The following is a 72,089-nucleotide window of genomic DNA, read 5'->3' as shown; positions in this document are numbered from 1 at the left end:
ATCACCTTCTAAAATAAGCGCTAGAACCTGAGAGCACTACTTTCATGCTGATGCATTGTGTGTAGCTAATGTTGGGTGCATCATGACTGGATCTTTTCTACCATGAATTACAATGTCTAGTCGTTGCTTGAACTTAGGATGTGCTCTGCATTTATGTTTTGTGGTCTCGGATAGGGCTAGTGAGATACCACTATTGTCATATTATATCATGGTTGTTTTGACAACGTGTTGCTGTTTGAGATGTCTTATTATTGCTCGCTAGCTGATTATGTCATTGATATGAGTCAATATAATTTTTAAGAGTTATTGTCGGCATGGTTAGTTATAATGATTGGCTGAAAACCTGGATGTTGTTTAAGCTTATTTATGCAAACAAGAGCAAAAGAGTTCATACAAGTTTTTCTTTTTCACTTTCAGTTTATCAACTGAATTTCTTGAGGACAAGCAAAGGTTTAAGCTTGGGGGAGTTGATACGTCTCCAACTTATCTACTTTTCCTAACGCTTTTCCTCTTGTTTTGGACTTTAATTTGCATGATTTGAATGAAACTAATCCCGGACTGACGCTGTTTTCAGTAGAACTACCATGGTGTTGTTTTTGTGCAGAAATAAAAGTTCTTGGAATGGAACGAAACTTTGCGAGGAATTTTTATACAATAGACAAGAATTTCTGGAGCCAAGACCCACCAGAGGAGGGCACCTGGGTGGGCACAACCCACCAGGGCGCGTCCCCCTCACCAGGCACGCCCAGGTGGGTTGTCCCCACCTGGTGGCCCGCAGACCGTGAAATCGACACTATAAAATCCTATTTTCCAGAAAAAACCAGGGAGAAAGAATTATCGTGATCCATAAGACGGAGCCACCGTCACCTTCTGTTCTTCATCGGGAGGCCAGATCTGGAGTCCGTTTGGGGCTCCGGAGAGGGGGGTCTTCGTTTTTCGTCATCACCAACCCTTCTCCATAGCCAATTCCATGATGCTCCCCACCGGGAGTGAGTAATTCCTTCGTAGGCTCGCTGGTCGGTGAGGATTTGGATGAGACTCATCATGTAATCGAGTTAGTTTTGTTAGGGCTTGATCCCTAGTATCCACTATGTTCTAAGATTGATGTTGCTATGACTTTGTTATGCTTAATGCTTGTCACTTTGGGCCCGGGTGCCATGATTTCAGATCTGAACCGTTATGTTATCACCATTATATCCATGTTCTAGATCTGATCTTGCAAGTTATAGTCACCTACTACGTGTTATGATCCGGCAACCCCGGAGTGACAATAGTCGGGACCACTCCCGGTGATGGCCGTAGTTTGAGGAGTTCATGTATTCACCGTGTGTTAATGCTTTGTTCCGGTTCTCTATTAAAATGAGGCCTTAATGTCCCTTAGTTTCCAATAGGACCCCGCTGCCACGGGAGAGTAGGACAAAAGATGTCATGCAAGTTCTTTCCATAAGCACGTATGACTATTTACGGAATACATGCCTACATTATATTGACGAACTGGAGCTAGTGTCGTATCGCCCTAGGTTATAACTGTCTCATGATGAATATCATCCAACAAGTCACCGATCCAATGCCTATGAATTTATCTTATATTGTTCTTGCTAAGTTACTATTGCTGCTGTTACTGTTGCACTTGCTACAAAATTACTGCTATCATTGTTACCGCTACCGTTGTTGTTGCTACTATTATCAAAACTATCATATTACTTTGCTACTGATCACTTTGCTGCAGATAATTAATCTCCAGGCATGGTTGAATTGACAACTCAGCTGCTAATACTTAAAAATATTCTTTGGCTCCCCTTGTGTCGAATCTATAAATTTGGGTTGAATACTCTACCTTCAAAAACTGTTGCGATCCCTTATACTTGTGGGTTATCAGTAACCACCTAGTGCATGCAGCCACAACGAAAACTTATCTTTTTTTACACAAGCCACAAATATTTAGCCACCTAGCTAGAAGAGAGGAACCAGCGGCAATGACCATCGCTGCATCCGTGGCCGCTGGTGTGCAAGAAAGCTGCTCGGTCGGTGCATCATGGCGGACGCATCGACGCATGCAGGCTCAGTCGGCGCATGCAGGCTCGGTCGACGCATCGTGGCGGCGCGCATCGATGCATGCAGGCAGGCTTTGTTGGGTGCATGCATAGCAGGCTTCTGTCCTGGCGGCGCGCGCAGGCGTTTAATGCAAGGGACGGCCCAACGAAACCACGGCCCAACGAAACCACGGCCCAATGGTCGAACAGCGACACCGCCCAACGCGGCCCCACTTGTCAGGTCCAACGGACGACACAGTCCAGTGCGGCCCCACTAGTCAGAGTTAATGGTCAAGCCATTGACCCAACGGCAACGTCCAGTTTGCCCATTTGTGAGAGTTTCAGCCAAGGGAGTGGGGAAAAGTGAGCAAAAGTTAAGAGCGTGGGGATGAATGAGTATAGCTAAGGAACCATGGGCACAGATGTAAAAAACCCTATTTCATTCTACACAACAAAGACAAAAATCTGGCTCGAATACAACAAAGAAAAGGTTCATTTTAATATATGTACTTATCTTTTTTTGTGTACACCACATTTGAACATGTGTGTTAATGATATTTTGTACGACACAACTTGCTTAGATGTGAACTTTGGAGTAGTAACAACACTCACACGGTTCATATTGGAAATACTCCATCTGTTTCTTTTTAGTTTGCATATAAAGTTTGGTCAAAATCAAGCTTTATAAAGTTTGACTAACTTTATATTAAAAAATATCAACATTCACAATATGAAGTCAATATTATCAGATGCACCATGAACGTATTTTTATACTATATAGTTTTAGTATTGTAGATGTTCATATATTCAAGAAAAAAATCCCTACCATCAACTTGCAAAGTATCCCTACCGTCAGCTCGTGAATCGCCCTCAAAAATGTTGGCGCCTTTTCTCTTATTAACAAAAGAAACAACATAGACGCATGCATAGGCATCTTGATGGACACGGCGTGCCTGTAAGAAAAGAGACGTGGAAGCATATACAATCTCTGCAGGGATGCGTTTCATGTTATATAGCAGGAAAATGATTACAATTGGCGCAGGTTGTTACTAGGCTTTTCCTCTAATCCAAGTTATACATGGATAAGATCAATCCTTAGCTAACAACCTGCTACATACATGTTACACGCACGCACATAGTACAACCGCAACAACATGTCATGTTACACCAACCTATACAATTTCACAATCCTATCATTTAACATCCTCCCTCAGACTCACATGTCAAGGTTTAGATTGTGTTTGAAGGCTTGAAACCGTCGGGCTTGTAGGGGCTTAGTGAAGCCATCAACAACTTGGTCACCTGTTGGAATGAACTGTATCTCTAACAACTTTTTGCAACTCTTTCTTGAACAAAGTGATAGTCAATCTCTATGTGTTTTGTTCTTGCATGAAACACATGATTTGCAGAGAGATAAGTTGCACCAAGATTGTCACACCACAACTGTGACACATGTGACCTCCCAATACCTAGTTCATCAAGTAGGGTTTCTAACCACGTTACCTCAGCAGTTGCATTTCCGGAGACTTGTATTCTGCTTCGGTGCTAGAACGAGACACTGTTGCCTGTTTCTTTGCATTCCAAGATATAAGATTAGACCCAAGAAAAATAGCAAAACCTCCAGTAGATCTCCTGCCATCTAGACATCCAGCCCAATTTGCAGTCGATGGAGACTTACATAGTTTTAAACCTGTTTTAGCACTTCCCTGAATATACCTTAATATTCTCTTTAGAGATGTCCAATGCAAAGAAGTAGGGGCATGCAGAAACTGACATACCTTATTAACAACAAATGATATGTCTGGTCTTGTCAGTGTTAGGTACTGAAGTGCAACAACTATGCTTCTATACTTAGCCCCTTCTTCTGAACTTAACAATTCTCCTTCATGCAATGACAGTTTATCAGTGATGGACATAGGCATACTGGAGGGTTTACAATCCTTCATACCTACACGTTTGATTATATCTCTGGCATACTTTTCTTGAGTTAATATAATACCATCATGCATCTTTTTTACTTCAATACTTAGGAAATAGTCCAACTCTCCCAGATCTTTAAGAGCAAACTCACTTTTTAGGTTTCTTAGCAATGCTGAGGTAGCCTCTTGTGATGAACTAGCAACAATTATATCATCAATATAAATATGATCAACTTCCCTTTCTTGAAGAGGAACAAGGAGGTGTCTCCTTTTGAAGCTTGAAAGCCAAGTTGTTGCAGCTTTGTACTCAGTCTTGAGTACCAGGCTCTAGGTGCCTGCTTTAGACCATACAAGGCCTTGTCCAACTTACATATATGATGTGGTTTTAAGCCATTCTCAAATCCAGGTGGTTGTCGCACGTAGACCTCTTCCTCTAGAACGCCATGTAGAAACCCATTCTGTACATCCAGTTGGCGAAGACTCCAACCCCTGGAAACAACAATAGACAAAACAAGCCTAATAGTAGCAGCTTTAACAACGGGACTGAAGGTGTCCTCATAATCAATACCATGTCACTATTTAAAGCCCTTAGCCACTAGCCTAGCTTTGTATCTATCTATTGTGCCATCAGGTTTTCTTTTAATTTTGTACACCCACTTACAATCTATGATATTCCTCCCTTGCTTAGAAGGAACTAAATGTCAGGTTTGATTTTTCATGAGTGCATCATATTTCTACATTCATAGCATGTTTCCAGTTATCATTACTTAGAGCCTCTATCAAACTTTGAGGTTCACCAGTAGAAGAAAAAATTGCGAACTTGAAGTTCTTTTCATACCTAACTGTTCCATCTTTAAAAATTGCAGGTGTGTACCCGATCCATATCCCCAGAGAATCCCAGCCACTCACTAATACGTCTCCAACGTATCTATAATTTTTGATTGCTCCATGCTATATTATCTTCTGTTTTGGACATTATTGGGCTTTATTATTCACTTTTATATTATTTTTGGGACTAACCTATTAACCGGAGGCCCAGCCCAGAATTGCTATTTTTTGCCTATTTCAGAGTTTCGCAGAAAAAGAATATCAAACGGAGTCCAAACGGAATAAAACCTTCGGGAACGTGATTTTCGGAACGAACATGATCCAGGAGACTTGGACCCTACGTAAGAGAAGCTTCCAGGAGGCCACGAGGTAGGGGGCACGCCTACCCCCCCCCCCCCCAGGGCGCGCCCTCCACCCTTGTGGGCCCCCTGTTGCTCCACCGACGTACTTCTTCCTCCTATATATACCTACGTACCCCCAAACAATCAGGTACGGAGCCAAAAACCTAATTCCACCGCCGCAACCTTCTATACCCACGAGATCCCATCTTGGGGCCTGTTCCGGAGCTCCGCCGGAGGGGGCATCCATCACGGAGGGCTTCTACATCAACACCATAGCCTCTCCGATGAAGTGTGAGTAGTTTACCTCAGACCTTCGGGTCCATAGTTATTAGCTAGATGGCTTCTTCTCTCTTTTTGGATCTCAATACAATGTTCTCCCCCTCTCTCGTGGAGATCTATTCGATGTAATCTTCTTTTTGCGGTGTGTTTGTTGAGACCGATGAATTGTGGGTTTATGATCAAGTTTATCTATGAACAATATTTGAATCTTCTGTGAATTCTTTTATGTATGATTGGTTATCTTTGCAAGTCTCTTCGAATTATCAGTTTGGTTTGGCCTACTAGATTGATCTTTCTTGCAATGGGAGAAGTGCTTAGCTTTGGGTTCAATCTTGCGGTGTCCTTTCCCAGTGACAGTAGGGGCAGCAAGGCACGTATAGTATTGTTGCCATCGAGGATAACAAGATGGTTTTTTTATCATATTGCATGAATTTATCCCTCTACATCATGTCATCTTGCTTAAGGTGTTACTCTGTTTTTATGAACTTAATACTCTAGATGCATGCTGGATAGCGGTCGATGAGTGGAGTAATAGTAGTAGATGTAGGCAGGAGTCGGTCTACTTGTCTTGGACGTGATGCCTATATACATTGTCATACCTAGATATTCTCATAACTATGCTCAATTCTGTCAATTGCTCAACAGTAATTTGTTCACCCACCGTAGAATACTTATGTTCATGAGAGAAGCCACTAGTGAAACCTATGGCCCCCGGGTCTATCTTCATCGTATTAATCTTCCAACACTTAGTTATTTCCTTTGCTTTTTACTTTGCTTTTATTTTACTTTGCATCTTTATGATAAAAATACCAAAAATATTATCCTATCATATCTATCAGATCTCACTCTCGTAAGTGACCGTGAAGGGATTGACAACCCCTTATCGCGTTGGTTGCGAGGATTTATTTGTTTTGTGTAGGTGCGAGGGACTCGCGCGTAGCCTCCTACTGGATTGATACCTTGGTTCTCAAAAACTGAGGGAAATACTTACGCTACTTTGTTGCATCACCCTTTCCTCTTCAAGGGAAAACCAACGCAGTGCTCAAGAGGTAGCAAGAAGGATTTCTGGAGCCGTTGCCGGGGAGGTCTACGCAAAAGTCAACATACCAAGTACCCATCACAATCCCTTATCTCCCGCATTACATTATTTGCCATTTGCCTCTCGTTTTCCTCTCCCCCACTTCACCCTTGCCGTTTTATTCGCCCTCTCTTTTCCGTTTGCCTCTTTTTGCCCGTCTCTTGTTTGCTCGTGTGTTGGATTGCTTGTTTGTCGCGATGGCTCTACCTAGATTTGGTGATCTTCACCTTAAAAGGTTAGAAGATATCGAAAGCAACGTTAGGAGTTTTTATGGTTTTGCAATTTGAGCATAATAATTTCTTCAGAAATGAGCTTAAGGAACAAAAAAATTTTATGAGTTATATGAATAAAGAGCTCGATGATATGTCTAAAGAATTTGATGGTTTAAGATCCCAAATTGCTCGCCTTGAGAAGTTGACTGCTGAAATATCGGATAAGCAGGCTACCTTAGTTAATAAGATGGCCGCTAAACCGGATTTCTATGAAAATAAAGATGAAGATCTAAAAGTTATTGATGTGTCTCCTATTAAATCTTTGTTTTGCAATATGAATCTTGATAATGATGGGACTGAATATGATCCACCTTTACCTAGAAGGCGTCCCAAAAATTCGGAGTTTTTAGATCTTGATGCTAAAATTGATAAAAGTGGGATTGAAGAAATCAAAACATTAGATAAACCCACTATTTTGGATTTCAAGGAATTTAATTATGATAATTGCTCTTTGATAGATTGGATTTCCTTGTTGCAATCTGTGCTCAATTCTCCTCGTGCTTATAGTCAAAATAAAGCTTTTACCAAACATATCGTTGATGCCTTGATGCAATCTTATGAAGAGAAACTTGAGTTGGAAGTTTCTATCCCTAGAAAACTTTATGATGAGTGGGAACCTACTATTAAAATTAAGATTAAGGATCATGAGTTCTATGCTTTATGTGATTTGGGTGCTAGTGTTTCCACTATCCCAAAACTTTGTGCGATTTGCTAGATTTCTGTGATTTTGATGATTGCTCTCTAAACTTGCACCTTGCGGATTCCATTATTAAGAAACCTATGGGAAGAATTAATGATGTTCTTATTGTTGCAAATAGGAACTATGTGCCCGTAGATTTTATCGTTCTTGACATAGATTGCAATCCTTCATGTCCTATTATTCTTGGTAGACCTTTCCTTAGAACGATTGGTGCAATTATTGATATGAAGGAAGGGAATATTATATTCAAATTTCCATTAAAGAAAGGCATGGAACACTTCTATAGGAATAAAATAAAATTACTATATGAATCTATCATGAGAGCCACTTATGGATTGCCTACCAAAGATGGCAATACCTAGATCTATCCTTGCTTTTATGCCTACCTAGGGGCGTTAAACGATAGCGCTTGTTGGGAGGCAACCCAATTTTATTTTTAGTTTTTTTGCTTCTGTTTAGGAATAAATCTTTTGATCTAGCCTCTGGTTAGATGTGTTTTCATGTTTTAATTAGTGTTTGTGCCAAGTTAAACCTATAGGATCTTCTTGGATGATAGTTATTTGATCTTGCTGTAATTTCCAGAAACTTTCTGTTCACGAAAACAATTGTTAAAAATCACCAGAACGTGATAAAATACTGATTCCAATTTCTGCTGATAAATAAACAAATTGTCTAGGTCTTCCTATTTTGGCTGAGTTTTTAGAGTTCCAGAAGTTTGCGTTAGTTACAGATTACTACAGACTGTTCTGTTTTTGACAGATTCTGTTTTTCGTGTGTTGTTTGCTTATTTTGATGAATCTATGGCTAGTAAATTAGTTTATAAACCATAGAGAAGTTGGAATAAAGTAGGTTTAACACCAATATAAATAAATAATGAGTTCATTACAGTACCTTGAAGTGGTCTTTTGTTTTCTTTCGCTAACGGAGCTCACGAGATTTTCTGTTGAGTTTTGTGTTGGGAAGTTTTCAAGTTTTGGGTGAAAGATTTGATGGATCATGGAACAAGGAGTGGCAAGAGCCTAAGCTTGGGGATGCCCATGGCACCCCCAAGATAATCTAAGGACACCAAAAAGCCAAAGCTTGGGGATGCCCCGGAAGGCATCCCCTCTTTCGTCTACTTCCATCGGTAACTTTACTTTGAGCTATATTTTTATTCACCACATGATATGTGTTTTGCTTGGAGCGTCTTGTATGATATGAGTCTTTGATTTTTAGTTTACCGCAATCATCCTTGCTGTACACAACTTTTGAGGGAGCCATACATGATTTGGAATTTGTTAGAATACTCTATGTGCTTCACTTATATCTTTTGAGTTATATAGTTTTGCTCTAGTGCTTCACTTATACCTTTTAAGAGCACGGTGGTGGATTTGTTTTATAGAAACTATTGATCTCTAATGCTTCACTTAGATTATTTTGAGAGTCTTAAATAGCATGGTAATTTGCTTAAATAATCCTAATATGCTTGGTATTCAAGATTAATAAAAACTTTCTTATGAGTGTGTTGAATACTAAGAAAAGTTTGATGCTTGATAATTGTTTTGAGATATAAAGATGGTGAGTCTTAAATAGCATGGTAATTTGCTTAAATAATCCTAATATGCTAGGTATTCAAGATAGTAAAAACTTTCTTATGAGTGTGTTGAATACTAAGAGAAGTTTGATGCTTGATGATTGTTTTGAGATATGGAGGTAATAATATCAAAGTCGTGCTAGTTGAGTAGTTGTGAATTTGAGAAATACTTGTGTTGAAGTTTGCAAGTCCCGTAGCATGCACGTATGGTAAACGTTATGTAACAAATTTGAAACATGAGGTGTTCTTTGATTGTCCTCCTTATGAGTGGCGGTCGGGGACGAGCGATGGTCTTTTCCTACCAATCTATCCCCCTAGGAGCATGCGCGTAGTGCTTGGTTTTTGATGACTTGTAGATTTTTGCAATAAGTATGTGAGTTCTTTATGACTAATGTTGAGTCCATGGATTATACGCACTCTCACCCTTCCATCATTGATGGCCTCTTCGGTACCGCGCATTGCCCTTTCTCACATTGAGAGTTGGTGCAAACTTCGCCGGTGCATCCAAACCCCGTGATATGATATGCTCTTTCACACATAAACCTCCTTATATCTTCCTCAAAACAGCCACCATACCTACCTATTATGGCATTTCCATAGCCATTCCGAGATATATTGCCATGCAACTTTCCACCATTCCGTTTATCATGACACATTCATCATTGTCATATTGCTTAGCATGATCATGTAGTTGACATAGTATTTGTGGCAAAGCCACCGTTCATAATTCTTTCATACATGTCACTCTTGGTTCATTGCATATCCCGGTACACCGCCGGAGGCATTCATATAGAGTCATACTTTGTTCGAGTATCGAGTTGTAATCATTGAGTTGTAAAAAAATAGAAGTGTGATGATCATCATTTTCTAGAGCATTGTCCCAAGTGAGGAATAAAAAGAGAGAGAGAGAGAGAGAGAGAGAGAGAGAGAAAGAGAGAGAAAGGCCATAAAAAAGGAGAAGGCCCAAAACAATGATGAGAGAAAAATAGAGAAGGGACAATGTTACTATCCTTTTACCACACTTGTGCTTCAAAGTAGCACCATAATCTTCATGATAGAGAGTCTCTTGTTTTGTCATTTTCATATACTAGTGGGAATTTTTCATTATAGAACTTGGCTTGTATATTCCAACAATGGGCCTCCTCAAGTGCCCTAGGTCTTCGTGAGCAAGCAAGTTGGATGCACACCCACTTAGTTTCTTTTGTTGAGCTTTCGTACATTTATAGCTCTAGTGCATCCGTTGCATGGCAATCCCTACTCCTTGCATTGACATCAATCGGTGGGCATCCCCATAGCTCATTGATTAGCCTCGTTGATGTGAGACTTTCTCCTTTTTTGTCTTCTCCACATAACCCCCATCATCATATCCTATTTCACCCATAGTGCTATGTCCATGGCTCGCGCTCATGTATTGCGTGAAGGTTTATAAGTTTGAGATTACTAAAGTATGAAACAATTGCTTGGCTTGTCATCGGGGTTGTGCATGATAAGAGCATTCTTGTGTGACGAAAATGGAGCATGACTAAACTATATGATTTTGTAGGGATGAACTTTCTTTGGCCATGTTATTTTCAGAGGACATAATTGCTTAGTTAGTATGCTTGAAGTATTATTATTTTTATGTCAATATGAACTTTTATCTTGAATCTTTCGGATCTGAATATTCATACCACAATTAAGAAGAATTACATTGAAATTATGCCAAGTAGCACTCCGCATCAAAAATTCTGTTTTTATCATTTACCTACTCGAGGACGAGCAGGAATTAAGCTTGGGGATGCTTGATACGTCTCCAACGTATCTATAATTTTTGATTGCTCCATGCTATATTATCTTTTGTTTTGGACATTATTGGGCTTTATTATTCACTTTTATATTATTTTTGGGACTAACCTATTAGCCGGAGGCCCAGCCCAGAATTGTTGTTTTTTGCCTATTTCAGAGTTTCGCAGAAAAAGAATATCAAACGGAGTCCAACCGGAATAAAACCTTCGGGAACGTGATTTTCGGAACGAACATGATCCAGGAGACTTGGACCCTACGTAAGAGAAGCTTCAGGAGGCCACGAGGTAGGGGGGGCGCCTACCCCCCAGGGCGCGCCCTCCACACTCGTGGGCCCCCTGTTGCTCCACCGACGTACTTCTTCCTCCTATATATACCTACGTACCCCCAAACGATCAGATACGGAGCCAAAAACCTAATTCCACTGCCGCAACCTTCTGTACCCACGAGATCCCATCTTGGGGCCTGTTCCGGAGCTCCGCCGGAGGGGGCATCCATCACGGAGGGCTTCTACATCAACACCATAGCCTCTCCGATGAAGTGTGAGTAGTTTACCTCAGACCTTCGGGTCCATAGTTATTAGCTAGATGGCTTCTTCTCTCTTTTTGGATCTCAATACAATGTTCTCCCCCTCTCTCGTGGAGATCTATTCGATGTAATCTTCTTTTTGCGGTGTGTTTGTTGAGACCGATGAATTGTGGGTTTATGATCAAGTTTATCTATGAACAATATTTGAATCTTCTGTGAATTCTTTTATGTATGATTGGTTATCTTTGCAAGTCTCTTCGAATTATCAGTTTGGTTTGGCCTACTAGATTGATCTTTCTTGCAATGGGAGAAGTGCTTAGCTTTGGGTTCAATCTTGCGGTGTCCTTTCCCAGTGACAGTAGGGGCAGCAAGGCACGTATAGTATTGTTGCCATCGAGGATAACAAGATGTTTTTTTATCATATTGCATGAATTTATCCCTCTACATCATGTCATCTTGCTTAAGGAGTTACTCTGTTTTTATGAACTTAATACTCTAGATGCATGCTGGATAGCGGTCGATGAGTGGAGTAATAGTAGTAGATGCAGGCAGGAGTCGGTCTACTTGTCTTGGACGTGAGCCTATATACATGATCATACCTAGATATTCTCATAACTATGCTCAATTCTGTCAATTGCTCAACAGTAATTTGTTCACCCACCGTAGAATACTTATGTTCATGAGAGAAGCCACTAGTGAAACATATGGCCCCCGGGTCTATCTTCATCGTATTAATCTTCCAACACTTAGTTATTTCCTTTGCTTTTTACTTTGCTTTTATTTTACTTTGCATCTTTATGATAAAAATACCAAAAATATTATCCTATCATATCTATCAGATCTCACTCTCGTAAGTGACCGTGAAGGGATTGACAACCCCTTATCGCGTTGGTTGCGAAGATTTATTTGTTTTGTGTAGGTGCGAGGGACTCGCGCGTAGCCTCCTACTGGATTGATACCTTGGTTCTCAAAAACTGAGGGAAATACTTACGCTACTTTGCTGCATCACCCTTTCCTCTTCAAGGGAAAACCAACGCAGTGCTCAAGAGGTAGCACTCACCTTGTATTGCAGTCGACTGAGCGGGTGTATACGATTCTTCCTCGACCACCGCGTTCCTGACCGGGATCGAATCACGTGCCCGTGGCTAGGTGATACGTCTCCAACGTATCTACTTTTCTCACGCTTTTCCTCTTGTTTTGGACTCTAATTTCCATGATTTGAATGAAACTAACCCCAGACTGGCGCTGTTTTCAGCAGAACTACCATGGTGTTGTTTTTGTGTAGAAATAAAAGTTCCCGGAATGAAACGAAACTTTGCGAGGATTTTTTATGGAATAAAAGAGAATTACTGGAGCCAAGACCCACCTGAGAGGGGCCCCTGGGTGGGCACAACCCACCAGGGCGCGCCCCCTCTCCTGGCGTGCCCAGGTGGGTTGTACCCACCTGGTGGCCCCGCAGACCCTCATTCCGACGTATAAAATCACATATTTCCAAAAAAATCGTTAGAAAGAATTATCGCGTTCCACGAGACGGAGCCGCCGCCACCTCTAGTTCTTCATCGGGAGGCCAGATCTGGAGTCCGTTTGGGGCTTCGGAGAGGGGGATCTTCGCTGTTCGTCATCACCAACCCATCTCCATCGCCAATTCCGTGATGCTCCCCACCGGGAGTGAGTAATTCCTTCGTAGGCTCGCTGGTCGGTGAGGAGTTGGATGAGATTCATCATGTAATCGAGTTAGTTTTATTAGGGCCTGATCCCTAGTATCCACTATGTTCTTAGATTGATGTTGTTATGACTTTGCTATGCTTAATGCTTGACACTTTGGGCCCGGGTGCCATGATTTCAGATCTGAACCGTTTATGTTATCATCATTATATTCATGTTCTAGATCCGATCTTGCAAGTTATAGTCACCTACTACGTGTTATGATCCGGCAACCCCGGAGTGACAACAACCGGGCCCACTCCCGGCGATGACCGTAGTTTGAGAAGTTCATGTATTCACTATGTGTTAATGCTTTGTTCCGGTTCTCTATTAAAAGGAGGCCTTAATATCCCTTAGTTTCCAATATGGACCCCGCTGCCATGGGAGGGTAGGACGAAAGATGTCATGCAAGTTCTTTTCATAAGCACGTATGACTATTTACGGAATACATGCCTACATTATATCAATGAACTGGAGCTAGTGTCGTATCGCCCTAGGTTATAACTGTCACATGATGAATATCATCCAACAAGTCACCGATCCAATGCCTACGAATTTATCTTATATTGTTCTTCCTGCGTTACTATTGCTATCATCACTGTTACACTTGCTACAAATTACTGCTATCTCTGTCACTATTACCGTTGCTGCTACTACTACTATCAAAACTATCAAACTACTTTGCTACTGATCACTTTGCTGCAGATAATTAATCTCCAGGTGTGGTTGAATTGACAACCCAGCTGCTAATACCTTCAAATATTCTTTGGCTCCCCTTGTGTCGAATCTATAAATTTGGGTTGAATACTCTACCCTCGAAAACTGTTGCGATCCCCTATACTTGTGGGTTACCAAGACCTTTTTCTAGCGCCGTTGCCGGGGAGCATAGCTATATTTGTTGAGTCACTTTGGATTATTATCAATTTATCACTATGAAGAATCTGAAGGACGCTAAGACTACTATTTTTCCCTCAAAGACGAGGGGAGGTAAGGAACTGCCATCCAGTTCTGCTTTAGATTCACCTTCTGTTATAAGTAAACTTGCAACACCACCACCACATGCTATTAATTCTGATATGTCGCAAGTTATTGATGATGCTACTTATACTATGAATGATGCTTATGATGATGCTAGTACCATGCTTGGTAATGATGATGTGCCACTTGGTGAATTTCTTGATGAACAAATTGCAAGAGTAATACAACATGATGTTGTTGAATCTGATGATGAGCTTGAAACTGAAACACCTGCTAGAACTAGCCTTCCTAGATATGAATTGCCTAAGGTACCGGAAGGTTATGTCATGAATGAGGAGACAACTAGAGATATTCTTGCTTGCAAGGATAGAGATGATCTAGAGAAATTATTATGCAAGTAGAAAGTAAAATCTCTGAATGCTAGAATGAAATGTGATCCGAAGTTTGCTACTTCACCTATCTTTATTGATGATAAGGATTATGAATTCTATGTTGACCCAGAGTTAATTACTTTGGTTGAACCTGATCCTTTCCATGGTTATGAAACTGAAACTGTTGTCACATCTTACTAAGTTGAATGATATAGCCACCCTTTTTACTCACGATGAGAAGACTCGCTATTACTTTATTCTCAAATTATTTCCTTTCTAATTAAAGGGTGATGCTAAAGCTTGGTACAATACTCTTGCTCCTGGTTGTGTACGTAGTCCCCAGGATATGATTTACTACTTCTCTGAAAAATATTTTCCTGCTCATCAGAAACAAGCTGCCTTACAGGAAATATTTAACTTTGTACAAACTAAAGAAGAGAGTCTCCCACAAGCTTGGGGGAGGCTTTGCCAATTACTTAATGCTTTGCCTGATCATCCTCTTAAGAAAAATGAAATACTTGATATCTTCTATAATGGACTAACCGATGCTTCTAGAGACTTCCTAGATAGTTGTGCTGGTCAGGGAACGAACTATTGCTCAAGCTGAAGAATTATTGAATAACATACTGAAAAATTATGATGATTGGACTATTCCTGAACCACCAGCTAAACCCACTCCAAAGAAGAGGGGCATATCATATCTCAGTCCTGAAGATATGCAAGAGGCAAAGAAATCTATGAAGGAAAAAGGTATTAAAGCTGAGGATGTTAAAAATTTACCTCCTATTGAAGAAATACATGGGCTTAATACACCACCACTGCCTAAGGTGGTAGAGGTAAATTCTCTTATGAAGTTCAATGAAAATTATAATCCTCACAATATGCATCCTAGTCAATGCCTTTGTGAGTTTGAAAACTACATTAGAAAACAAGATCACTTCAATGCAAATGTTATGAAACAGTTGAAATATAATTCTGATATGATTGCTCGCTTGAGTGACTTGTTATTTAGAATTTCAAATGATGTTAGAGGTGTTGGAAAACATGCTTCTATGGTTCAAACTCAGTTAGAACAAGTTGCTAAATCTCAAAGAGAATTGCTTGATGAAATGAATCATAATATAAATGACTTTGCTGTTAGAGTTGCAACTAGAGGAGGTAAAATGACTCAGGAACCTCTTTATACCGAAGGACACCCAAAAAGAATTGAACAAGATTCACAAAGAGCTAATGCTAATGCACCTAGTCCTTCTAAAAAGAAAAAGAAGAAGAAAAATGATAGGACTTTGCATGCTTCCAGTGAACCTGAAGTAGAAAAACCTCCTGATAATGAAAATGAAACTTCTATCTCTGATGCTGAAACTCCATCTGGTAATGAACATCCACCTAGTGATAATGAAAAAGATAAAGATGATGTTCATGAAGATGCTCAACCAAATGAAAAATAACTAGATAATGATGTTGAAATAGAACCACCTGTTGATCTAGATAACCCACAACCTAAGAATAGAAGGTATGATAAAAGAGACTTCATTGCTAGAAAACACGGTAAAGAAAGAGAACCGTGGGTTCAAAACCTATGCTTTTTCCACCCAAGTCAACTAAAAAGAAAGATGATGAAAAATTTGAACGTTTTGCTGAAATGCTGAGGCCAGTCTTTTTGCGTACTCGCTTGACTGATATCTTGAAAATGCCTCCTTATGCAAAGTATATGAAAGACATCATCACTAATAAGAGGAAAATACCGGAAGCTGAAATCTCCAATATGCTTGCTAATTATACTTTCAAAGATGGAGTACCTAAAAAACTTGGAGATCTGGGAATACCAACTATACCTTGCTCTATCAAAAAGAGTTATGTGAAAACTGCTTTGTGTGACTTAGGAGCTGGTGTTAGTGTTATGCCTTTCTCTTTATATAAAAGACTTGACTTGAATAAACTCACACCTATTGAAATATCTTTGCAAATGGCTGATAAGTCAACTGCCATTCCTATCGGTATTTGTGAGGATGTGCCCGTTGTTCTTGCTAATGTTACTATTTTGGCTGACTTTGTTATACTTGAGATGCCCGAGGACGACAACATGTCGATTATCCTTGGTAGACCCTTCTTGAATACTGCAGGGGCTGTTATTGATTGCAATAAAAGCAAGGTCACTTTTCATATCAATGGTAATGAGCATACAGTGCACTTTCCGAAGAAACAATTCCAAGTGAATGGTATTAATGTTATTGAAAAATCTCTGACAATCACTATTGGAAGTTTTCAAATACCTCTACCTACTGCCAAAAAGAAATATGAAATGCTTATTGTTGGGGAGATGCATGTCCCCATTGAGGTAACTTAGTGATTTACGAAAGTTCTTCGGTTTCATGCTAATCGAAAGTGGTTGTTAATAAGACCTGATCAACCTTATTAATGAATCATTTTTGAGCGGTATGAAGTTGATGAATTTAGTAAGCACTGCCTTCTGTCCCTACCTTTTATTTTTTGTTCTTATTAGTTAAATATAATAAAATGCCATGTTTAGTGTATTTTCTGAATTTCCCGTACAATAAAAAATGACCCAAAAATAAAAGTGCTCAGAATGCCCTGAAAATTTTATACAATTTTTTCTGAATTTTTCTGAATTTTTGGTGCAAATAATACCAGAGGGAGGTGCACCAGGTGGGCACAACCCACCTGGGCGCGCCAGGACCCCCAGGCGCGCCCTGGTGGGTTGTGGTCCCCACGTGGGGCCCCTCACTTGTCTCTTTAGCCCACATCATCACTTACCTCCAGAAAAAAAAAATCTCCATTGCTCTCTCTCCCGTGTTCTTGAGCTCAAACCCGCGGATTTCGATCTCTTTGCTCGAAGCTCCGTCTCCGAAACTGTTTCGGGGGATTGTTGCTTGGTATGTGACTCCACCGTTTGTCCAATTAGTTTTAGTTTTAGTGGTTTATACTTTGAATAATTAGCTACTCTTGGTGCTGCTGTAGATGTACTCATAATGAATTCTTAGTGTTCTAAGTAGTTTGAATGCTTGCTATGGCCTCTATGCTATGAGTAGTTGCTATCAATTTTGTGAAGTTTTGTTGGGAAAATTTTGTGAACTAAAAATTCAGATTTTTTTTCATAGGAACGCGGACATGATGAACTTATTTGGAAGGAGTTCTTCGAGGAGGTGATCCTCGGGGGCATCTTCTAGTGACAGTTCTGCCCGCCGGTCTTATGTTGAGCCAAGTGAAAGTTCCACACGAGATGCTACCACCAAAACATGCTTATGGCCTTGCGATGATTATATATGGTGTGTGTGGGCATTAAGGAGGAATTTGAGCAAATATGTTCATAATGCCGGTCTCGGTCCCTACCTTTCAGGTAAGTGTGAAAAACGCCAACTTCTCACTGAATCATTTGTCAAAGGATTTAAATATTTTCCACGTGAGTCTAGGGTGTCGTTTATGCTTTATGATAATCCATTTACTATTCCACTAGAGAACTTTGCTTACCATTGCGAACTTCCATTTTGGGGTTCGCTTGACGAACCACCAAAGGCTGAGTTCGAATCTTTCTTGACTAGTCTTTGTTACGGTGAAAGGAGGGGAGTGACACAAGGTAGAATAAAGAGCATTCATTTTCCCGCAGTTCAGTACTTTGCATTATTCAACGGGAAATGTATAGCAGGCAAGCAAGACTGTAGTACACTTTGTGCTCCAGACTTGAGCCTCATACGCTCCGCTCTCACCGGTGAAAGTAATTACAGCCTTGGAGCGATTGTTGCACGTAGACTTTAGCATAACGCTAATAGTGGTTGGTTCTATGGTGGAATTTACGCCACGCTTTTAGCACGAGGGCTGGGTGTTTCACCTTTACCCTTTGATCCAATCCTACCCACGCAGTATTTAGACTTTGACACCTTAAAAGAGCATAGGATTCTCAAGGGAAAGGTTGATAACTTCACTTATAATCTGTTATTTAACCAATCACATGTTGTGGACACATATTGCCTGCGCCTGCTCTTTTTGACTATAACAGCAAGGGAAGATATTTTGTTCTTGAGAGCGAGGCTCGAGCTCCCAACGCAGCAGTGAAGGCAGCACAACAGGCTGAGGCCTCCGCACCGAGAGCCTCCGTGAGCTACCACGCCAACTACTATCCAGACTACTGATTGACTACCAAGCTAGGCCAAAAGCCTAAGCTTGGGGGAGTACGTGTTCTCACCGACATTATATTCATGTTCACTCATATCATTCTACTTGCGGTGTTCACACTTTTTCATTGTATCATCCATGCTTAGATTTATTTTCTTGCTTTCTTCTTGTGTGTTTAAAAACTTTAGAAAAACAAAAAAAATTAGTTGTAGTAATTTACTTTCTATGCATGCCTAGTAGTAGAACTAAAAAGAAAATCCAAAAAGATTTCCTTGTTCTTCTTTTGCTTGTTGGGAGCTTTCCCGTGTAAATAGTTTTTCTTGTTTTTGCTTTTGCTTTTTTTATTTGCTTGTTCAAGAAAACAAAAAACTCCAAAAATATTTCAGTGTGTTTCTCTGAACTTCTTTTCTTTTTATTCGAGTCCTACCAAGGAGAAGACCACGATGAAAATGTTGAGTGGCTCTCATATTAATAACTGTTGAACTAATAAGAGCACATTTTACCTTGTCTTCTCCTGTTGAATAAAATGCTTTGCAGATTCCAGCTTAGTCCATGGCACTCTTGCACTATTATTATTTTCATATCATTCGATCGTGCAAGTGAAAGGAAATAATGACGATATTCGATGAACTGGCCGTGGCAAAGAGAAACTGGTATGAACTCGACTTGTCCTGTCTCTGTAAATATGTTTAACCTAGTATCCATGCTTCAGCCCGTTATGATTAAACATGTTTGCAATGACAATTAGAGATTATAGTTTCTCATGCCATGCATAAGTAGTTGGGAGTGGATAATAATTTATCTTGGATATCAACATAGCGTTAAAATGATTGTGATGTAGTATGATGATATGGTATCCTCCTCTGAATGTTCGAGTGGCTTGACTTGGCACATGTTCATGCATGTAGTTGAATCAAAACCAACATAGCCTCTATGATATTTATGTTCATGGTGTTCATATCCTACTCATGCTAGTGTCCAATGTTACTTATGCATAATGCCCGGTTATGATTGTTGTTGCTCTCTAGCTAGCCGCTTCTCAATCTAATTGCTAGCCTTCGCCTGTACTAAGTGGGAACTCTGCTTGTACATCAAAAACCTTGAACCCAAAGTTATTCCAGATGAGTCCACCATACCTACCTATATACGGTATTACCCTGCCATCCTAAGTAAATTTGCATGTGCCACCTCTAAAAACTTCTAAAAATTATCCTTTTTGTGTGCCTGAATCATTCATGGAACGACAGGAGGTGGTCGGTATCTTCCATGCTAAGCGGGTTATTCTCAGGTCAAGTGTTTATTCACTCGCCATCGCACGAGAAAATGGGCGGTAATAGGGATGCCCAGTCCCAAACCGCAAACATGAAAAAGAGTTCATCTCTGAAATAATCAAACAAAAACTCCCAATGGAGTCAAAACCTTTACTTTTATCGCTTGGGAACCGCCACTAGCGTGCTTAGCATGGAAGATGTTGATAACTGATGGTCGTGAAGTGAATAAGAAGGGTGCATGTCTCAAAATATTATTTATCTCTGTTTTAAAAACTGAGCTCTGGCACCTCTGCAAATCACTGCTTCCCTCTGCTAAGGGACTTTCTATTTACTTTCATGTTGTGTCATCACCTTCTAAAACAAGCGCTAGAAACTGAGAGAGCACAGCTATTATGATTTATGCATTGTGTGTAGCTAATGTTGGGCGCATCATGACTGGATCTTTTCTACCATGAATTACAATGTCTAGTCGCTGCTTGAACTTTGGGGGTGCTCTGCATTTATGTTTTGTGGTCTCAGAAAGGGCTAGCGAGATACCACTATTGTCATATTATATCATGGTTGTTTTGACAACGTGTTGCCGTTTGAGATATCTTATTATTGCTCGCTAGCTGATTATGTCATTGATATGAGTTAATATAATCTTTAAGAGTTATTGTTGACATGGTTAGTTATAATGCTGGCTGAAAACCTGGGTGTTGTTTAAGCTTATTTATGCAAACAAGAACAAAAGAGTACGTAAAAGTTTTTCTTTCTCACTTTCAGTTTATCAACTGAATTGCTTGAGGACAAGCAAAGGTTTAAGCTTGGGGGAGTTGATACATCTCCAACGTATCTACTTTTTTCTCACACTTTTCCTCTTGTTTTGGACTCTAATTTGCATGATTTGAATGAAACTAACCCCGGACTGACGCTGTTTTCAGCAGAACTACCATGGTGTTATTTTTGTGCAGAAATAAAAGTTCTCGGAATGAAACGAAACTTTGCGAGGATTTTTTATGGAATAAAAGAGAATTACTGGAGCCAGGACCCACAAGAGAGGGGCCCCTGGGTGGGCACAACCCACCAGGGCGCGCCCCCTCTCCTGGCGCGCCCAGGTGGGTTGTACCCACCTGGTGGCCCCGCAGACCCTGATTCCGACGCTATAAAATCACATATTTCCAGAAATAAATCAGGGAGAAAGAATTATCGCGTTCCACGAGACGGAGCCGCCGCCACCTCCTGTTCTTCGTCGGGAGGCCAGATCTGGACTCCGTTTGGGGCTCCGGAGAGGGGGATCTTCGTTGTTCATCATCGCCAACCCATCTCCATCGCCAATTCCATGATGCTCCCCACCGGGAGTGAGTAATTCCTTCGTAGGCTCGCTGGTCGGTGAGGAGTTGGATGAGATTCATCATGTAATCGAGTTAGTTTTGTTAGGGCCTAATCCCTAGTATCCAGTATGTTCTTAGATTGATGTTGCTATGACTTTGCTATGCTTAATGCTTGACACTTTGGGCCCGGGTGCCATGATTTCAGATCTGAACCGTTTATGTTATCATCATTATATTCATGTTCTAGATCCGATCTTGCAAGTTATAGTCACCTACTATGTGTTATGATCCAGCAACCCCGGAGTGACAACAACCGGGCCCACTCCCGATGATGACCGTAGTTTGAGGAGTTCATGTATTCACTATGTGTTAATGCTTTGTCCTGGTTCTCTATTAAAAGGAGGCCTTAATATCCCTTAGTTTCCAATATGGATCCCGCTGCCACGGGAGGGTAGGACGAAAGATGTCATGCAAGTTCTTTCCATAAGCATGTATGACTATTTACGGAATACATGCCTACATTATATCAATGAACTGGAGCTAGTGCCGTATCGCCCTAGGTTATAACTGTCACATGATGAATATCATCCAACAAGTCACCGATCCAATGCCTATGAATTTATATTGTTCTTGTTGCGTTACTATTGCTATCATCACTGTTACACTTGCTACAAATTACTGCTATCTCTGTTACTGTTATCGTTGCTGCTGCTACTACTATCAAAACTATCAAACTACTTTGCTACTGATCACTTTGCTACAGATAATTAATCTCCAGGTGTGGTTGAATTGACAACTCAGCTGCTAATACCTTTAAATATTCTTTGGCTTCCCTTGTGTCGAATCTATAAATTTGGGTTGAATACTCTACCCTCGAAAACTGTTGTGATCCCCTATACTTGTGGGTTACCACTAGGCGAGGGCGACCCGCAGACCCGTCCACCATCATTCCTTCGTGCGTTGGGCGACACACAGCCAATCGCACCTCAACAGTTGGCTCGTGCGGACGAAGGAGCGTCCGGCCCTCCCAACCGAGAGCCTGACTCGTGAAGCGCACCAGAGTCTGGCCCACCCGACCAAGCGCCAGGCAAATCTGGAGGAGGTGGCGTCAGAAGATCCTCCTGGGATTATGTTGCCGTGTCATAAGGCGCACTTGCGCCAGATCCCGTGGGATTGGTGCCCGAAAGCGCATCTGCCTCGTGTCTCGTGCCGCTAGGATGCACAAGGGCTCTTTGTCGCCGCATAAAATCATGATTTGGAACGTTGTTTTTTCACCGTTATCTCCATTAGAATTATTAAATGAATGATCATCAACATAATATTCACCCCCTTGATTAGTAGGATTTAACAGCTCTGGAGGTAGCAAAAGTATTTTAGCGCATAAGCGGGCGCCTGCATTAGGATGGAGAGTAGAAAAGGGAGCACTTTCATCAAATACAACATCCCTAGAGATATAAACACGTCCAGTGAAGATGTCAAGGCACTTAAAACCTTTGTGAAGATTGTTATACCCAAGGAAAGCACATTGCTTGGATCGCAATTGGAGTTTACGTTTATTATTGTAAGGTCGAACATTGGGCCAACAAGCACACCCAAAAATTCGAAGGATTGAATAGTTGGGTTTCTCATGAAACAACCGTTCAAATTGTGTCTCAAAATTGATAACCTTGCTAGGGATCCGGTTTATCAAATAGGTTGAAGCAATAAAAGCTTCGTCCCAAAAATTTAGGGGCATGGAAGCTTGAGCGAGAAGTGACAAGCCTACTTTGGCAATGTGTCGATGTTTTCTCTCAGTTGAACCATTTTGTTGGTGAGCATGAGGGCACGAGACATGATGGGATATGCCTATCTTGGTGAAGAAGGAGTTTAATTTTTCGTACTCCCCTCCCCAATATGTTTGAAGAGCAAGAATTTTGTGATCAAATTGTCGTTCTACAAGATTCTGGAAGTCATGAAATTTTTGGAAAACTCCAGACTCATGTTTGATTAGATAGATCCATGTGAATTTACTGAAGTCATCTATGAAACTCACATAGTTTTTTTTTTCCTCCTACTATTTCAACAGCATGGCCCCAAACATCAGAAAACACATGTTCTAAAGGGAACATTGATTCACTTATTGGTTTTGGATAAGGCAGTTGGTGACTTTTGCCTTTCTGACAGGCATCACATACAAACTCATTATTGAAAGAACTGGCACATGGGAGATTATTCTGACTAATAACTTTGCTAATAATAATAGAAGATGGATGCCCTAAACGTCGGTGCCACCTATCCGAAGATAGCTTGGTAGCACTTAACGCTTGCTTCTTGATGTTGAATCCCATGTGCCTAACTTGGTAGAGACCTCTTCTACCCCTGCCTTGAAGGAGTACCTTCCTCGTTCCCGTTCCTTTACAAAAAAGAATAGGATGAATTTCAACAAAAGAATTATTGTCAACGGCAAGGCGACTAGCAGAGATTAGACTTTTATTGGCTTCGGGTACATGAAGAATAGTATTTAAGTGAAGGTCACGATCTGGGGTGTGAATAGCCGAATGACCAATGTGTTCAATAACCATACTTTAACCACTTGCGGTATGAATCTGCTCATTGCCAGTGTAGCGGTCGCGGAAGGTCAGCTTTTCTAGATCGCCCGTGATGTGGTCGGTGGCACCACTATGATGGTACCAGTTGGTGTCCACCCCGTACTATGGAGCTGCAAGGTTGGCCGACTTCTCCTCCACACCCTGGTAGGACTCGTCGTAGCGTTTCCAGCACTTCCATGTTGGGTGGCCCATCTCCCCGCAGATCTGGCACTGCACCCTGGGAGCGGATGCATGGTAGTTGTAGTTGACCCCGTCGTCGCCGTTGTGGCCACCGCCGTGTCCGCTGCCACTGCGCGACCGCTTGGCTTGGAGTAGCCACGGGCGCGATCACCACCATTGTCGCATTTGCTTGCGGCCACGATCACCACTCCCGCCGCCGTTTTTGGCGAAGCGGCCTCGAGTGGCAGCGTTGGCAGAGGACTGCGATCCTCCACCACGGAGATTCATCCTTGTCTCGAAGCTGAGCAGTTGCGAGAACAGCTCAGCCATGGTGACCGGTTCCACCCAGGAGCACATGGCGGAGACCACGGGATCAAAGTCTTCTTCGAGCTCGGCCAAGATGTGGGAGACAATGTCCTCCTTGTCCACCTTCTTCCTTGCAGCGATCAGCTCGTCGTAGAGGGACCTGATCTTCCCGAGTTGCCCTTCTGCAGATTGGCGAGGGCGATCCTGACGTTGATGGTGTGAGCACGGGTGTGAGAGGCAACCATCCCCTCCATCGTGTTCCAAAGCTCTGCCGTGGTGTGGCATGATGCAACCTGGGTAGCCATCTCACGAGGAAGTGTTGTCAGAAGATAGGAGAAGACTTGTTGGTCTTGCGCATACCAGGCTTGGAAGTCAGGGTTCGGCGCCTTCGTCGTGGTCCTGCCATCAGACGAGGCCACCTCAATTTCCATGGGCGGTGCCGGTTGGTCGACGTCGAGGTACTTTGCCATCTGCGCTCCCCAGATGGCGGAGAGCACGGACACCCGCCACAACACTTGATTGCCCTTGGTGAGCTTCTCGGTGGCGGCGTGAACAAATGGAGAGGAGGGGAAGGAACTTGAAGACGTTGCCATGGATGAGTTCGAGGATAGATTTGATACCATATAAGAAAAGAGGCATGGAGGCGTATACAATCTCTGCAGAGACGCATCCGTGTTATATAGCAGGAAAATGATTACAATTGGCGCAGGTTGTTACTAGTCTTTGCTCTACTCCAAGCTATACATGAATAAGATCAACCCTTAGCTAACAGCCTGCTACATACATATTACACGCACGCACCAACCTATACAATTTCACAAACCTATCATCTAACAGTGCCGCCACGCCTTCGCCTGCTAGTCTGTATCAGCGGTGCTCCCTGACCCATGACGAGCACAAACGTGAACAATTGCAATCATGCAAGCAAGCAAGATTTGATGGGTTTTCCTCACCCGATCAATAAGAGCATTGTTGGCAGAAAGAAAACATCTTGTGGTGCGCCTCTAGTGCGAGCCACAGCCACTGTTTCAGGAGGGTACGTGGCCGATACGCATTGCTCGAGCGATCTACTTTCCTCTCCACACTCCACACTGTAGTTGCTCGTCATGTGGTAGCAGCGGACCCGACGCATTGGCCTGGCTAAGCCACCTCCAACGCCCACAGCGACCGAGCGAACCATATACCAGTACTACCACCTCGTTCTAGAAGCGCGGCATTAATCTCCCACGCGGCGTGCCAACCAGAAACCCCAGCCTATTTTTCATCATCAAATGTAGCCCTCCGACACTACGCCACAATGACAGGCGGGACCCGGAGAGAAGAAGCGCCATCTGGCCCACAGCGCAGCGAGGGTCAAACACCACACTGTCAATGCTAAAATAGTGCCATTTCGTACACGGGACCTTTCCGTATGAGAGCGCGCAGAGAGAGAGAGAAAGCGGGTCAGCTCAACTGCCAACCAGCACCCTACGCAAAACCCCACCGTCGCTGACGCCGGGCCCCACCCGCTGTCCCCCTCCCCCGTCTCCAGCCTCCAGCAATCGCCTCGTCATAAGAGAAAAAGCGGCAGCGCCAATGGCATCTGGTGCCGCCCACCTAGTAGTGCTGGCCTCGTGTGCCTCCACCACTCGCCACCTCGTCGCCTCCGCCCCCGCCTCGCCATGCCCGCCGGCGTGCTGGCCGCAGTGCGGTGGTCCACCGCCTGCTCGGCGCTGCTCAACGCCGCCGCCGCGTCCACCGGCGCGGCCGTCGCCGCCCTCGCGCTCCGGGGCCGCTGCGGGGGCGCGCTCGGCCCCGCAGCCGCCGCCGCGTCCGCGGCCTCCGCGGCGAGGCTCCTCGCGTCCGCCGTCGCCGGGTTCGCGCAGGGCCTGGCGGCGAGCGCGATCGCCGCCGGCGCCATCGGGGCGCACGTCGACAGCGACCGCGACCTCCGGCATCTCTCGCGGGTAAGCTGCCCAGAGCAATGCGGCCTTGTCCTCGAGCTAGTTACAGCTCGGTTACAAACCAATCAATGCCGAAATCGTGCAAAAACAGTATTATGGAAAAATGAGTTTTGGGAGCTGCTTTATTTGTAACTCAGTGGTATTAACAGTAATAATGTCATGTTCATGGCCAATATTCTGGTCCGGTGCTTCTCGAAAAGGCAAGAGTTTTTATTTTTTTGCAGGAAATAGAATTACCTAATTAGTTTATCTCAACTCACTTGGCTAAACTAGAACTGGACCGCAACAGGCCGACAATATGAGAAACTGTCACGATATGTAGCCAAATCGGGAGGGTGCCATGGTCAAAATAGGTGATCTTGTTGGATCCGGCCGGGTCAATTGCGGCCGGCTTTAACATTTCAACATGTTTGGTTCATAGCTGAAATTTGCAACAAATTTTCTGCTAAACTATGGCAAAGCCATTAAAAATGTGGGCAAGAAATTGGTTGCTCGGACCTGTGAGAGTGGAACAATCAGTAGACACACACATCCGCTACACCCAAACATTACTTTATTCTGTCAGCTAGGATATCATAGTATCAACGCAGCCAAGTCCGTTAAATATCTTACCCACCATGACAGAATGAAAGTGAATATCTAGCTAATTTTAGCTTCCTTTTACTAATTCTTGGTAATGTTAGTTTCATTGATTTATTTTGCTCAATGGCACCACTTCCTTTAAATAAGAGATTTATTGTGGATAGTTTGCCTACTGCCTTGAAGTGTTAGTTTTAATAACACGATTCATATCCTACTTGGTTTGTAGATGTTCCATAATAGCATTTTGAATCATGACATCACTTACTATTATTTTGTGGACAGCTACGATACAATAGATGGCTTTGGTGGGCAAGGTTTGGGATGGTGATTACAGTGCTCCAATTTGTGCTGGCACTTTATTTGATGTGTATTATTGTAAAGGATTTCTCATCTGGGAAGTCATTGAAGGAGTGTTTTTCAGGTACATTCACAATTACTAAATTTGTCTAAAGTACAAAGAACTTCTTTATCTAATATATCCTTGTTCTTTGTGATTAAATTATCTGTATCGTCGAAGACATGTACTGATATATAAAAATGCAGTCTGAAATCATTTAGTTTGTTAGATGCAGGGTTTTTGGGAAATCCTGTGTTATAATTCTACTTTATAATTACTGAGTTATGTTCTGTGAATTTTACCAGGACACGACAAGGACGTCAATGACTGGAAGAACATCTTGTTAATGATTTTTCTTGTTGTCATGTGGGTGGGAACAATAGTCCAGTGTGCCACAGGTTCCGATGTATTAAGATGGAGGTCCTTTTATGCAACCCATGATATTGCATGGAGGGCTCACTACAGGGAGGTGTTTGATCATGGCATTCGTGAGGTTTTATGTTGTCTAGGACGAGTGAAGTACTCGTATGTCTCTGGTGCTGAGTGGTATGTTATTTCTGTTGATATTTGGTCAATCTTAGCAACGTTGTCCTTCCCCTTGCCAGGAGTGTACTGGAAGATGACGATATATGTGTCGTGGCAAAACTGTTGGGAGATATTATGGCTTATCGTGCATCTGGAACTGGTCATCTTGAGCTCATAGCAGGTTGGTTTTCTATTTACCTTCTCATTCAAAGCACGGTTCTGTTCGATCTTGGTGAATAATTGTGTGTTTATCTGTGCTTTCACGTTGTGGTTTCCTGATACTTCTGTTTAGCACCATTATAATTTAGCACTAATATCGGTGACAAATGTTTTTTTCCAGGGTTTTCATTGTTGCAGAAATCCAAGATGTCGACAGTTCTTTCAAGAGAGCAAGTGGAAGCTCCTCCTGATCTCATCCAAGAGGCTATTCTGTTTCATCCATTTGCTGAAGCTGCCTATACAGTTACTTTCTGCATCCTTCACTTGGTCCAATTTCCAGTGTTTTCTGTTATATTGTTGACATATTTTTCCTTGTAGGGTCCGCTACTTGATTTTGGGAGGAATCCTCTTATGTTTCCCTGTGTTTGGCTCAATAGGCAAGGTATTTTAACTCCATGGACTCGTGCTAGGTAAATATTCTAGGTCTTTCTAAATGGCTTTGCAATCAATCATCAGATCATTGTTTGTAGTTTAAAAAAGATTATTTTTTGTAGAATTAATATTATACAACTGCTTCTGCCATCTTTAACATTTGGATCATTCATGCCTGCTCAGTTTGGTACTTTGGTGTCCGTTCATTCTTGAGGCCACAAAAACATCAAGTACTGTTATTTGATCGAGGCCTCAGCGGGGCTCATACGAGTTGGTGCATTTTAGTCCACTATATATTGGTTCCATTCTTCTCAGAAATGTTTGCTCTGGATCTGAAGCTAGTAGTTCCCTTCAGTCATTTGCATCATTTAGTTTGATAACTACATTTTCATCCAGCCGCAGTCTCTTAAACATGGCATCTTGTGGTTTCTCTCTTGAGTTCAAAAGTAAAGTTTGCAGGATAAACAAATTTCATTTGCAAATTGAGTTTTTTATGAGATAGCTTTTTTCTCTGTTGCATGATGCATAATCAGCTTATAGAACTTTACTTCCTTAGACGACCAATCCTTGAAGGAGATAATTGGTGGAGAGGGCATGCAGCGGCTTTCCTAAAGTATGTCAATGTGCCCCCAGAAGTTCTTCGGAAAGGGCGTGTTAGCCAGGTAAATCGGCACATCCACTGGATCAACTTACAGTTATTTTGTGACAAATCTAAGTTCTTTTCTCTTCTTCTTGCAGACAAAACGTGAGGCTGCCTACTTTGTTATTGTCTTACATAACTTGAGAACAGTAGTCATTGCCATTCGTGGAACTGAGACTCCAGAAGATGTTATAACCGATGGCTTGTGTAGGGAATGCTCTCTTACCATGGATGACTTGGATGGGCTGATCAAGTAACTAACTCTATCTGCATTAGCCTTATCTGTCATACTGAAATTTATCCAGAGTGAACTAAAGTTCCCTTTTGAAATTAGGCTCGTATGTGAAAGAATTTTCTGATCCATATCATCACATAGTTACTGAATAACTGCTTTTGCTGGTTGGATGGTCCTGTGGCCAGTGCTTCATCAAGGCGATTATGTACACCTTTTTCCTCTGGGTTATCAGATGAGCATAAACTTGTTCATTTTCCTGTACGAGTTTGCTTGTTAGCAGTAGGCGGCAAACCGTACTCAAAGACTTACGTAGGAACTTTGTTCTGTTTGTCTTCTGGTAGTAGAGCCTGGGGGTTTTACCTTATATAAGGAACTAAATGAAACTATCGGAATTCTCCACCACTAGTAGGCTGTCATGATTGAACCTGGAGGTTTTTCTCACTCACCTAGTGTAAATGATTATCTGAACTCAATTATAAATTGACTCATTTACCTCGTAAATTATTTGATCCGTTGTCTTCTGGTAATAGAGTCTGGGAGTTTACCCTCGTATGAGAAACTAAAAAGGAACTATTTGGAACTCTCCACCCCTAGTAGGCTGCCATGAGTGAATCTGTAGGATTTTCTCATTCACCTAGTGTTTGTCAATGGTCACTCTGAACTCAATTATGAATTTGACTCTTCATTTACCTTTTAAATGATTTGTTATATTGCAGTTCTGATCAGTTGCCCCCTCAAGTGAAGGAGGCTGTCCTCTCGTCTTTTCCACACTATGGGCATGCAGGAATTATTGAATCGGCTCGAGAATTGTACACAAAGCTTGAAGGGCAGTCCATTCATCAAGGTTAACATGGAACTAAATGTAGATTTATCTTCTATGCACACACACACACACACACACACACACACACTGTGTTCTTAAAAAACTAGCACAGCGCAATACAGCAGAACCTCGTATGCCAAAAAAAGAAAAGAACACTTCAACCGCTGCAATAAATAACTTGTCTTTTATATTAACCGCTGGCATGGAACCGCCTGCAGATAAGTCAGAGCTTATGACAGCTGGGTTCTTATCTTCGCTGCTCGGAGCTGGATGTGAGTGTGATGGATACAATATTGAAATTGTTGGACATTCTCTAGGAGGTGCTGTAGCTGCACTTCTTGGTATTAGGGTAAGTTAGCTTATATATGCATGGAATTTATTTCATGCATTTGATTTGTTATCCAGTCAGAGCTTGATTGGTTATTATTTTGTTCTATAAAAAAAACTTTGCGTCTCGAGGCACTAATAGAAAAGACTGTAATATGTAATGTACAAACCTAAAACTAGGCGCACGAGACTGTGCTCCTAGTTATTGCATTGTTGGCAGCGTCACGTGCAACCAGTCTCACCAGACAAAGCCCACATACGCGCATCTGACTCAATCCATGAATGAGCAGCTGCACAACAGATCTTTCCCCCTAAAAAACACAAGTGATGTGTCGTGTTGCGGCCGAACTATTTTGGGTGTCTCTCTTTTCACAAATGTGGGTACATGCCCATGAGGCACCAAATTATATCACTTCTATGTTCTTGCAATTGTTAACTCTTGAGTTCACCCTAAATTTATTTTTGACATCCCCGCAAAAAAAATATTTTTGACATATTCATGTTCGACAATTAACCAGTGTTATTATATGCAGCTATATAAACAGTTTCCAAAATTACATGTCTTTACTTATGGAGCTGCACCCTGTGTGGATTTCGTGATAGCAGATGCATGCTCACAGTTTGTTACCAGGTGAACTTCAAATTTCTGTACCAGTGAACTTACTGTACATATATTATTTTTTATTACTGGCAAGTGGCAACAACATTTGATTTTCTGATTAGCTATCTGTTACTTGCAGCATTGTCCACAACGATGAATTTTCCTCAAGATTATCCATGAATTCGGTAATTCGATTACGTGGTGCTGCTATCAAAGCTTTAACAAAGGATACTTCGCCAAATTCTACTAAAGTTAGCAAACTAGTGAGTGGCTTCACGAGCAACAAAAGGCATGATGAACAACACGCTGTGGTTCGATGTGCTTCTTCTGGTGCTCTTCAGACAGTCAGCGATGCAAAGCAAAGTAATGGTCAAATCCATGGAAAGAGTGTAATGCATACAGTTAGAGGTGGTGTGTTCCTCTTTGGTCAAGCGATATCTTGCTTGGTAAATACTCCAAAACATAGAATTAGCTCCACTGCGGCAATTAACTATGAGTTGGGACGATCTAGAACAACATTAACCTATAATGGTGAAAAATTGACTGTTGCTTCCCGTGGTGTTCTGGATGGTGCACCTTCTGGAGAACCTAGTGATGCATACAGAGATGACAAGTTTCCAGAAGCTGGCTTGGATGAATCCGAAAGTAGTTACAGGTTACCTCATTCAAATAACAGTGCTGAGCTCTCATCTGCTCCGGATCACACGTGTATAATAAGTTTATCTGAAGGGCAGTCGCCAGATGTGTACCTCCCTGGCCTCATTATTCATATCGTTCCCATAAAGAATGGTACTTCTCCATTGCGGAAGACACTTGTGACTCGTCACAAGAACAAGAGTTATAAAGCATTTATGGCGAATCGGCAGGATTTTATGGACCTTGTTGTAACCCCTCGCATGTTCCTTGATCATCTCCCGTGGAGGTATATCCTCAGAAACCCTCTTTGTGGAATTTATTAGATCAAAACTCTAGTACTGTACCCGTGTGGAAAGTTCATTGGTTTTAAGAGTTTTATTTCTTCGCTGTTCCAACTTGGAATGAATGCAGAGCTTAACCCATTCTAGATTAACTGGATTGAAATTACACGCTAGATCAAAGCAGAAACGTCTAACAAATCCTTGTTTGTTAATTACTATGCTTTGGTAGTTCACAGGTTTTCTGTGTGACAAAGATAACCGCAGCATTGTTCACCGGTGTGTTTTCTTAAATTATATAGTTGATCTACTGCTTTGTAGGTGTCACTATGCCATGCAAAGGGTTATAGAAACACGGAAACGGAACCAGCCCATTCTCAACTCATCCAGTGGAGAGGATTCTGTCTAACTGAATTTGTTAGGCTGGTACAAATGTGTCATTATCCAGCTTGGCCTCTTCCTTCTGTACAAATGTATCATTATCCAACTTGACACCTCACATGTTCCTTGATCATCTCCCGTGGAGGTATGTCCTCAAAATCTCTACACAGGAAATAAAACTGTTATTATGGCAAAGCTCTAGTACTCTACTCATGTGGAAAGTTCATTAGGTTTAGGAGCTGAAATTCGTTGTTGTTCCAAATGAAGAATGAGTGCAGAGCTTAACCTATTATAGGTTAATTGGATTGAGATTACACTAGATCTAAGTATAAATGTCTAACAAAAATCCTGTTGGTTAACTACAGTACTATGCTTCCGTAATTCGTAATTTTTAATGTGACAAGGATAACTACAACACTGTTCCCTATTTGCTTTGCAGGTGTCACTATGCCATGCAAAGGGTTATAGAAACACGGAAACAGAACCAGCCCGTTCGCAATTCATCCACCGGAGAGGATTCTGTCTAACTGAAACCTCTTAGGCTGGTACAAATGTATCATTATTCAGCTTGCCCTCTTCTGTACATATACAAGTTAGGGAGCTATGATCATGCGCTCTTCACGTGCATAAGTTAGGAAGCTGTAGAAGAAGCAAGGGCCCAAACGAGCCTTGGGTCCATCCTGATGAACACTACTTGACCTCAGCACTGTTGTATTCAGCTTTCCTGATAGCTAGGGCGCGCCGTTCTTAGACATACCATCCGTCAACGGAGACCGGCTTCATTATTTATGACCAACTTGTACTACTAAATTAAAGCCTCTGGTGTCAACTTCTGCTTCGAGCAGTGTTGTAACTTTGACACCAGCATATGTATGTTTCGCCTGTAAAATCTGAACTGCCATGAACTTAACACTGTAAATGTGTCAGCTGGGTCTACATTTTCATGGATTACCATCGTGCTTACTGAATATGTGGAGAAGTGGTATTCTGAACTGTGGAGTTTCCTCTCTCTTTTTCTTTTTGTTGTTGCTCGTATTAAACTTGCCTTGTTTTGCATATATCATGTCAATCCCCAAGTGGCACCACAGAGTACATTTACGGTACACGCACGTTGACTTTGTTTGGCGATGCGGCAAGGTGTGAGGTGACCTTTGGACCAGGCTGCACGCGCGTATGATTGAAGCGCAACGTCCTCGGCCGACAAATGTTATGGGAAGGTCCGAGTGAATCAGTAGAAAGGTCCTCTCACATGAAGCACAAGACCTTCACTCGCTCTCATCCACTTGTGGAGTTGTGGTCATGGGGCTAAGTGTTGTCCTTGGTGATGAGCTGCACGCATTCAATCCTCTCTGGCAGGAGAGTGGGCGAGGAAAATCAAGTAGTAGCAGTATAGTAAGCGTCCAAGTTGCTGCTGGTGTCTGACAACCGGAGGGTGACGAGGATACAGCCCCAATGACTTGAAATAGACAAAGATTTAGTAGCAGATACCTCATCCTGGCTTATAACAAATGTAGGCCGGCCCCAGCAACCAGCCGAAGTTGCCATGGCCCTTTTAGGCAAGGGGCCCAGCTATCATCATCTTTATCTCCTGAAAAAAATAAGTGCCAGAAAGCTGTGGCATGCACCAGATGAGAAAGAACCAAGGAAGGAATCCTGCCTGGTGACGAGAAGCGTAGCAAGTTGTTATCCCGATACAAGAGACACCTTTCTGCTAGCTAGCTAGCTTGACATGGTGGAATATTATCCAGGAGAACTGACGTGGACTAATGTATAAGCCCAAAAGGTGGCCGGAGAAATATTATTCGATTTGATCGATGCTGCCGCTGCTAGTAATCCATATCCCTCTCCCCCTTTCCGTCTCCGACGTTGTCGAATCCGTCTGACGTAGCGAACTGGGACAAGTTGGCAGGTGGAAAGAAATAAGAGAGAAAAATCTAGTTCCCGCTTTCCTTTTTCTGCACCGGACGGCCTGGCCTGCACTGCAGTGCAGGCGCCAAGAAGGTTCAGCTCCAGTTAACTCTCCGTATCCAACACCGCATCTGTCAGACATGGAAAATGGCGGTCGCCTCCCTGACCGTCCGGCAGGCGAGCATGCATGCATGGCCACGCCGGCGGCACGGGAAACTTCGCCGCGTGTCCCGTTTACCCTCTGCTTTTTTAGCAATGCAGGTCCGGCCGGGGTTGTGGATTGATCGCGGTAACCAGAAAGGCTTGACCAGAACCAGAAGGGAGAGAAGTCAGGGAAAAGTTACCCGGGTGCTGGTTGGTTGGTGTGATACGCACGGGACGACAGTTTGTCTTGTCATCAAGACGCTTTTAGGTGCGGTCTCGTTTTTGTCTTGGCCAGCCAGCCGATCGGCGAGAGAGGAGACCGCGCCGGAGATCGGACTCGCAGAAAGCGCATGGACGGTCCAGTGTTCGTAGTCTACAAGCGAAGCCCCTATAGCTAAGCTAGGCCCACCAACCCATGATCGACACGGCAAAAGTCGTCACACTTTAGCTTGTCCGTACGCACGCGCGCGGCGGTGCAGGTGTCGACCGGGAGCGCGCACAGACATCTCGTGGAGCGGCCCGAGCGCGCCACCCGTGCGGCCGAGGCGCGCCCGGCCGGCGTGGAGCACGTACACGGAATTACGGACGGCGCCGTTCAGACACACCTAAGCTACATTGTCAGTCAACCAACGCCGATCTCAGCTACGTGCGCGCGTATCTCATTCTCGCGTACGTGTTGCTATGTGAACCCGATCGAGGATCTCCCGCCTGGAAATACGTACAAGAATGTGACGCCGGACCGGTCCGTCGCGTAGTTAATTCAACCGGACCGGTCGAGCGATACGGCATGGGACCGAGATCGACCGACGAAGATCGCGCGCCTACGAGCTTCCTCCAGTGCTTGCGGAGTCGTGCCGCGCAGCGAAGGACGAGACGATCGAGCGTGACCCAGACGTGCTGTGCGAGAGCAAGCTCGGCTCCTCCAGCCCGTCGGTCGGTCTCCCGTGCGGCGGCGGCGGCCCAAGTCGTGGCAGCAGCCGCCGGGTTCTCACACGACCGGGCCGTATTCTACGCAAAACGAGCCGCACGCGCGCGTACGTGGCGCTCCGCGGGAGACCGCGACCCGTCCCTCCCTCCCTCCCTCCCTCCGTCCGGGGACGGACGTTGACGCCGCTAGCTCGCCCGCTAGCTATGGCCTATGGCTAGCTGCATACCCAACTCTCGGTCAAAGGGGGCCAATTAATACACACGCCACGCCGCACCGCTTACGCTACTTAATGGCCCCAACAAACAAATGCTCCTTCCCACACATCACTGTTAGCGAGTGTACTAGTGTCATGGTTACAACACTGCTCAACAAATACCATACATGATGCATCACTGTTAGTAACATTTTCTTTTTTGGTTAGGTGAAAGACAGGACATTGCTCAATGAATGCGCTATAGGTAACCCTGTCCGGTCTCTGGCTAGCTCGCTAATGACAGGCTTATATTTGTAGTCGCTCCTCCCGGCCGTTTGTGTGGCCCAGACGCGGTCTACGATCGCCGGACAGGAACCCCAGAAACCCCGTCGTCACCGACCTCGCGAACGCTCACGTACGTGTCAGCGCAGCTGTGCACGCACGCACGCGATAGCTGCTTAATTTCTTGCTTGTTCAGACCCGCCGGCCGGCCGGCCGGCCTACGTGTCAGTGACCCTTACGTGCGGAACTGAGCATGCTCTGCTGCGTTAGCGTACGTGACGAGTCTACCAGGCAAAAAGCGTACTACGTGATAGGCCGGCCGGGGTTAGGCTAGGGTATTAGCTTAGACCAAGATCGCCGGCGCTACGTGTGTATGGTTCCGGCGGGAGTCGGATGAAATATCCACGTAGCACGCGTGGTAGCGGGAGCAGTCGAGAAGTTCTCAGTTCCGGGTGGCCGGGATTCTCAAAAAAAAAAAAAAAAGTTCCGGGTGGCCGGCCGGCCGCACATGCATGCATGCACTGCACGCGTACGTACGGACCTGCATGTTGTTCCACGGCTGGTTGGAGCCGAGCCTAAATATTCGCAGGCGGCGGTAACCCGGGTCCAAAAGCGACTCCTAAACTACTACCCCTAACTAGCTAGTAGCTCCGTTAAGTTAATCATCATCCTCGTCTCACCTGACGTGTGACGCAAGCCCGGCCGGGTGCAGTGCATCCATCGGCTCGATCCCAATAACATCCGGTCGCGATGGGACCAAAGCAAACTTAGAAAAGACTCAAGTTGATCGTGGATCGTGGCCATGCATGCACCATGCAATCTACTCCCACATGCGTTGAGCCAACCTTGCTAGCTAGCTTGATCGCTCGACCGGCCGCCGGGAGACGGAAGTACGAGACGTCGGCGTTGGCGGCGGCGGTGACTCGCTCGCTGGTTTCCCGGCCCTTTCGGCCGGTCAATTCCTCCACCAGATTAACTGACCGGCCGAGCCAAACGGATCGCGATCGATCGATCGATCCACCGATCGGCGTCGACGTCGGCGAAGCCGCAGTAGAAACACATCGATCGGATCAGCATTTCCTCTGTCGCAGGCAAAGCGATTGATGGATGGCGACGCCGAGGGAGCCATCTCTTTCGTTTCCCTTTTCTCTTGAAATTACACCGATCGAGCCATCTTCTTCCCTGGCAATTTGTGTATTAAATTACCTTATGCGCTAGCCTGGCTGGCTGAAAATCCGCCATGTCGACGCACCGCAGGCGACACGTCGACGTGTAGCCTCAGCGACGATCCATCGCTTTCGTCTGTTGTCGTAGCAGTCTCGGGTGTAGGACGTAGATGGATAGCGCCAATGCACGCTAGGCTCACGGATTAATTGCTCCATGATCGGTCTTTACGTTTTTTGCATATAATACAGTACGTAGTAATATGCGGTGCGAACCCTGTTCGATTGCATGGACGAAGCCATCCAAGAGATCCTATATATGGCGGCCGACAAGGTTGAAAATTGAGAAGATAGGTGGTGGTGTTTGAGTGCTTCCGCCCAAAACCTAGGGGGCATGTGAGCATGAAATAATACAGTGTGGACACTATCATTCATTGTGCGAAGGATGCGTTCAGCGCAACCGTTTTGTTGTAAGGTGTAAGGGCATGTGAGATGAAGATGGATGCCGTGTTGTGCAAAAGAGTCACGCGAAGCGTGATTGTCGAACTCACGACCATTGTCGGTTTGAAAGGCTATGATGTAGCGTTGAAATTGGGTGGCAACAAATCATGGAAACAAGAGAGAATAGAAAACACGTATGATTCACGTCGCAAAGGAAAAGTCCAAACATAGTGAAAGTAGTCATCTAGCAAAACAAAATAATATTGAAACCTAGAAACACTTGTTATTGGAGAGGTCCGAACATCACCATGGACAAGAGCAAAAGTAAAACTAGCTTTGCTATCTGACTGTTTGAAAGGTAAACGAACGTGTTTCCCCAAATACAAGCATGACATGTTGTAGGGGGTGATTTATTACAAGTAAAATCAAAGGAAGAAATAGTCCTAGAGAGAGCATCATGTCTCGGGTGGCCGAGGAGTTGGTGCCAAAGGTCGGTGGTGGTAGCAAGGAGAGCTTGAGGTCAGCTAGTCAGTGTTTCCGACCTACATGCGTCATGGGTTGGAAATTTGGAGGATGGGAATGCCTCTAAAGGTAAAAGCGTTTGTATGGTGATCAAGGGGAGGATCCTAAATAAGGATAACTTGTTTAGGAGTGGGGGGAAAGGGTCGAATTTATGTGAGTTTTGTGGTGTCGCTGAGAGCATCGATCATCTGTTCTTTACATGCTCTTTTGCAAGATTCTTATGGAGTGTGATCTGTGGGACGTTGGGTAATCCCAAGTTACATCTATCTTTCTTCGATCTTTGTCAAAATTGGATACCATCCTATTCTTCTAAAGATAGGGTTGTTGTTTCTACTGGAGCTGCTGCTTTGATTTGTACAATTTGGAAAACAAGGAACATATCTTGTTTTCAACGTGTTTTTCTTTCGAGCTATCAATGCTATATTTACCCTATGCTCTTTGTTGAATTCATGGGTGATTCTCCATAAAAAAAAGAGCACAAAAATGCTTAAAGAGGTTTCCAAGAGCTTTCTCCGGTAGCAAACGAAATCTATGGAAGAGCCCATGGACGGAATCCATCTGCTCAAAGACTTTGCTTTGTCTTGCCTGAGTAGTTGGAGATCCCATGTTGCTCACAGCTTTCGACCTGTTCAAGTTTTGGCTGATGTACAAATAAATTGTTAAATTTGTTTCTCTTCATCGTGGTTGGTAGTTTTGCATCCTTTAGATGTGGTTATATGTCTAGAATGTAGGGTGTTGATCTTCAATTGCGGTGATGCATCAGTTCTGAGAGTAGTAGTAGTAAGGTGTTGAATTTGATGTATCCAGACTCCATTTTCATTATGAAAATGGGGGGGCATGGGGCCCCTTTCATCGAAAAAAAACATGTGTCATGGGCCCGCCCCTTTTTGCCTACCAACCAAGCCCGACCTGAGAGCAATATAGGCTTATACCAGGGTTTGGGCCCTCTCCCTCAAGAAGACTAGCTTGATAGGAGGGGACACCCCACCCATAGAAGTCGTGTTCAGCCTCCTCTCACAACTGATATGCGACTAAACCAAATAATTTCCCCCTCACACATCGGTCACCATGGGCTCGCTAACACCAGCGTTCTAGCCCACCGACCATGACCGACCACCTATTCCGGACATCTGGACTCCGATACCACTTGTTACGCAATCCTAGGTACGCTAACCGGCGTTTTCAATCCACATGCGGCATTGCCCATTCCATGAGCGTCTCGGCCCGCCAACTATGCCCAACCGAAGAGCAATGCATGGTTATAGCAGGGTTTGCCCCCCCCCCCCCCCCCCCCCCCCCAAAGACTAGGAGGGGACAGCCTCACCCATATAAGTCTTGTTCAGTTTTCTCTCACAATCGACGTGAGACTAAACCCAACAATACCCTTAGTTAACTTGTGCTCCTAGACCAACCTGCGTGCATGCAACATGTATACTCTGCAGAGAACCACGTTTGTGTACCTTGGTATAGACTTTCCTGAGCGTCTATGAGATGACACTCGGTATGCCCCGCTATGCTGGGCAGGGGCCCGGAATGCCGAGTCGCTTTTGTCGAGCACGATACTTGGCATACCCAATGCCGTTTTTCTGTAGTGATAGAAACCACAAACCGTGAATCATTGGCGCCTAGTATAGTTCACAACGCACAAACAAGATGCTGAGGTACTCCCTTTGTTTCTAAATGTAAGTCTTTTTAGAGATTTCAACAAGAACTACATACGGATGTATATAGACATGATTTAAAGTGTAGATCACTCATTTTGCTCGTACGTGGTCCGCATTAAAATCTCTAAAAAGACTTGTACGTAGCAACGAAGAGAGTGAATGGTATTGATCGAGACTCCGAAAGGCAAGGCAGTTTTCAAAGAGAGCACCAGCCGAAGAAGCAAAGGCTAGCTAGCAAGAGCAAGCAAAAGTAAAAAAGAGACGGAAAAAAAAAGAACATCTTAACTTGTGCGTGCAGCATATACTACCTAGCCGCCTGATCCGATCCGCAGGGGGAGGTGGACGTTAGCAGAGGAAGTAGTAGCAGTAGTACGCGCGCGAGTCTTGGAGCCAAATGAGGCCACGTCCTAGGGGGTTCATGGCTAGCTACATGGGACAGGCTCCCTCCCGTCCTACGCGCGGCACAGTAACCCCCATCCCGGGCCCGCGGCATTCAATGTCCAAAGGGGGGCCTTTCAGCGATCAGCGCATCGAATGTTCACCGGAGCCGGGGGCCGGCCGTACACACGGCCGATAGTGATGAGAGAAAGGGAGAGGGGGAAGATGTCAACCAGTGATGAGCGATGCCTACACCGCAGCGGAAACCGGCTACACGCCATCGCCAACCACACGGATGCCTACGCCACAACCGAGTTCAACACCAAGTCAACACTCGCGCTGCATGCCTGCATTTTTTATTCATCGGCGTCCCTTTTAGTTGAATCAAGGACGGGCGAGTCCAGTCCCCCCCCTTAAATCCTCCTGTCCACCCTCCCAGCGGCAGCCCATCGCTCTGTTTTCCGCCATCACCGCTGGCTCGTGATGCCAGCCCGCCCCGGCCACGTCGTGCGCTATGGAAAACATAGATCGTATACGTCTATAATACTGCTATACTGCTATCTGAAGTGTTCTTTTTTCTTTTTGAAATACCAACTGCATTTAGAAGCCTTTGTGCCAGCATAACAATTGTTCCCGTGATGCGTTAGCTAATCCTCTCATCACAATTATAGGCCGTGTCGTAGTACAACGTAGTACTGTCTTCAAGGTGAAACATTTATTGGCCATCATTTTTATGAAAACATGTTTTAAATTGGAATACTTGTATACTATTTCATAATAAATGCAGAAATATTGAGTTCATGTCATCAGCATTGGTAATTTTTCCTAGGTACTACTAGCAAACTTGAATATGCCCAAATGTTTTAAATATTGAAACGTGAATATCGCGTCGGGCTTGGTTAGGTCTTAGTCGATGCTATACTTGTAAGATCTTACATTGAGATCCCTGCAAAATTTTCTTTGTAGTTTTTTTCCTTTTTCTTTCTTACTAAATGATACTACCACCGTCCTGGTTTACCAGTCCCCATCGTATTTTGGATCAAAGTTTGACCACATATTTGATTTGCAAAATGTGAATGCATGTTATCAAAAATTATATTATTGGATTCGTATCTGAATGTACTCCCTCCGTCTCATAATATAATGTCTTACATTATGAGACGGAGGAGGTAGTTTCCAATAATATTATACTTGCTACTTATAATATATATTTTATTAGTTAAAGAGTCAATTACACCACAGGTGTCTGAAGTTGGCGAGAAAAGTCAGTTTGGTGCTTAAACTTACGGCATACATTGAACCGGTAACAAAACTTGGCTTCGATGTGCATCTACGGTGCAAATCATATTTGTATACGCACAGGGTGCTGACGATGCATGCCAATGTGGCGTGGGACCCAGTTTCAGTGACAGGCAGTTAGAGAAAAGGGGCTGTGGTTCGATTTTTCTAGAAAACACCCTGGATTTTTATCATCACGGAAAAAGCCACTTGTTTTTTTCTTAGACAAATACCTAAAATGTAGCTACGTCTCTATGACAGTTGGGGCCCACCCTGCAGAAAAGAGGAAACCAATATATGCAAAAGTCACAGCGGGGACTCGAACCGGCGACCTCAACTTAAAATGGGGTCCGTGCTAGCCACGCCTCCAAGTTTGGCTTCATCTCTCACTGGAATAGACAAACTTAATTACCAATATATGAGCACGAAAATGGGGTCTAAATGGGCAGCAGCAGCCGCGGACCATTTTTCACATGATATTTTGTTAGTTCATAAATACTAACAAAATTCACATTTATTATTTTATTTTTAAAAAAAAATTACGTAAAAATTAATATAAATAATAATATGTCTGGTAAAGAGAATACACGAATATTTTTGGTGAACACATTAATATAGCCTAAAAATAAATGAATATATTTTGAAATAACATTTTTATAATTTATAAATATTTTCTAATTATATGTTTGTTTAAAATAATATGTGAATATTTTTGGGATAAAATGAACATTCTTTTAAATAAGAACAGTTTTTATAATTACAAACATTTTTTTAAACCGGGCATAACCCCTTTTCATTACTGTGACATAACGGAAATATATCAGTCCAGAGAAAGAGACAGGAGAGGGGAGAGCGGGTTCGAGCATCATCGGGAAACCCACTGTGAGCACTCGCCATCGAGATTACCCACTGCAGGACGAAAACCTGGCGACACCATATATCAGTTTAACTGGGCACAACAACCCCTACATCCATCATAAACGAGATGGGCTGCATTGAACATTTGTATGAATATTATTATTAGTTTAGATATTTTTACAGAATTCTAGGAAAGGATTCCAAGTGCCATAGTGACGTTTCATTCGTTTTTTCAAGAAAAAAATTTGAGTGTCATTTTGTGAGTAAAATAAAATTCCAGGATGGGTTTCACAAAAAACCGAAGCACACGCCCTTGCATGTGCCTTCCAGTCATTGACATTGGGTCCCACGCCATGTTGGCGCGCCTCGTCATCACTCTATGCGTATACAAACGCGATTAGCACCGTAGATGAACGCCCAAGCCAAGTTCTGTCACCGGTTCAATGTAAGCCACAAGTTTTAGCACCAAACTGACTTTCCTCGCTAAGTTCAGACACCTGTGGTGTAATTGACTCTTAGTTAAACCGTGGTCAAAATATGATGTGGGACTAGTAAACAAGAACGGAGGTAGTATATGACTTGACTGAGTCTTAGTTAAGTCTCATTCGACTGAGACCTAGTAACACCCTAACTAAGTGGTCAAAAGTCGCTATAAATTCAACACACAGAAAGAAAAAAAGAAAGAAAAAAAGAAAGAAGAAGACCAGCTAGTAGATGGATAGGCCAAGCAAGGGACGTGGACGGGGCCACGTCGCTGGCGTTGACCCTCGGCGCCGCGCGGGAGGCAGCGTCGCGGTTGGGCGCTAAACGTCCCCTCCCGCGGCATTAATCCCCCCGCATTAGCAATGTCGTCGCGGCCTAAACCTTTTCGCGGCAGACCTTGGCAGGCATGGGCGGGGCGGCCAACCGCTAATGAAACCCCAAAGCGCGGCTGGCGGGGGCGTCCACGTACGCGGCGCGGCCCCGGGCGTGGACTCCGTTCGCCCACGTAGCCCCCGCGACGACCTCAACCGGCGCCCTTAATTGCGCCATTAATCGCCGAGGGACGGGCGACCGATCGAGCGAGCGAGCTTTTCGGCATCAATTCGCCTCGCTCCGCCGTGGCGTAGGTCGTACTGCTGTCTAGTGCCCCCCTACGACGACCTTGGGCGCGGGTGGATGGAAGGAATGATGGATGGTGACGGTGGCGCGGCGCGGCGCACGTCCTCGCCGCCGTGCTGCACTCAACCGTGTCCCCGCTCCTGCCGTGCCGGTGTTCTGATCGGCGACTCCTCCGACTCCTCCATTGTAGGAGCTGCAGGGTTCACTAGCCCGCCATCTAACCAACAGTTTCTGTCAGCTTGCTCAGTTAAGCTGTCCTGACTGTAATTATTAAGCAATTGAGGTGAATGTACTACTGTAGCTAGCATCTCACTAACCAACAGAGAGTCTCTGAAAGAAAAGACCGGCCCTTCAGTTCAGGCTTGAGCCAGGGAGGGAGCTGAGCGCTGCTCTGCTTCCACTGAGGCAGCAGCATATCCATCTGCCCTGCCTGAAAACATGGGACTAGCTCAATTTTTTATGTGATCCTGAGAAATCAAGGCCAGGCAGGATCCAACCAATCTGAGATTCCGTTCCTCCCGGTCACCACTCATGAGTTGAATAATAACAATACGATTATGATTATGACCATAACCGTACACATCTACTACGCATGCCTGTCAATCCCCAGCGCCAATCCCAGCACAAAGTACCCTGTCCAATTGTCCAAGCCATCGGTCGAGCAGTCAATCGCTCGCCGAACATCTCCGATGGATGAAAACGATCTTTCCACGGCGGTCAAAAACTTAAACTCCACACGGGACGAGAATTACGTGCCAGGCGTTCCAATCATCCGCCCCGCCCAATCGCTAGCAGCAGCCGTCGTCGTCGTCGTCGTCGTCGCAGCTCTTCTCGATTTCTCTTGGGGTTTTGCCAGTCGATCGAGGTGCGGTGTGGGGAGGGGAGGTTGCGCGGCTTTCATGGCCAAGTTGGTTATCATTCCGAAAAGGCGCGCAGCGAGCGGCAGCGGCAGCGGCAGCTTCCCCCCCTCCCTTCCTTCCTGACTGGCTTGGAAAGTCACTCACTGTACCTTCTCTCTTCCCGCGAGACGCACAGCACGGATTGAGACATGCGTGCAAGCCACCGCAAGCCGAGTCGTCCCGCCCGCGGACCCTTTATATGCCCTCCCGCGCGCGCGCCCCATGCATCATCATCATCCTCGTCGCTGCCATTCTCCCCCTCCCCCCTCCCCCTCTCCTCTATGGTCTTGGCGTTCCCACCGCCTCCATCGCGCCGCACCTGCTAGCTCATGGCCTTCGCGCCCGCCACAAACGCCACCACCTCGATCGCAGCAGCAGCAGCAATGGCGCTCAAGCCGCAATGCGCCGGACGTCAGCCGATAAGCCGCGCGGCGCGGTGCAGAGCGGCCGCGGCTCTCACGGCGGAGGGCTGCGCCTCGACATCGGCGATCGCGGCGGCGCCGGTGGCGCCGAGACGTGGCGCGCGGAGGACGCCGTCCGTCGCGGGCATGTGGCGGCAGCTCCAGGGGTGCGACGACTGGGAGGGGCTGCTCGGCCTCGACGGCCCAGCGCCGGCTCTGCTGAGCGAGGTGGCGCGGTACGGCGAGCTGGTGGACGCCTGCTACAAGGCATTCGACCTCGACCGGGCGTCGCGCCGGTACCTCAACTGCAAGTACGGCAAGGAGCGGATGCTGGAGGAGGTTGGCATGGCCGGCGCCGGGTACGAGGTGACCAAGTACATCTACGCGGCGCCGGACGTGATGACCGTGCCCACCATGGAGGCCTCCACCAGCGGGCGCGGCCGGTGGATCGGCTACGTGGCGGCGTCCACGGACGAGATGACCCGGCGGCTCGGGCGGCGGGACGTGCTCGTCTCGTTCCGCGGCACCGTCACCCCCGCCGAGTGGATGGCCAACTTCATGAGCTCCCTGGAGCCGGCGCGGCTGGACCCCTGCGACCCGCGCCCGGACGTCATGGTGGAGTCCGGCTTCCTCAGCCTCTACACCTCCGCCGACAAGACGTGCCGCTTCGGCGGCGCCGGGAGCTGCCGGGAGCAGCTCCTGCGAGAGGTGTCCCGCCTCGTGGACGCGCACTCCTCCTCCTCCTCCAAGAAGCCGGGCGAGGAGGTGAGCGTGACCCTCGCGGGCCACAGCATGGGCAGCGCCCTCGCGCTGCTCCTGGCCTACGACCTGGCGGAGCTGGGCCTGAACCGCGCCGCGCCCGTGACCGTCTTCTCCTTCGGCGGGCCTCGGGTGGGCAACGCGGCCTTCAAGGCGCGGTGCGACGAGCTGGGCGTGAAGGCGCTCCGCGTGGCCAACGTCCACGACCCGATCACCAAGCTCCCGGGCATCCTCCTGAACGAGGCCACGACGGGGGTGCTCCGGCCGTGGCGCGCGTCCTGCTACACCCACGTCGGTGTGGAGCTCCCGCTGGACTACTTCAGCGCCCGCGACCCCGCCGCCGTGCACGACCTCGGCACCTACATCGCATTGCTGAAGAAGCCGGCGGCCGCCGCCGAGGCCGGCGGCGGCGTGGTGGGCAAGGTGCTGGACTTCGTGGGGCGGCAGCGCGCCGGCGCATTTCAGTGGCAGTACGCGGCTGTGCAGATGGGCGGCCTCGTCCAGACCCTGGGGCTGATCTGACGACCTGGCCCCGCAAGCTTCACACCACGCCGTGATTACTTACTAGCATAGGAATTAACCTCTGATTTAACCGGCCGGCTACCGATCCTCGTCCAAGATGTTTCTAGATCTTTCTTCCTGTACATACAAGCCAAGAGAGATCGCAAGCGAACACAGATTCTTTCGTTCCGATTCCATCTCCGTCGTGCTCTGCTTCTTCATTCTCGTGTCCAATTTTCGCTCTACGCACTGTGAGAAGTGTGAGCCAGTGAACATCAGTTCCTCCAAGCTATAAACGGGAAAGCCGACATGGTCCGTTCGGCTGGAAGAGTTCCGTTGGGGTCGCCAAGCAGCACTCCTGGCCCTGGCCCGGGCCCGCCACGGAGATACGCGGGGCGTGTGGGTCTACGAGAATCCCCTGCCCGAGCCTGGCCGTTGGATTCCGTAGCGGACGGAGGGGATGATGTGCTCACCTAACTGAACCGCCCGCGAAAATACTCTTGGCGTACTACCGCGTATGTGTCGCGGGTGGGCCAGCGCGAAATTCGTTGCTTGAGAGGACGTGACTCCGATGACGAATTTTGTTTCTTTCTTTTCTGCGAGGAAAAGGCGCTGGCTCGCTCACGTAGCATACGCAAGGATGCCTCCACGCATTTTTTCCATTTTTCGGAAAGTGGCGTCCGCGGAATAATAACAAGTACGTTATCAGACAGTAATGGCGTCTCCAAGAAAAAAGAGAGAAACGTATGCACTTTTGCAGGAATATTCCAACATGTTTTTTTTTTCTGTGAGGGAAATATTCCAACATGCTTAGAGTATCTACAGTCGTGATGGGCAATTCCGGCCCCTCAAACGATCGCGGACGCGGCCGAGTGTGTCGACGAACACTGAGTAGTCACGCCTCAAATAATGCACTCCACACCGGGATACCTTAAATTAGAAACCTCAAATCCATATGATTACGTGCAACGTAGCTATCTTCAAACGGAGCTCGTCCGGTCGCCGTGGCCATGTCCGGCGGCCGTCTACGCTCCTCAGAGTGTTGGTCCGGTCGCCGGCAATGTAGAGTATGGCATGAGACACGAGCTGGCTCATAGGGCTCAAGGCGTCGTCGTCTCCCATGCCCTACTCTTCCTCGTCGGAGACCGGAACCCGTTGGGTACCGGTGGACGTCAGATCGATGATGGATCCGTCCTGGGACAAGCCGGCGACATCCACCACGACGCACTTGCGGTGCACGGACTGGTGCACCATACGGGGCGTCGGAGAATGCGACTACGCCTTGCCGACGTCCACTGCCACGAGGGCTGCCGCTGCCTCCCGCGCCCGCCGCGCCATGTTTGCGTCAGACGATGACGCCCACGGTGCGTCCATGGCCTCGGCGCGCCAACGGAGGGGTTGTGCATCCGCCACCGCGTTCGGACGCCAGACGGACCGCACAACCTCCGGTGAGGCAGCGATAGCTGCCCTACCGCCAGATCCATACGCCATTTGGGTGGACTCAATGGATTCCCGATGGAAGGAGTCCAAGCGCTGCCGTGCACGGGCCTCCTCCCGGGAGTGACGGAGCGTAAGCCGGACAACCATCTCCTCCTCGGGGCCCCGTGGGATGAGCTCGGGGTCAACGGATCTGGAGGTGAAGGATTCGGATCCGCTGCCCTCCATTCCGGAGACGAGTTTGGGTCGCGAAGGGGAGTGGAATGAAGTGGCTAGGGTTTGGCCGGCAAGCGGATGGGGAGGAATATATGTGGGGTCGGGCGGGCCAGTATGGGCCGGGACCGATGTGGCGGTGCGTCTGGGCGCCCCTCCGCCTCATATTTGGGCTGGATGTGAGGGGTGCTGGTCAGGTCGGGTGTTTGAGCTTCATTTGAGGCGCCCGGCTGGGTCGAAATTTCGTGACCAGTCAGTGAGCGGGCGGCCTGAACAGGCGTTTAAGGAGGGTTTGGAGTGCCGGGCTGTAGATGCTCTTAGTCGAATACAGATTGACTAAGCTTATGCTGTAAAATACCCGCAAAAAAGAGAAGCTTGCGATATAAAAATGTTACAATGAGGGTATTATATCTATATCGTGCCTATTTTCAGGCGTGGCAATGTGTTTGTCCCTTATTGCTATGCGCATCTCTTGATGCAGAGTCCGTAGTATCCTCGAAAAAATTGGTTAGCACAGCAATCCTTTTTTTTAACACTCCTTTTTTTAAAAAAAAGCCTATTGATTTTAGACCTGGTTAGCAGAGCAATCCTTTTCTCGGAAAATAGTGCTCGCCACACCGCGGATACAAATGGCAGTTTTCCCGCAAAAATAAAAAAGAATACAAATGCAGGTTCGGATGAGACGAGACGCGGGACTCAAATTAATCAATGTAGCAAGGTAGCATGCATCCAGTTAAGCATGGACGCCAAACTCCTACCCTACTCTAATTGTATTGCGGTATGTCTGCTACTGCTCAGTCCGGGGCTTTTCGTGTACTACTTTCTAGTACATGCCGATTTATCGTGATTCAGTTACAGCGGCCTTGTAGCTGGAACTCGATTTTTTTTTTTTTTTTGCGAGATAGCTGGAACTCGATCTTTCGGTCACGATGATTGAATTCGTGTGCATTTGAAAAGTACGGGCACGGAAACACGAGGACAAACGTTTCGATTCGTTCACACCCAAGTCTTATAATAGCCTTGTTTTGGTGCGTTTCCGAACTTGTTAGCTCGTCACGGTGATGCCTGCCTATCCAATCCTGGAGTTCCTGGTTGCTTTCCACTCGGATTTTGTTCGTCCTACTCTTCTAATCTAAGCTACGCGCCTTGTTTGATTATTTCTTAAGTAATTTTCCTTTTGACCCTTCCCTGGATATAGTATTTGTTTGTTCGGGATGAGATCACCCCCTCCTGTCCGATCAAAACCAAAACGCAGAAATATTTATTAATAGTTAATAGAGGGATCGCACATCTAGCGCTGGTCAATCACAATACCTACCTTTCGGCAGACCACTGTGCATCGTTCTTATTTGTATACTCGAAACAATGAGCGTACTTTGGTGCGTCGTTGGTGTTGTTGGTCTTTTTTAAATACTCCCACAGTTTTTTTTTAGGGAAAATACTCCCACTGTTTTAAATATAAAGTTTATTATTTTTTGACAAGTCGTTTGACCAAATTTATCCAGAGATATATCAATATCCATAATATCAAATTGCTATCATCAGATTCATCATGAAATGGATTTTTTGTATTTTATTTATTTAGAATTGTGAATGTTGATATTTTTGGCTTCGAACTCGGTCAAAGTTAAATAAATTTGATTTTTGAAAAAACAAATACATCTTATATTATAGAACTACAGAGTATTTGGTTTGGCGAGTGGTCGAGATGGTGGAGTGAGTTTTTCATTTATTTATAATATGGATTTTGGTGGGCCTTCCGTAGTGTGATTCTGTTCTAAGTCCGTGTCTGCGTGTACTATTTTGGTGCTACAATATCCAATGTAGACACTTCTTTTTTTAGATGATGAGAGAGTGCGCGAGATTGATATATTTTTATAGGCCGGTTGCTCCTGATTGATTTTAAAATCATTGACCTAGTCAACTCATAAACCAAATCTAAAATTGAATACCCAGTCGAAGGAAAAAATCTGCAAAGTTAAGGAGCATATAGTGAATTAAAGAAATTCAATGAGAGAGCTTCTTGAGAAATTATCGATCCGGTCAAAAACAGATGACCCAATTCTACATTGAAGACCTCAATTAATTGTGAGGCATTTAAAATTAGAAAGCATAATGTATTTATATATAGATATATAAGAAATGTACGTCGTTTTAGTAAGCTGTCCAGATCATCACTGTACATTGGAGCAATTTCTGTTTTTTTTTGCAGAAAATCAATTTCTGTTATTTTAGGAGTACTTGCTACAAGCAAAGATGGCGAACGTAAAATCTGAGGCATGTATATTGGGTCCATGAGAGCATCCCCAATAGCCCCCCATTTCGCGGCACCAAAAATTGATTGGAGTAAAATTTACAACATCAAAAAAGTGATTTTTTATGGCACACAAAAAAGTCCATCTCCAACAGTTACCTCAAAATAAGACACTTTGAACATGCAAACAATTTTGTGAAAGACACATTGCACAGTTTATTTTAAACATCCAAACATTCCAACGATTAAAACTAGATAAACACAGATAAAGATCACCCTACTACGTACTACATGATTCCTATACATCACTACTCGTCCGACTTATAGTCGATGTAGATAAAGTTCCAAAGTGTCCTGGTCTCCTCATCAGAGGAATCCAACTTCTCCTCCTCGCCCGACTCAAGGTTGATCACCGTTGAGGAGTCAGGCTCGTCCTCCTTCTTGACATCATTCTTCTTCCTCTCATGGTCTCACTTCCAGAAGAATCCCATATCGTACCGGACATAATGCGGATTCTCCCCCACGAACCTCGCCATAGTCTCTGCATCGCTCTCGCCGAGAACCATGCGTATCTCCCTCTTCTTATTCTCCTCATTGCAGGGCACAATGGCCACCGACAGACCGACAAACATGTTAAACATCCAAACATTGCAACGAATAAAACTAGATAAACATAGGCAAAGATCACCCTACTACTTGATTCCTAAATATCACTACTCGTCTGAGTTATAGTCGGTGTCAATAGAGTTCCAAAGCGTCATGGTCTCCTCAACAAAGGAGTCCAACTCCTCATCCTCCTCCTTCCCCTCCTCTTGATCGTCTGACTCAAGGTTAATCCCCGTCGAGGGGCCATCCTTGTCCTCCTTCTTGAGAACCTTTTTTTTCTCATGGTCTCGCTTCTAGTAGAGTTTCGCCTCGTGTTGCATGCACTTTAGATTCTTCGCCGCGAACCTCGCCATAGCCTCTGCATCGCTCTCAAGGGAACAATACGTATCTCCCTCTTCTTCTTCTCCTCATTGTAGGGCACATTGGTCACCGTCGGACCGACAAACTCCGCATCCTCCCGGGATGCAATCACTAGGAAGTTCAACTCCTCCTGAACCGCTAAGCGGCGATGTCGTAGGCACGCGCGGCGATCTCCGTCGTCGGGAACATGCGGAGCGAATACAACTGGCCGTCAAATTGAAACTCTACATCGGAGTGGTACTGCCCTAGTACCTCAGCCATTCCCAAGAGGAGTCACCCCTAAGCGGTAGTAGGATTGGCACTTGGAGCGGTGGTGTCGGTCAAAACAGGTGAGCAGTACTAGTGTGCGGTACTACCGGTCAGGCAGTGCTAGTCAGAGTAATGCTCCCACAAGGGGAGCGGTACTACTGCCTAGCACAATGGTATTACCGGTGTACATTTTTAGCACTTTGGTAGAATTTGGATCTTTCCTAGAAACTGTTTGGAAGGAATTGTGGGTGCAATATATGTTTTATGTACATGCTTTGATTCCACCCATACCGATGTGGTCGATGATCACAAGATGAAGATGAATGCAATGCGCTTGAAGATGGATGCAATGCGCTTGAAGATTAAGAAGATTAGAAAATATGCCATTGACAATGAGGCTTGGTATCATTATGCCGTTGGATTAATTGTTACCTTAGTTGTGATCTTCATCGCATTTGTTGTGATGAGGGTAAGTTTTCTCTAGTGTACTTAGCTTACTTTCCTCCTAAATGGCATAACTACATAAGTTAGACAAAAAATGAGCTATACTTAGCTTTCTTTCCTCAAAAATGTCATGATAATCTTTGTTACCTCCAAAATGATATAGACTCACCTTACTTTCCTTGAAAATGACATAATAACCTTAGTAAGCTCCTAAATGACCTATTTACCAAGCTTACCTCTAAAATGACCTACACTTAGCATTTTTACCTAGCTTAGCAATAAAATGGCATTTTTACCTACCTTATGAAGGAAATATGCCCTAGAGGCAATAATAAAGTTGTTATTTATATTTCCTTATATCATGATAAATGTTTATTATTCATGATAGAATTGTATTAACCGGAAACTTAGTACATGTGTGAATACATAGACAAACATAGTGTCACTAGTATGCCTCTACTTGACTAGCTCGTTGAATCAAAGATGGTTAAGTTTCCTAGCCATAGACATGAGTTGTCATTTGATTAACGGGATCACATCATTAGAGAATGATGTGATTGACTTGACCCATTTCGTTAGCTCAGCACTTGATCGTTTAGTATGTTGCAATTGCTTTCTTCATGACTTATACATGTTCCTATGACTATGAGATTATGCAACTCCCGAATACCGGAGGAACACCTTGTGTGCTATCAAACGTCACAACGTAACTGGGTGATTATAAAGATGCTCTACAGGTGTCTACAAAGGTGTTTGTTGGGTTGGCATAGATCGAGATTAGGATTTGTCACTCCGAGTATCGGAGAGGTATCTCTGGGCCCTCTCGGTAATGCACATCACTATAAGCCTTGCAAGCAATGTAACTAATGAGTTAGTTGTGGGATGATGCATTACGGAACAAGTAAAGAGACTTGCCGGTAACAAGATTGAACTATGTATTGAGATACCGATGATCGAATCTCAGGCAAGTAACATACCGATGACAAAGGGAACAACGTATGTTGTTATGCGGTTTGACCGATAAAGATCTTCGTAGAATATGTAGGAACTAATATGAGCATCCAGGTTCCGCTATTGGTTATTGACCGGAGACATGTCTCGGTCATGTCTACATAGTTCTCGAACCCATAGGGTCCACACGCTTAACGTTTGGTGACGATCGGTATTGTGAGTTTATGTGTTTTGATGTACCGAAGGTTGTTCGGAGTCCCGGATGAGATCAGGGACATGACGAGGAGTCTCAAAATATTCGAGACGTAAAGATCGATATATTGGAAGGCTATACTCGGACATCGGAAAGGTTCTGAGTGGTTCGGGTATTTATCGGAGTACCGGAGAGTTACGGGAATTCGCCGGGGAGTATATGGGCCTTATTGGGCTTTAGGGGAGAGAGAGAGGGGCTGCCTAGGGCAGGCCGCGCGCCCCCCAAGGCCTAGTCCAAATTGGACTAGGGGGAGAGGCAGCGCCCCCTCCTTCCTTCTCTTCTCTCTTCCCCTTCCTTCTCTCCTACTCTTACTACTTGGAAGGGGGGGAATCCTACTCCCGGTGGGAGTAGGACTCCCCAGGGCGCGCCATAGTAGAGGGCCGGCCCTCCCCCTCATCCACTCCTTTATATACGGGGGAGGGGGGCACCCCATAGACACACAAGTTGATCATTGATCTCTTAGCCGTGTGAGGTGCCCCGTCCACCATAATCCACCTCGGTCATGTCGTCGTAGTGCTTAGGCGAAGCCATACGCCGGTAGCTTCATCATCACCGTCATCACGCCGTCGTGCTGACGAAGCTCTCCCTCGAAGCTCTACTGGATCGTGAGTTCGTGGGACGTCACCGAGCTGAACGTGTGCAGATCGCGGAGGTGCCGTACGTTCGGTACTAGGATCGGTCGATCGTGAAGATGTACGACTACATCAACCGCATTATCATAACGCTTCCGCTTTCGGTCTACGAGGGTACATGGACAACACTCTCTCCTCTCGTTGCTATGCATCACCATGATCTTGCGTGTGCGTAGTAAATTTTTGAAATTACTATGTTCCCCAACAGTGGCATCCGAGCCAGGTTTATGCATAGATGTTATATGCACGAGTAGAACACAAGTGAGTTGTGGGCGATACTCGTCATACTGCTTACCAACATGTCATACTTTGATTCGGCGGTATTGTTGGATGAAGCGGCCCGGACCGACATTACGCGTACGCTTACGCGGGACTGGTTCTACTGACGTGGTTCGCACACAGGTGGCTGGCGGGTGTCAGTTTCTCCAACTTTAGTTGAATCGAGTGTGGCTACGCCCGGTCCTTGTTGAAGGTTAAAACAACACATACTTGACGAAATATCGTGTGGTTTGATGCGTAGGTAAGAACGATTTTTGCTCAGCCCGTAGCAGCCACGTAAAACTTGCAACAACAAAGTAGAGGACGTCTAACTTGTTTTTGCAGGGCATGTTGTGATGTGATATGGTCAAGACATAATGCTAAATTTTATTGTATGAGATGATCATGTTTTGTAACAGCGTTATCGACAACTGGCAGGAGCCATATGGTTGTCGCTTTATTGTATGAAATGCAATTGCCATGTAATTGCTTTACTTTATCACTAAGCGGTAGCGATGGTCGTAGAAGCAATAGTTGACGAGACGACAACGATGCTACGATGGAGATCAAGGTGTCGCGCCGGTGACAATGGTGATCATGACAGCGCTTTGGAGATGGAGATCAAAGGCACAAGATGATGATGGCCATATCATATCACTTATATTGATTGCATGTGATGTTTATTCTTTATGCATCTTATTTTTCTTAGATCGACGGTAGCATTATAAGATGATCTCTCACTAAATTTCAAGGTACAAGTGTTCTCCCTGAGTATGCACTGTTGCGAAAGTTCATCGTGCCGAGACACCACGTGATGATCGAGTGTGATAAGCTCTACGTTCACATGCAACGAGTGCAAGCCAGTTTTGCACACGCAGAATACTCGGGTTAAACTTGACGAGCCTAGCATATGCAGATATGGCCCCGGAACACTGGAGATCAAAGGTCGAGCGTGAATCATATAGAACATATGATCAACATAGTGATGTTCACCATTAAAAACTACTCCATCTCACGTGATGATCGGACATGGTTTAGTTCATATGGATCACGTGATCACTTAGATGATTAGAGGGATGTCTATCTAAGTGGAAGTTCTTAAGTAATATGATTAATTGAACTTTAATTTATCATGAACTTAGTCCTGGTAGTATTAGCATATCTATGTTGTAGATCAATAGCTCGCGTTTAGCTCCCCTGTTTTATTTTTTATATGTTCCTAGAGAAAACTAAGTTGAAATATGTTAGTAGCAATGATGCGGATTGGATCCGTGATCTGAGGATTATCCTCATTGCTGCATAGAAGAATTATGTCCTTGATGCACCGCTAGGTGACAGACCGACTGTAGGAGCAAATGCAAACATTATGAACGTTTGGCAAGCTCAATATGATGACTACTTGATAGTTTAGTACACCATGCTTTACGGCTTAGAATCGGGGCTTCAAAGACGTTTTTGAAATGCCACGGAGCATATGAGATGTTCCAAGAGTTGAAATTAGTATTTCAGACTCATGCCTATGTCGAAAGGTATGAGACCTTTGACAAGTACTTTGCCTACAAGATGGAGGAGAATAGCTCAGCTAGTGAGCATGTGCTCAGAATGTCTGAGTACTACAATCACTTGAATCAAGTGGGAGTTAATCTTCCAGATAAGATAGTGATTGACAGAGTTCTCTAGTCACTATCACCAAGTTACTAGAACTTCGTGATGAACTATAATATGCAAGGGATAACGGAAACAATTTCCAAGCTCTTCGTGATGCTGAAATCGATGAAGGTAAAAATCAAGAAAAGCATCAAGTGTTGATGGTTGACAAGACCACTAGTTTCAAGAAAAGGGCAAAGGGAAGAAGGGGAACTTCAAAAAGAACGGCAAGCAAGTTGCTGCTCCCGTGAAGAAGCCCAAAGCTAGACCCAAGCCTAAAACTGAGTGCTTCTACTGCAAAGGAAATGGTCACTGGAAGTGGAACTGCCCTAGATACTTGGCGGATAAGAAGGATGGCAAAGTGAACATAGGTATATTGGATATACATGTTATTGATGTGTACTTTACTAGTGTTTATGGCAACCCCTCGGCATTTGATACTGGTTCAGTTACTAAGAGTGGTAACTCGAAACGGGAGTTGCAGAATGAACAGAAACTAGTTAAGGGCGAGGTGACGATGTGTGTTGGAAGTAATTCAAAGATTGATATGATCATCATCGCACACTCCCTATACTTTCGGGATTAGTGTTGAACCTAAATAAGTGTTATTTGGTGTTTGCGTTGAGCATGAATATGATTTGATCATGTTTATTGCAATAAGGTTATTCATTTAAGTTAGAGAATAATTGTTGTTCTGTTTACATGAATAAAACCTTCTATGTTCATACACCCAATGAAAATGGTTTGTTGGATCTCGATAGTAGTGATACACATATTTATAATATTGAAGCCAAAAGATGCAGAGTTGATAATGATAGTGCAACATATTTGTGGCATTGCCGTTTGGGTCATATTGGTGTAAATCGCATGAAGAAACTCCATTTCGATGGACTTTTGGAATCACTTGGTACTTGCGAACCATGCCTCATGGGCAAGATGACTAAAACTCCGTTCTCCGGAACAATGGAGTGAGAAACAGATTTGTTGGAAATCATACATACTGATGTATGTGGTCCGCTGAATATTGAGGCTCGCGGTGGGTATCGTTATCTTCTCACCTTCACAGATGATTTGAGCAGATATGGGTATATCTACTTGATGAAACATAAGTCTGAAACATTTGAAAAGTTCAAAGAATTTAAGAGTGAAGTGGAAAATCATCGTAACAAGAAAATAAAGTTTCTACGATCTGATTGTGGAGGAGAATATTTGAGTTACGAGTTTGGTCTTCATTTGAAACAATGCGGAATAGTTTCGCAACTCACGCCACCTGGAACACCACAGCGTAATGGTGTGTCCGAACATCGTAACCGTACTTTATTAGATATGGTGCAATCTATGATGTCTCTTACCGATTTACCACTATCGTTTTGGGGTTATGCATTAGAGACAGCTGCATTCACGTTAAATAGGGCACCATCTAAATCCGTTGAGACGACACCATATGAACTGTGGTTTGGCAAGAAACCAAAGTTGTCGTTTCTTAAAGTTTGGGGTTGCGATGCTTATGTGAAAAAGTTTCATCCTGATAAGCTCAAACCCAAATCGGAGAATTGTGTCTTCATATGATACCCAAAGGAGACAGTTGGGTACACCTTCTATCACAGATCAGAACGTAAGACATTCGTTGCTAAGAATGGATCCTTTCTAGAGAAGGAGTTTCTCTCAAAAGAAGTGAGTGGGAGGAAAGTAGAACTTGATGAGGTAATTGTACCCGCTCCCTTATTGGAAAGTAGTTCATCACAGAAATCTGTTCCTGTGACTCCTACACCAATTAGTGAGGAAGCTAATGATGATGATCATGTAACTTCAGATCAAGTCACTACCAAACCTCGTAGGTCAACCAGAGTAAGATCCGCACCAGAGGTACGGTAATCCTGTTCTGGAGGTCATGTTACTTGACCATGACGAACCTACGAACTATGAGGAAGAGATGATGAGCCCAGATTCCGCGAAATGGTTTGAGGCGATGAAATCTAAGATGGGATCCATGTATGATAACAAAGTATGGACTTTGGTTGAGTTGCCCGATGATCGGCAAGCCATAGAAAAATAAATGGATCTTCAAGAGGAAGACAGACGCTGATAGTAGTATTACTATCTACAAAGCTAGACTTGTCGAAAAAGGTTTTGACAAAGTTCAAGGTGTTGACTACGATGAGATTATCTCACTCGTAGCGATGCTTAAGTCTGTCCGAATCATGTTAGCAAATTGCCACATTTTATGAAATCTGGCAAATGGATGTCAAAACTACATTCCTTAATGGATTTTTCAAAGAAGAGTTGTATATGATGCAACCAGAAGGTTTTGTTGATCCTAAAGGTGCTAACAAAATGTGCAAGCTCCAGCGATCCATTTATGGACTGGTGCAAGCATCTCGGAGTTGGAATATACGCTTTGATGAGTTGATCAAAGCATATAGTTTTATACAGACTTGCGGTGAAGCCTGTATTTACAAGAAAGTGAGTGGGAGCACTACAACATTTCTGATAAATATATGTGAATGACATATTGTTGATCGGAAATAATGTAGAATTTTCTGGAAAGCATAAAGGAGTATTTGAAAGGAGTTTTTTCAAAGAAAGACCTCGGTGAAGCTGCTTACATATTGAGCATCAAGATCTATAGAGATAGATCAAGACGCTTGGTAAGTTTTTTCAATGAGTACATACCTTGACAAGATTTTGAAGTAGTTCAAAATGGAACAGTCAAAGAAAGAGTTCTTGCCTGTGTTACAAGGTGTGAAATTGAGTAAGACTCAAAGCCCTACCACAACAGAAGATAGAAAGAGAATGAAAGTCATTCCCTATGCCTCAGCCATAGGTTCTATAAAGTATGCCATGCTGTGTACCAGATCTATTGTATACCCTACACCGAGTTTGGCAAGGGAGTACAATAGTGATCTAGGAGTAGATCACTGAACAGCGGTCAAAATTATCCTTAGTGGAATAAGGATATGTTTCTCGATTATGGAGGTGACAAAAGGTTCATCGTAAAGGGTTACGTCGATGCAAGTTTTGACACTGATCCAGATGACTCTAAGTCTCAATCTGGATACATATTGAAAGTGGGAGCAATTAGCTAAAGTAGCTCGGTGTAGAGCATTGCAGACATAGAAATTTGCAAAATACATACGGATCTGAATTTGGCAGACCCGCTGACTAAACTTCTCTCACAAGCAAAACATGATCACACCTTAGTACTCTTTGGGTGTTAATCACATGGCGATGTGAACTAGATTACTGACTCTAGTAAACCCTTTGAGTGTTGGCCACATGGCGATGTGAACTATGGATATTAATCACATGGTGATGTGAACTATTGGTGTTAAATCACATGGTGATGTGAACTAGATTATTGACTCTAGTGCAAGTGGGAGACTGAAGGAAATATGCCCTAGAGGCAATAATAAAGTTGTTATTTATATTTCCTTATATCATGATAAATGTTTATTATTCATGCTAGAATTGTATTAACCGGAAACTTAGTACATGTGTGAATACATAGACAAACAGAGTGTCACTAGTATGCCTCTACTTGACTAGCTCGTTGAATCAAAGATGGTTAAGTTTCCTAGCCATAGACATGAGTTGTCATTTGATTAACGGGATCACATCATTAGAGAATGATGTGATTGACTTGACCCATTCCGTTAGCTTAGCACTTGATCGTTTAGTATGTTGCAATTGCTTTCTTCATGACTTATACATGTTCCTATGACTATGAGATTATGCAACTCCCGAATACCGGAGGAACACCTTGTGTGCTATCAAACGTCACAACGTAACTGGGTGATTATAAAGATGCTCTACAGGTGTCTCCGAAGGTGTTTGTTGGGTTGGCATAGATCGAGATTAGGATTTGTCACTCCAAGTATCGGAGAGGTATCTCTGGGCCCTCTCGGTAATGCACATCACTATAAGCCTTGCGAGCAATGTAACTAATGAGTTAGTTGTGGGATGATGCATTACGGAACGAGTAAAGAGACTTCCCGGTAATGAGATTGAACTAGGTATTGAGATACCGACGATCGAATCTCGGGCAAGTAACATACCGATGACAATGGGAACAACGTATGTTGTTATGCGGTTTGACCGATAAAGATCTTCGTAGAATATGTAGGAACTAATATGAGCATCCAGGTTCCGCTATTGGTTATTGATCGGAGACATGTCTCGGTCATGTCTACGTAGTTCTCGAACCCGTAGCGTCCGCACGCTTAACGTTTGGTGACGATTGGTATTGTGAGTTTATGTGTTTTGATGTACCGAAGGTTGTTCGGAGTCCCGGAAGAGACCAGGGACATGACGAGGAGTCTCAAAATGTTCGAGATGTAAAGATCGATATATTGGAAGGCTATATTCGGACATCGAAAAGGTTCTGAGTGGTTCGGGTATTTATCGGAGTACCGGAGAGTTACGGGAATTCGCGGGGGAGTATATGGGCCTTATTGGGCTTTAGGGGAGAGAGAGGGGGGCTGCCTAGGGCAGGCCGTGCGCCCTCCCAAGGCCTAGTCCGAATTGGACTAGGGGGAGAGGCAGCGCCCCCTCCTTCCTTCTCTTCTCTCTTCCCCTTCCTTCTCTCCTACTCCTACTACTTGGAAGGGGGGGGGGGGAATCCTACTCCCGATGGGAGTAGGACTCCCCAGGGCGCGCCATAGTAGAGGGCCGACCCTTGATAATCCCCAAGGGCAGGAAATAATTGTAGCAATTCCCAATGGTGGAAGTGATAAGTATGGAGTGTCGAACCCACAAGGAGCTAAAGGCAAGATCAATATTCTCTCAAGTCCTATCTGCCACTGATACGACTCTACGTACACCGAACATTTGGTTCCAATTAGAAACGAGAAATAAAACTACGTTGTGGGTATGAAGAGGATAACTTTGTATGATATCGGAGAGCTAAAATATAAAAGTAGGTGCCGTTATCATAAAGTTAGAATATATTACTAAATAATATAAATAGCGAGTGTGGAATAATGATGGATCAGTGTGCGGAATTGTCCTAGGCAATTATTAACAAGACCGATAGTCGTCATTGCAATTTCATATGAGGGAGAGGCATAAGCTAACATACTTTCTCTACTTGGATCATATGCACTTATGATTGGAACTCTAGCAAGCATCCCCAACTACTAAAGATCATTAAGGTAAAACCCAACCATAGCATTAAAGCATCAAGTCCTCTTTATTCCCATACGCAACAACCCCCTTACTCGGGTTTGTGTTTCAGTCACTCACCAACCCACTATAAGCGAATCATGAACGTATTGCAACACCCTACAGCGGGAATCCCTCACGCTTGCGCGACACAGAGGGCACCATAGGACAGCACCAAAGTAAAACATACAACTCGTACCAATCTAGATCATCAATCAACCCAAGGACAAAAGATATCTAGTCAAAACATCATAGGATGGCAACACATCATTGGATCATAATATGTGGCATAAAGCACCATGTTCAAGTAGGGATTATAGCGGGGTGCGGGAGAGTGGACCACGTAAAAGAGACGAGGATGGTGATGATGGTGGTGATGTTGATGAAGACGATCACCACGGCGATGATTCCCCTCTCGATGGCACTCCGGTGTCACCAAGAGAGAGGAGGAGAGGTTCTCCCCCTTGTGCTTCCTCCTCCATGGCCTCCCCCCTAGATGGGGAAAGGTTCTCCCTCTGGTCCTTGGCCTTCACGGCGATGATGGCCTCTCCGGGATACTCCTCCATGGCCACCGGTGATGATGGCCCCCTCCGGCAGGGTGCCGGAGAGGGCCTAGATCGATTTCTCGTGGCTACAGAGGCTTGCGGCGGCGGAACTTCTGATCTATTCTGTTCCCCGATGGTTTTAGGGTTTATGAATATATATAGGCGAAAGAAGTCGGTCAGGGGAGCCATGAGGGGCCCATGAGGGTGGAGGGCGCGCCCAGAGGGGGTGGGCGTGCCCCCCTGCCTCGTGCCTTCCTCGTTGCTTCCCTTACATACACTCCAAGTCTTCTGGATTGCTTCCGTTCCAAAAATAACTCTCCCGAAGGTTTCATTCCGTTTGGACTCCGTTTGACATTCCTTTTCTGCGAAACACTGAAACAAGGAGAAAAACAGAAACTGGCACAGGGCTCTGGGTTAATAGGTTAGTCCCAAAAATCATATAAAAGTGTATAATAAAGCCCATTAAGCATCCAAGATGGAATATATAATAGCATGAATACTTCATAAATTATAGATACGTTTGAGACGTATCAACCCCCCTCCTCCACTCCTTTATATACGGGGGAGGGGGGCACCCCATAGACACACAAGTTGATCATTGATCTCTTAGCCGTGTGCGGTGCCCCCCTCCACCATAATCCACCTCGGACATATTGTCGTAGTGCTTAGGCGAAGCCATACGCCGGTAGCTTCATCATCACCGTCATTACGCCGTCATGCTGACAAAGCTCTCCCTCGAAGCTCTACTGGATCGTGAGTTCGTGGAACGTCTGGCTGACGGCAAAGGTCTTTGCCGTCCGCCATGAGTGCCTTTGCCGCCAGCCATGGCTGACGGCAAAGTTCCTGATTCCTGTAGTGGTGACAATCTAGATATTTCGAATACTTCTGTAACTCCAAAAATCCCGAGAAATTAGGAAGTTCTAAGCAATTTTTTATTAATCTTCTGCAAAAAGAATCAACTAAAAAGCACGTTTCTGTGATTTATGAAAATTGTTTTTTTGCACGCAAAAGTTTCTGTTTTTCAGCAAGATCAAATTAACTATCACCGTAAGCTATCCCAAAGGTCTTACTTGGCACAAACACTAATTAAAACACAAAACCACATCTAACCAGAGGCTAGATGAAATATTTATTGCTAACCAGAACCTAAAAAGCAAAAACAAAAATAAAATTGGGTTGCCTCCCAACAAGCGCTATTGTTTAACACCCTTAGCTAGGCATAAAACACAAATATATCTAAGTGTTATCATCTTTGGTATGCAATCCATAAGTGGCTCCCATAATAGATTCATAAGGCAATTTAATTTTCTTTCTAGGGAAGTGTTCCATGCCTTTCCTTAACGGAAATTGAAATCTAATGTTTTCTTCTTTCATATCAATAATTGCACCAATCGTTCTAAGAAAAGGTCTACCAAGAATAATAGGACATGTAGGATTGCAATCTATATCAAGAACAATGAAATCTACGAGCACATAATTCCTATTTGCAACAATAAGAACATCATTAATTCTTACCATAGGTTTCTTAATAGTGGAATCCGCAAGATGCAAATTTAAGGAACAATCATCAAATTCACAGAAACCTAACACATCACATAAAGTTTTTGGAATTGTGGAAACATTAGCACCCAAATCACACAAAAGCATGGCATTCATAATCTTTAATCTTAATCTTAATAGTAGGTTCCCACAAATCATAATTTTTTCTAGGGATAGAAACTTCCAATTGAACCTTTTCTTCAAAAGATTGCATCATAGCATCAACGATATGTTTAGTAAAAGCTTTATGTTGACTACAAGCATGAGGAGAATTCAACATGGATTGCAACAAGGAAATACAATCTATTAAAGAACAATTATCATAATTAAATTCCTTGAGATCCAAAAGAGTGGGTTCATTGCTACTTAAAGTTTTGACCTCTCCAATCCCACTTTTATCAAAATTTGCATCAAGATCTAAAACTCCGAATCATTGGGACGCCTTCTAACTAAAGTTGACTCATCTCCAGTCCCATCTTTATCAAGATTTACATTGGAAAACAAAGATTCAATAGGAGTCACATCAATCACTTTAAGATCTTCATTATTCTCACGGAAACTAGAAGAACACGCTTTTATAAACCAATCTTTTTTAGCACGCATCTTAGCGGTTCTTTCTTTGCACTCATCAATGGAAATTCTCATGGCTTTGAGAGACTCATTGATATCATGCTTAGGTGGAATAGATCTAAGTTTCAAAGAATCAATATCAAGAGAAATTGTATCCACGTTCCTAGCCAAATCATCAATCTTAAGCATTTTTTCTTCAATGAAAGCATTAAAATTCTTTTGTGAATTTATAAATTCTTTAACACTATTCTCAAAATCAGAGGGAATCTTATTATAATTTTCATAAGAATTGTTATAGGAATTACCATAATTATTAGAGGAATTACTACGAAACGGCCTAGGATTAAAATTACCTCTGTACGCGTTATTACCAAAAAATTTCCTACCAACAAAATTCACACCCATAGATTCATTATTGTTTTCAATCAAAGTAGACAAAAGCATATCATTAGGATCAATAGGAGCACTCTTTCTAGCAAATAATTTCATAAGCTCATCCATCTTTCCACTCAAAACATTTATTTCTTCAATCGTATGCACTTTTTTACTAGTGGAAGATCTTTCGGTATGCCGTTGAGAATAATTAATCATAATACTATCTAGGAGTTTAGTAGCTTCTCTTAAAGTAATTTCCATAAAAGTACCTCCCGTGGCCGAATCTAAAAGATTTCTAGAAGCAAAATTCAATCCGGCATAAATTTTTTGTATAATCATCCACAAATTCAAACCATGATCGAGTAGGGCAATTTTGTATCATCAATTTCATCCTCTCCCAAGACTGTGCAACATGTCCATGATCAAGTTGTTTAAAATTCATAATATCGTTCCTAAGGGAGATGATCTTAGCGGGAGGAAAATACTTGGAAATAAAAGCATCTTTACACTTATTCCATGAATCAATACTATTTTTAGGCAAAGATGAAAACCAAGTTTCAACACGATCTCGAAGTGAGAACGGAAATAGCTTCAATTTAACAATATCATTATCCACATATTTTTTTCTTTTGCATATCACACAAATCAACGAAATTATTAAGATGGGATGAGGCATCTTCATTGGGAAGGCCGGAAAATTGATCTTTCATAACAACATTCAGCAAAGCGGTATTAATTTCACAAGATTCTGCATTAGCATCGGGAGCAATTGTAGTACTAATAAAATCATTATTGTTGGTATTGGAAAATTCACACAATTTGGTATTATCTTGAGCTACCGCGACAAAGCAAGCAATCCAACACACGAGCACACAAAAAGCAAACGAAGAAGACGAACGAAAGAGGAGCGAAGAAAAGGCGAATCTTTTCGAAAATCATTTTAGAAGTGGGGGAGAGGAAAACGAGAGGCGGATGTCGAATAATGTAATGCGAGGGATGAGAGTTTATGATGGGTACTTGGTATGTCTTGGCTTGGTGTAGATCTCCCCGGCAAGGGCGCCAGAAATTCTTCCTGCTACCTCTTGAGCTTGCGTTGGTTTTTCCCTTGAAGAGGAAAGGGTGATGCAGCAAAGTAGAGTAAGTATTTCCCTTAGCTTTTGAGAACCAAGGTATCAATCCAGTAGGAGGCAACACGCAAGCCACCAAATACCTGCATAAACAAACACCAACTTGCACCCAACGCGATAAAGGGGTTGTCAATCCCTTCACGGTTATTTGCAACGTGAGATCTGATAGAGATGGATAAACGGTAAAGTAATATTTTTGGTATTTTTTCGGTTTATGGAACGAAAAGTAAAAGATTGCAAAGAAAGTAAATAGGAAACTAAGATTGTAGATCGGAAACTTATATGATGGAAAATAGACCCGGGGGCCATAGGTTTCACTAGAGGCTTCTCTCAAGATAGAAAATAATACGGTGGATGAACAAATTACTGCCAAACAATTGATAGAAAAGCGCAAAGTTATGACGATATCTAAGACAATGCTCATGAATATAGGCATCACGTCCGTGTCAAGTAGACCGAAACGATTCTGCATATACTATTATTACTCCACACATCGACCGCTATCTAGCATGCATCTAGAGTATTAATTTCATAAGAACAGAGTAATGCATTAGGCAAGATGACATGATGCAGAGAAATTAACTCAAACAATATGATGAAAACCCCATCTTTTTATCCTCGATGGCAACAATACAATACGTGTCGGTTCCCCTTCTGTCACTAGGATTGAGCACCGCAAGATTGAACCCAAAGCTAAGAACTTCTCCCATTGCAAGAAAAAAAATCTAGTTGGCCAAACCAAATCGATAGTTCGAAGAGACTTGCAAAGATATCAAATGATGCATATAAGAATTCAGAGGAGATTCAAATAATATTCATAGATAAGCTAATCATAAATCCACAATTCATCGGACCTCGGCAAAGACACCGCAAAAGAGTATTACATCGAGTCATCGAATAGATCTCCAAGAACATCGAGGAGAACTTTGTATTGAGAACGAAAGAGAGAGAAGAAGCCATCTAGCTACTAGCTATGGACCCGTAGCTCTGTGGTAAACTACTCATGCTTCATCGAAGAGGCAATGGTATTGATGTAGAAGCCCTCCGTGATCGAACCCCCCTCCGGCAGGATGCCGGGAAAGGCCCCTAGATGGGATCTCACGGGTACAGAAGGTTGCGACGGCGGAAAAGTGGTTTCGTGGCTCCCCTGAAAGGTTTTGGGATATTTGAGAATATATAGGCGGAAGAAATAGGTCGGTGGAGTCACGAGGAGCCCACAAGGGTGGGGGGCGCGCCCTACCCCCTGGGCGCGCCCTCCGACCTTGTGGCCGCCTCGTGGCTTCTCTCAAATAGAAATAGTTGCCAGAAATAAGGAAAAGCTTTAGAAAAAAACACTTCAAAGGAGTAGAGGCATGAACGGCTTTCCAACTCCGGGTTGCAACAAACTGACATATGCATGCAGGAGCGCGTTGGGTGTCCATGGTAACCGTTTGAACACGTATGTTTGTTGACGAGTGTTTGTAATGTGAGCCATGTTACTCTTGGAGGTTTGCAAGACGAATACTTTGAAATATGGGTCATGTTTTGCTTGAAGGTTTATAGCATGGACCACGTTGCACTCGTAGGTTTTGCAAGCATACCTTTGCAACACGAGCCATGTTGCCACCGCACGCTTGCTACCAATGGAGAAGCCAGTCGATCACATTGCCTTTCCATAGCATCTCGCCTCCGTCTTGCAGCAGGGACAATAGCCATCGCCTTGCGGCGCCGACACATCTCTGCAGTTGCGAAAACCATTGAAACCCACGGCGTCCATCCATACAGCAAGATCATGCAACCGGGGCTGTTGTAGAACGTGGATTTTGTAGCAATGCAGCGGTGGCACGCGGAAGCTTGCATCATGGTGGTTGGACCGTCGGAGAGGGTTGCCGCTGCGGTGGCTTATGGCGGCGACATGTTGGTGAGGAACTCCGTCAGGGAAGGAAATGATTCGAGAAAGAAAATATGTGGACGCCCATGGTACACGTGTCAATAGCTCAAGGCGCTGCGGAACCAGATTAGTGCCACCGGCTGTTAGCTCGATCGGTTATGTGAAAGATAAAAGTGCCAACAACAGATTACTCGATTTATAAGGCCCTGTTTGGCCGTTTCCGTTTTCTTGCAAAAACGAAAAACAGCAAAAAGAAGAGATAGAGAGGGTGGTCAGAAATGGAGGAGGGGTCCGTCGTGCATGCAGCGGCGTTGCTTTCACAAGCTAAAGAAACTAGTTAATACTTCTCATTATACATACTACTAGTACTTGCTAGACAGTGTTGGGCGACAGAACGGGGACAAAATAATTTCAGCTTCTGTGCTGACTCAACACTCTATTTCCCTTTTCAAGCAGAGATGGGCGGCCAGATTTCCTTGCGTGTCGAGTGACTCTATAACCTCCAAGTTGTCTTATTGAGAAATGAGAAAGGCATCACAACACATGATCCCAGGAACATCCTTGGCATGCACTCCCTCCGTTCCGAATTACTTGTCTTAGATTTGTCTAGATACGGATGTATCTAGCATTAAAATGAGTCTAAATACATCTGTATCTAGACAAATTCAAGACAAGTAATTCGGAACGGAGGGAGTACACTAGTAATGGAATGCTTAGACTGGCGCACAACATCACAAGAAAAATACAAACATGCATGGGCAAAGCCACTTTTTTAATTTTTAGATAGAAGACAATTGCCTGGCTTTAGCGAACTGAAGTCCTTACCAGTTTACATGGGCAAAGCAACTTAAAACCGATTTGCCCACGTTTTTGAATGTCTTGGGCCCGGCCAATGGGAGGGCCATGGAGTTGTGTCAGCCGTGGTTTGCGTCGGGCGTTTTCACCGCAGTAACTCCGAGCAAACGCTAATCACACGGGTTCTTGTCCTCGGAGATCAGCAGTATCTTGTCCCATCAGATCATCCCCGTCACGGAGGATCTCATACAAGATACAACCCCAGCCGCCCAGGTAGCATCGATAATATACTGACCTGCTGTAATTACAAAGCTGATCCTAAGATCACGGCCTCGCCAAGGAACAATCGACCACAACTAATTCTGGCACATGGTAAATTACGGCTAGCTATAATAACTCCGGCTGCTGCTGAGCGATGATACGACTGCAGGGGAGCCAAACTCCACTGATTAATCATCTCAACAACGGCCATTCCCCGAGGACAATTAATTAGCTTTGACTCCATGGTTAGTGCATGCACGATCGTTGATAAGACGGTTTTGCTTTATGCCATGCTTGTTTTCCAAGAAGAAATATACTGTACCACTATGGTTCACCTCTGGGTGTTATTCCTTAACAATTAATGTTTATATGCTACTCCCTCGTTCACAAAAATAAGATGTTTTGAATATTTTAATATGAACTACTCCATGTGATCCATATTACCTGTCTTAGATTCATGAAATGAGTGAATAAACACAGTAAAACATATCTATGTACATCCGATTTAAAAAACAATTATATTTGTGAACGGAGGGAGTACTAAATATCGATAGGGTGACTAAAAGTAAACTACTCCATCCGTTCCAAAATAGTTGAAGTTCAAGATTTGTCCTATGTCAAACTAGCTTAATTTTGACCTACTATATTGAAAAATATGATAAGATCTACAAAATCAAATACACATAATACAAAAATATATTAAGGAAGGAATCTCATGGGACTAACTTGATGTTTCATGTGTCAATATATATATTGCTATAGAGTTGGTCAAACTTAAACAAGTTCCACTTGGAACAAACCTACAACCTCTTTTGGAAAGCGGGTAGTACATTGTTTTAGATTACTCCATCCGTCCGAAATAACTTGTCGCGGAAATAAATAGAAATGGATATATCTAGAGCTAAAATATGTGTAGATACATCCATTTCTGTGACACATAATTCCAGACGGAGGGAGTACTTACTAAGAGACCGTCTCTAGCTGAGAGGTGGCAAACCGTTTTTCCTGATTTCTCTCTTTTTCAACTCATTGATTATTTTAGATGGCATTGGTAAGACAGTACTACCATTTTTCACTCCTTAGGCTTTGCTTGGATTATCGTTTTCATTCCGGATACACCCGTATAAAACTTACAGACCTCCGCCCGTCGTTTTGATTTCCGGCCGGAAATAGCTGTTGGCCGGTAAGTTACACTTGTAAGAATAATACACCCGTATTCAATTACACCGATGCCAAGCGCGGCCTTAGATTAGAGAGCAGATTGCTACGGGGAAATGGCTATTGGAACTCGGGCTCCATGGAGGCCTGTAACAAATTTAAGCGAACAATATCATGCGATTAGTTTAGGGCACAGCAGGCACAACAGTGTGCTGCTGAGGATCTTGGTGACATCTGACACGCTCCTCGCGTATATACGTGCCTGATCCTGCCCAACGAACAAAATCTTGCGATCCCATGAATAATTGTTGTCTCTTCTCCTGCTCATATTTTATACTACAGGTACAGTTCAGCAATCCAGCTACTTTCTTCATGGAAAACGTATTTTTCAGCGAGCAAGCTGCCTAGACTGGTCGTGGTATGCTGACTTTGATAGTGCGACGACGAAGCTGTCGGTCCAGGCTGCCGCGTACAAGACCAGGGTGAAGTGCTGTGCTTGTACCAATAATGGGACTACAGGAAACCTCTGGCCTGGATCATGTATGGGGCCATGCAATGCATATACACGACCTGCCAGTGCCAGTAGAGTAGTCCTCCATGTCTTTTCCTGCCGAGAGCCATTTCCCCCTCCTTGCTTTCAGCATACGGAATCCTGTTAGTGTTGTGTTTGGTTAGAGCGGTAGCTACTCGTTTGACAGTTTGGCAATGGCGAAATCTTGCGACAGAAAAAACTAGTATTCATTAAAATGGTTATCCACGGACTTACGGATCTTCTTTGGTCCTATGCGTCGTTACATAAGTCAGAGTTCTCATGAGAGCCCTCCACACCCCCCACCCTCAAACAGGCCTAGCTAAAATAAAATTAAAACAAAACAAAACAAAATAAAAACCATTTGGCTGTTCATCGAGGCGCTGACCTGTACCCGCATAAAACTGAAAGCACAACATATCCTCGGTCATTAGGAACGTTCAAATTGGGCATCTTCGTGGAGCCTGACTGAGGCAAGCGCAAGGGGGAACGGTGTGCCCGTGGGTGCAGACATGTAGATGGCGGGAGACGAAAATTTGCAGGGACTGTATGACGTGAAATCTGCAGACCCACCACCTATTACTCGCTCACCTCCAGCAGGAGGACAAATCCAACCTCAGTTATCGGCATCGACGACTGCGATGACTTAGATCTGCATTAAAGGTGGTGGCGGCGGCCTAGATCTGTGGATCGGCGGCGCGGATCCGGCACCAGGACGTGCCCCTCCCCTTCGTGGGCTGCTCATCCGCATCGTCTTCATCTCCGTCTCGTCTGGCTCGTATCTCGCATGTGCGGGTCGTCGTCGTCTCCCGTGGAGTTAAGCAACATACAACTACCTTCCATCCCTCCATTGTTAGGTCATTAGCTAAGGCGTAGGGTCGATTTCACCGTTACTTACCACAACATCGGTTGCGGTAGGACGAACAGGTGGAACTGCTAGTTCAGGCATCAAAACTCATAGTTGTGACTCATGCCTGACTCATGTTGGTCCACAGGAGTGCGTATCGTCGCAATTCTAAGCTTGTGACTAGATATGGTCTAATGTAAACCCGAGATAGGGAGAGGATGGTGAATCTGAGCTACATCTACAACTGTAATGATGCAGAGGTTGTGACCGTGCTTAGAATGAGGAGAGCCCCTTTTGCCAAGGCTGTGGAGATGTTTAGGGACAAGGGGGTTGCTACAAGATAGCATCCACACCTCTTTGGAAGAGCAAGTGCAATGCTCCTTCATGTTGTTGGTCATGACCATATGTTCAGAGTGATCCACACCACATTCAAGAGATCCAACGAGACAATTTCCAGCATTTCAAGCAAGTCTGGTATCTGATTGGAGAGCTCAGAGGAGAGATGATCATGACACATACTGGTCAAACTCCTTCAAAGATACACACAACCTATAGATGGTATCCATATTTCAAGGTGAGTTGTATGAACTGTTGGTTCATGCCTTGACATGATTGTATTATTGTGTACCATAAAGAAAATTTCATGACATCACAAGATTGTATTGGCGCAATTGATGATACTCATGTAACTGCTATAATGCCAAGATCACAAGTTGTAGCATGCAGGGGTAGAAATCACTATACAAGCAAGATGTACTTGTCGTTGTTGATTTTGATCTCATGTTCACATATGTGTTAGCTAGTTGGGAATGATTAGCCTATGATATCGATGCTAACATTCTTGATAACAAGAAGGCTCGACCTGGTGGGATCAATATCCCTCATGGTAAGTTCTACCTAGGAGATATTGGATATGCTTGTCTACTTGGGGTTCTTCCACCTTTCAGGAAAATCAGGTACCATCTGAATGAGTTCTCTGCTAGTAACTATCCTAAGGTTGATGCTAAAATGTCCAATCTCATACACACTAGCCTTATAGTTATGATTGAGTGGGCGTTTGGTGCTTTGAATAATAGTTTTAAGATCCTTGACCAGAAAGCATTCCACCCTTTCCCCACCCAAGTTAAACTTGTTCTTGCATTGCATTGTTCATAACTTGATCACAGAGTGGGCATCGCATTGCATTGTTCATAGGAAACCAAGTTATTATATAAAAATGTCCAAACGAACCCTGAATAATTTCAATTTTTTTACGACACACCTATAGTTGCATGCTCACTGCAGATAAAAGTTCTAGCAATTCAAACACCCGCCTTTGCCGCTGTGACCCAATTATGTATTTCAAATCAAGACAAAAATTCAAGTAGATCGCACACAATTTATTATCACCAACTGTGTGAGATGCAGTACAAAATATCTTGGAGCACCGTCGGAGTAGTACGTATATGGCTTACGCGAGAAGTGCGTCGGCTACAGTCCACAGCTGGCGCGTCAAGCACACTAGCTCGCTCCCCAAATATCATTTCACTGTTCAGTCATCGTCGGTAAAAGATGGGGACGTGGACCCGCGTCTTGAGGGCCACTTCGGCGGCCCACTCCGGCGAGAGCACGACCGCAACCTGTTGGGTTCTATGGTAGGGTGCGTCGACTGCAAATTAAATTTTTCCTACGCGCAGAACAACCAAGAACATGCTATGAGAGATGGATCATAGATCGTTACCACTAGATGCGCAGTGTCGTGCAGCGGAAGAAGAGTTGGGGCAGCGCGTCCGCTTGGATCGTCTCCTCCTTGTCCGATCTCCCTCGAACAGCCGGTCGTCGGTTCCCACGTACAGGTCCACCGGAGTGGCGCAAGTGCATCGCCTCTAACGGTATCCATGCGTGCAGGAGGAACACCATGCAGCGGACTGCTAGGTCCGATCACACAGTCGGCGACGAGTGAAGGTGGCTATTCGCAACACATGCAAACCCTAGTGACAGCGCCGAAGCGATCATCCAAATGAGTGTGCCGCACCTCCACTTATAGGCGTTCGCCGCGGGGTCAACACTTGGGCCTCGCACGGACCCTAAAGCCCAAAATCTGTTCGGCCGGGATCCGAGTCCGAGTAGGATGATATCTGACTCGTGGAGTCCGATCCGGCCTCACAGGTTCCTTCCTTTAAGCACGCGACCCCTTAGGTTCAAGTCGGCTTGGTCGCAGGTCGGATCACCTCTGACCTTCTCGGCTGGTAGCGACCTCTAGCAAGGCGTGCCGACCACCAAGCAGACAATGAAGCCGGCTGGCAAACCTGTACATCACACTTCCATTCCTTTTGCCACACGATATATGTTGTCGGGCTCAAGGCGAGTATGTCATCCTTGTGCTAGCCCGACCTCTTTCTCGTTCCAGTGATGCCGACCACAAACCGAATTATCTCATAGTCCTTGTTGCATGTCCATGCTTATCCTGGTCGGATCACATGAGGGGCCCAGAGTATATCTGTCCTGATCGGAGAGGCAAATCCCATCTTGCTCGACCATGTCTCGCAGCATGGGT

At 44.4% G+C, this 72,089-nt stretch overlaps 2 protein-coding genes and 1 non-coding gene across 3 annotated transcripts; 2 read left to right on the top strand and 1 right to left on the bottom strand.

Moving 5' to 3' along the window:
* Nucleotides 1-24,141: 24,141 nt before the first annotated feature.
* Nucleotides 24,142-24,280, bottom strand: LOC120962219 (small nucleolar RNA Z247). Its single transcript, XR_005753061.1, has one exon. It is a non-coding gene; the product is annotated as a small nucleolar RNA Z247 (small nucleolar RNA).
* Nucleotides 24,281-25,682: 1,402 nt separating this feature from the next.
* On the top strand, nucleotides 25,683-33,045 carry LOC109776104 (uncharacterized). Its single transcript, XM_073510940.1, has 14 exons — nucleotides 25,683-26,100; nucleotides 26,962-27,100; nucleotides 27,322-27,541; nucleotides 27,622-27,722; nucleotides 27,882-28,003; nucleotides 28,079-28,170; nucleotides 28,689-28,794; nucleotides 28,871-29,025; nucleotides 29,724-29,851; nucleotides 30,049-30,179; nucleotides 30,691-30,788; nucleotides 30,898-31,680; nucleotides 31,994-32,198; nucleotides 32,493-33,045. The coding sequence occupies exons 1-13, from the start codon at nucleotides 25,816-25,818 to the stop codon at nucleotides 32,079-32,081; spliced, it is 2,448 nt and encodes an 815-aa protein (XP_073367041.1). The 5' UTR covers nucleotides 25,683-25,815; the 3' UTR covers nucleotides 32,082-32,198; nucleotides 32,493-33,045.
* An 11,054-nt stretch (nucleotides 33,046-44,099) lies between these two features.
* LOC109776102 (phospholipase A1 EG1, chloroplastic/mitochondrial-like) lies at nucleotides 44,100-45,668 on the top strand. The gene has a single exon (XM_020334776.3). It carries the CDS (start codon nucleotides 44,142-44,144, stop codon nucleotides 45,492-45,494), a length of 1,353 nt encoding a protein of 450 aa, XP_020190365.3. The 5' UTR covers nucleotides 44,100-44,141; the 3' UTR covers nucleotides 45,495-45,668.
* Nucleotides 45,669-72,089: the final 26,421 nt, after the last annotated feature.

This window comes from Aegilops tauschii, chromosome 3 (genome assembly GCF_002575655.3).
Source record: "Aegilops tauschii subsp. strangulata cultivar AL8/78 chromosome 3, Aet v6.0, whole genome shotgun sequence".
In the NCBI taxonomy this organism is placed as follows: Eukaryota; Viridiplantae; Streptophyta; class Magnoliopsida; order Poales; family Poaceae; genus Aegilops; species Aegilops tauschii.
Note: the sequence above shows the minus strand (reverse complement) of the source record. Positions and strands in the feature narration are given on the sequence as shown.

Coding starts and splice junctions, on each gene's coding strand:
- LOC109776104 (XM_073510940.1), top strand. CDS start 25,816: ATGCCCGCCGGCGTGCTGGCCGCAGTGCGGTGGTCCACCGCCTGCTCG. Junction 27,101..27,321: donor ATTGAAGGAGTGTTTTTCAG/GTACATTCACAA, acceptor GAATTTTACCAG/GACACGACAAGGACGTCAAT. Junction 31,681..31,993: donor CTTGATCATCTCCCGTGGAG/GTATATCCTCAG, acceptor ACTGCTTTGTAG/GTGTCACTATGCCATGCAAA.
- LOC109776102 (XM_020334776.3), top strand. CDS start 44,142: ATGGCCTTCGCGCCCGCCACAAACGCCACCACCTCGATCGCAGCAGCA.